The sequence below is a fragment of the Glycine max genome, chromosome 17, assembly GCF_000004515.6.
Source record: "Glycine max cultivar Williams 82 chromosome 17, Glycine_max_v4.0, whole genome shotgun sequence".
NCBI lineage: Eukaryota > Viridiplantae > Streptophyta > Magnoliopsida > Fabales > Fabaceae > Glycine > Glycine max.
In genome coordinates this window covers 24,856,612-24,928,700 of record NC_038253.2, presented here as the reverse complement: position 1 = coordinate 24,928,700, position 72,089 = coordinate 24,856,612, and the positions used below count along the sequence as shown (strand labels likewise).

The 72,089-nt window shown below is 37.9% G+C and overlaps 2 protein-coding genes across 3 annotated transcripts; both read left to right on the top strand.

Moving 5' to 3' along the window:
• The first annotated feature begins 26,965 nt into the window (after positions 1-26,965).
• Positions 26,966-40,306, top strand: LOC100777365 (26S proteasome non-ATPase regulatory subunit 11 homolog). Of its 2 annotated transcripts, none has more exons than XM_003550059.4 (2): positions 26,966-27,088; positions 38,863-40,306. In XM_003550059.4, the coding sequence occupies exon 2, from the start codon at positions 38,868-38,870 to the stop codon at positions 40,131-40,133; it is 1,266 nt and encodes a 421-aa protein (XP_003550107.1). In that variant the 5' UTR covers positions 26,966-27,088; positions 38,863-38,867; the 3' UTR covers positions 40,134-40,306. The 2 variants fall into 2 exon arrangements, with proteins under 2 accessions (XP_003550107.1, XP_040866877.1); XM_041010943.1 differs by having other exon boundaries at positions 26,997-27,088; positions 38,866-40,306.
• Positions 40,307-64,962: 24,656 nt separating this feature from the next.
• On the top strand, positions 64,963-65,760 carry LOC106796664 (uncharacterized protein KIAA0754-like). Its single transcript, XM_014769576.1, has 2 exons — positions 64,963-65,262; positions 65,338-65,760. The coding sequence occupies exons 1-2, from the start codon at positions 64,963-64,965 to the stop codon at positions 65,758-65,760; spliced, it is 723 nt and encodes a 240-aa protein (XP_014625062.1).
• Positions 65,761-72,089: the final 6,329 nt, after the last annotated feature.

The window sequence follows — 72,089 nt, the reverse complement described above, 5'->3', positions numbered from 1 at the left end:
ATTTGAATGCAATTTTAGTCAGCAAAAGAAAATATACTTGAATTTGCATGCGGCTTTAAGTAGCGAAAACACTTGAATAAAGCATGAAATGTAGCACCTTATTGTGTAGGTAGCCAAGATTCATCACAAAGTTTGTATATGTATAGGTATTAGAAATACCAGAATGTGCACGTATGCAATTTTTGGTAGCCAAAATTCTTTGAGTATGCATGTATGTAAATTTAGCAAAGGAAGTGCATGTGATGTAGGTAGCAAATACACCTTGGAAGTACATATAAGTGATCTAGGTAACGAAGGTGCCTTGATTGTGCCTGGGTGCATTTTTCTTAGTTAGAAGAATATCTGGTGCGAGTGAATGTTCGAAAGGAAGTATGTGCATGAGTTCGCTCTAAATTTACATTGATGTTTGTGTTATTGGGGGAGGTCGTATGCCATTTTCGTTTTAAGAATAGCATTTCTTGGTAAAACTAACTCTCTAAATGTTTGCCTTCGCAGGAAATGGCCCTGAGGAAGCTTGCCTCAAAGAGGTCCAGGAAGGATAAAGCGGCCGAAGGAACCAGTTCCGCTCCCGAGTATGACAACCACCGCTTTAGGAGTGCTGAACACCAGCAGCGCTTCGAGGCCATCAGGGGTTGGTCATTTCTCCGGGAGCGACGTGTCCAGCTCAGGGACGATGAGTATGCCGATTTCCAGGGGGAGATAGTTCGCCGGCGGTGGGCATCACTGGTTACCCCCATGGCCAAATTCGACCCGGACATAGTCCTCGAATTTTATGCCAATGCTTGGCCTACGGAGGAGGGCGTGCGAGATATGAGATCCTGGGTGAGGGGTCAGTGGATCCCGTTCGATGCAGATGCTATCAGCCAGTTCCTAGGATATCCTTTAGTGCTGGAAGAGGGCCAGGAGTGCGAGTATGGCCAGAGGAGGAACCGGTCCGATGGTTTTGATGAGGAGGCCATCGCTCAGTTGCTGTGTATACCGGGGCAGGATTTTGCCCGGACTGCTGCAGGGAGGCGAGTGCGAATTATGCGCACCAACATGACCACCCTGACCCAGATATGGATGACGTTGCTGCTCAGCAACATCCTGCCCAGCGATCATAATTCCGACCTCCCTCTGCCGAAGTGTCAGCTGGTGTACGCCATCCTGACACGGATGAGTATTCACGTGGCTTAGTTGATCGCTGATGCCATTTATCTATTTGCAGGTATGGCGCCGACCAGGCACCCTATGGACCCAGATAAGTCCAACCGGGCCCTGGGATTTCCCGCACTGATCACAGGACTCTGCCAGTCGTTCGGAGTCCCCGTGGCACCTACCAAGGTGATTCGGCCGCCCATCACCCAGGCTTTTATTGAGAAGTACTGCACCCAGAGACAGGCTCAGGGTGATGCTCCACAGGCCGCAGGCGCACCACCACCACCTCATCAGGCTGGCCCGGCTGGGTCATTTGACATGGAGCAGTATTTACAGCATTTGGTTCGCCAGCAGGCGGCCAACCACCGGGCACATGTACAGACCCATGATTGTCTGTACCAGCTGAGCCTCAGCATGCAAAGCCAGGGCTTCGCTTCTTTTTCATGCCCTACTCCAGACCAGTTCATGGCAGAGGTCGCATGGCCCGGGGATTGGCCCGAGGCCCAAGCAGGAGAGGCACCCCCAGAGGCTCCCGACGATGGAGAGGAGGCCACGAGGATGAGGAGATGGCCGATTTGCTTGACTTCTTGGGAGGGAGTGGAGCTACATGACCGGGAGATCCCCAGATTCATGTTTTCCTTCATATTTCTTTTATCATTTTTTATGTTATGTTATTTTTTTGACTTGAGGGACTAATGTTTGTTTTTGTTGTTTCGATTGTCTTTTGTACAGCACATACATTTTTGTTTGGATTGTTGCGTTAATGCTTATATCATTATTATCGATGATGTTTATTTGAAATTCTGGAACCGTGTAGAGTTCTTCGTTTAGGAACATCGTCCAAAAAATAAAACAAACAAAAATCATGATAAAAATAAAAAAAATAGAAAAAAAAAGAGAGCAAGTAAGAAAAAAAAAGAGCAAGTAAGAAAAAAAGAGAGAAAAAAGAAAAGTAAATTGTCTAGCTGAAAAACCAACATGCTTTTGAAAAGAGATGACTTCCAACTTTTCTTTGAAAAAATTCACTGATCATAACTAGTTTTTGAAAAAAAATGTGTATACACCTGAAGGGTGAATGCTGTGAAAATTTTCCCGGACGCCCAGAATGGGCTCGGATGAATGCACAAATTGATAAAAGAACATATTTTGGAAACATTGGGTTGACTAAAATAGAGGAAATGAATCCTGAGCCCTAGCATCACATGACCATAAAAGTTTGACACTTGAGTGTCCGCATAGGTGCATGCATGACCAGTTTTGCATAAAATTTCCAAATCATCATTTTTGCATTTGTGTCATGGAAATAATGTGGGGCATCCCTTTTTATCCTTGAACCAAACCCAAACCCTGACATGTATCATGTCTAGCCATTCTACAAGCCTTGAGCCAAAATCCTAACTCACCATAAACCTTGACCCAGGGTGAGAATGTCAATCCTTACCCTCGGAAGCAAAAAGAAAAGAAGGAAAATTTCCAATCAAAGAGAAAGCAAAAATAAAAGAAAGAAAATTTCCAATCAAAGAATGGGAGAAAGTAAAAAAGGAAGAAGAAGAAGGAAAGAAAGCTCCTGATCAAGGATCGAAAGAAAACAGAAGAAATGTGAAGAAAGGTCTTTTGACCAGACAATATTTGAACAATACATAATTGTCACCAACTGAACAAAAGGAAGGAGAGGAAACCATAACCTAAAGTGGTCTTCTCCCTTTGATTACCAACCAAAATCCTGTGCGTCGGTGACCTGCTCGCCTCGCGTCAAACAAAAAAGAAGAGGTCAAAAGCAAAAAAAAAAAAAACCACCAAATGAACCCGTTTCCAAGGGAAGTCCTATTGATCCATGATCACGCATGTAATCTTTGATTTGATAGGAAATGATTTGTAAAATCAAGTCATGACATATCTATGGTTCGGAATTAGGATAAAACACTTACCTGTGCGAGATTGATACACTTTGAGTGGATTTCTTCTATTTTTGTCGAACCCAGTGTTTCCTCTAAATGGTCGTTTAGAAACGAAATGCTAACATCCAAAATCTCATTTATGGTTATGGGGGGGTTTCATCAGCAGACTCTCCTTCCCCGGTAGACGCATTGTTTTCCACTCAAAAAAGCATATGCTGCTCTAATCAGTTGGAATATTTGTCTCTTTACTAAAGCATGTTTGCATTTTAGTGGAGAAAACACCGAGACTTTTTCAAGTCTCACAAGTTATCCAGAACTACGTAGGTCTGAGTTCCTCATTTGAGGATACGTAGGAGCAAAAGCCTTGCTTTTGTCGACCACACCGCTTTTGTTACCATGACCCAAGAGCTGGTAGCCCGCGGAGACACCTTACGGTTATCCGCACCTCGTCATTCAGTGACCCCAAGTGTGATTGACGAGCAGAGGCCAATGTGGTCATCTGCGCCCTTTCCGGAGATGTCAGCATCTTTCGGTGGAGACATTTTCAAGTCTCACAAGTTATCAAGAACTACGTAGGTCTGAGTTCCTCATTGGAGGATACGTAGGAGCAAGAGCCTCGCTTTTGTCGGCCACTCTCACAAGTTCTGTCATGCTGGCACTGGAGTCACGTGACATGCGGAGATACCCAAGTGGTTGTCCGCTCTTTCAAAACCTTTTTGATATCTGTAAGACGAAAAGCCTGATAGCACACGGAGACTAACGTCGTCTTCTACGCCCTTCGTCAATCGCGGCCGGCAAGCCTGTTGACACGCGGAGATTTACGTCATCTTCCGCGCTCACAAGATCTGTCATACTGACATTTGAGTCACGCTGACGGGCGGAAATACCCGAGTGGTTATCCGTATAAACATTCTTTTTTGCTGTCTGTAAGACGAAAAGCCTGATAGCACGCAGAGACTAACGTCGTCTTCTGCGCCCTTCGTCAATCGCGGCCGACAAGCCCGTTGACACGCGGAGATTTACGTCATCTTCCGCGCTCATAAGATCTGTCATACTGACATTTGAGTCACGCTGACGGGCGGAAATACCTGAGTGGTTATCCGTATAAACATTCTTTTTTGCTGTCTGTAAGACGAAAAGCCTGACAGCACGCAGAGACTAACGTCGTCTTCTGCGGCCTTCGTCAATCGCGGCCGACAAGCCCGTTGACACGCGAAGATTTACGTCATCTTCCGCGCTCATAAGATTTGTCATACTGACATTTGAGTCACGCTGACAGGCGGAAATACCCGAGTGGTTATCCGTATAAACATTCTTTTTTATTGTCTGTAAGACGAAAAGCCTAACAGCACGCAGAGACTAACGTCGTCTTCTGCGCCCTTCGTCAATCACGGCCGGCAAGCCCGTTGACACGCGGAGATTTACGTCATCTTCCGTGCTCACAAGATCTGTCATACTGACATTTGAGTCACGCTGACGGGCGGAAATACCCGAGTGGTTATCCGTATAAACTTTCTTTTGCTATCTGTAAGACAGAACGCTTGATAGCATGCAGAGACTGACATCGTCTTCTGCACCTTTTGTTCCCCCGGGGACAACAAGTCATTTACATGCGGAGGTATTTTATGGTCACCCGCGACTCTCGTCAACCGAGAGGAACGAAATTAGTGTCTTATCTTTACTTCCCTTTTATCTCCAATAAAAGACAAGTAAAGAGGGGCAACTGTCATACCCTAATTTCGTCCGGGGACCTTTGCTTGGTGGCATGCAACTTTTGTTTGGTCTTTGTGAGGTGCTTGGCACCCATCATTAGGCAATTTGTGAAGTTCCGGGACATGCCGGAAATCAAAAGAAGGTATTGAAGCACAATCCGTAAGGTTCCGTGACACACCGGAAATCAAAAGGAAGCATTGTTGCACAATTAGTGAGGTTCCGTAACATTCCGTAAGTCAAAAAAGGGGATGATTATGTAATCCGCAAGGTTCCGTAACATTACGGAAAGAAAACAAGTATCGTTGCGAAATCCGTAAGTTTCCGTAACTTTACGAAAAAATAATCACCAAAAAAGAGCAAGGGGGTGTATTTAGTAAAAATGGGGGTGCAAATAGCAATCAGACCCACTTGGGCCCTCCAGAAGATTCCTCCAGAAGGCTGTTGCTTCTGGAGGAAGCAACCTTGCTCGCCTGGGCGAGCTGGGTGGCAAGCTTCTCCCCCAATTTTCTATAAATAAGGGGAGAAGTGAAGTAGAAAAGGGTTCAGCCCCTTAGGCACTTCTCTCTCTTTCGAATTTGCTTAGGAAAATTGTTTCCGTGAAGAAAATCCAAGCCGAGGCGCTTCCGTAACATTTCCGTGAGTGATTTTGCGAAGGTTTTCGATCGTTCTTCGATGTTCTTCATTCGTTCTTCATCGTTCTTCAGTCTTCAACGGGTAAGTACCTCAAACCAAGCTTTTCAATTCATTCTATGTACCCGTGGTGGTCCACATTTGGTTTCATGTATTTTTATTCTCGTTTTCATTTACTTTTTATACCTCCTTTTGACGTGCTTAAGCCATTTATTTAAGTCATTTCTCGCTTAACCTAAAAATAAAATAAATTTCCACCGATCATTTGAATTGTACCATCCGTTAACTTTGGTTGAAATGAATTCCGACCGATCGGTCGTGCCGCAACCACGTTGGAAATAAAAAAAAGAGGTAAATAATAATATAATAATAAAAAAATACCTTTTAGTAAAATAAAGCGAAAAATCAATCGGACGTTTTCTCTTTGGAATTTCTCATTCTTAATTGAATTGACTAAATAAACCAAAGTGAAACTAAGGCTAAAATCGACTCGCCTAGTCATGCTCGTCCACAAAAATAGGATTTTGAAAGTTTATCATTTCTGTTTCTTACTAAGTAAAATGGATCATTTTCAAGGTCCAACGCCTTAAAATGATCACCTTTTAAGTAAAAAAGAATCACTTGATTCACGCATAAGCAAGAACTACGTAGGTCTGATTTCCCCATCATAATTGAGGAATACGTAGGAGCAAAGGGGAACACCCTTGTCGACCACAAAAAAGAAAAAAATATAAAGGGTATAAAGACATAAAAGGGAACATAAAAAATCAAAGTCATGTTTGCATATTCGATTAAAGGTTGTTGTCCTTTGAGACAAACGTGAGAGGTGCTAATACCTTCCTCAAGCGTAAATACAACTCCCGAACTTAGAATTTTCTTTTTGACCGGTTTTCCTTCAGTTTTTTCGACATTTTCCTCAAATAAACGTTGGTGGCGACTCCGCGCATATTCCTTTCGTGGAACACGCATCCCGCGAGTCACGCGTCGCCCGCCCGCAAAATGGCACGTTGCGACAACTATTATTTCATTTTTCTGCATTAATTGTTGTCATATGTATGTATGTATTCATGTATTCTTTGTTTTTCTTTTGAGCTTTGATTTTTGTTGATCGAAAAAGATTAGTGTCACCTATTGTAGAGCAATGGCTTCCAAAGAAGATTTCAAGAAATTAATGAAAAAAGATGGTGGAACTCAATAAACCAAGAGGGGGGTGAATTGGTTTTCAACAAAAAGATATACCTTAAAAAACTAAGTTACAGAAAAAAGTTTTCTATGGATCATATCGCAAAACAAATATGAATCGAATGTAATCAATACTTAATCAAAGCTTCCTTACACATGATCCTTCATTAACTTCTTTTCTTTCACAATCATAAAAATTGAATCTTTAAAACCTTGATTAAAACTTGAATGAGTTGATTAAACCTTGAATGAGAGAAAGATATGAACAAGAGAAAAAGACACAATCTTTTGTATTGGTTCACTCTCTATTTCTAGAGAAGCTAATTCAGTTATTTAATCCACAACCTGAATTAGATTTCCACTATGCATCAAGAATTCTTACAAGCAATCACAATCAATCTACAATTCCCACTCTGGAAAAAGAGACTAAGGCATCCAACACTAGGACCCTTTGTGAATAAAAGCCTAAGAGAACCCTACTTTTAGCTCAAACTAGAAAACCCTATTCTAGCATGCTATAAGCAATTCACGCATAAACACAAGACCGTGTAAAAACCATACACATGAAAAACCAAGTAAAAGAGATACTATTTGACCAATCTTTCCACAAAAACCTTGCTGGATTGAGAAGTTGATCTTCTTCTACTCAAAAGACACAACTCACTTTCAAGAAAAATATCTTCCATATCAAAAGATTAAGAAGTTGTGAGTTACTACAAAGCTCTTTTCTTCTCTTCTCTTATTCACTAATGACAACACGAAATCTTGCTCATTCTGAGGCTAAGAAGTAATTTTCGAGATGTATTGAGTATTCTCTAATGATCTCTTCGTGTGTAGATGCAAAAACAAGTTGACTATTTATAGAGAAAACAATTATAACCGTCTGTAGTTGATTAAATCTATAAGGTAATCGATTATTTCAATGAAGTAATCGATTAAATTATCAAAGTAATTGATTAAAGTGTTTATCCAACATCTGGAAAACAACTCAAGAACAATGTAATCGATTAGATGACCAAAGTAATCGATTAAATTGTTCTTTGTTCACCTCTGAACAACTTAAATGAGAAAGAAGTAATCAATTAATCCACCTGGTAATCGATTAAAGTAGAGACTCCTAAAAAATCAGTCATTATCTCAAACAACAGTGTGATTGATTAAAGTACTACCATAATCGATTAAATCGATACGAGACTTAACTCTACAAGCTTCAGACAGCATGTTGTAATTGATTACGACAACTTTATAATCAATTAAAATAGACAACTTTTGCCTCTGAAGAAAATTTTCTAACTTATAAAATTTTCTTCACTCACACTATGATGATGCACAATGCAACACAAATATCAAATGTACTAAGATGCAACAATCAAGTTAACAACCAATACAAATGCCACTCAAAGGAGTTGGTCATGTAAAAGCCCAAACTTCTTCTAAAACTTCTTCAAGCTTTTCCTTGAGCTTCAAGCTTTAACCTTAGGTTGCTCCATGTTGTTGCTTCCCCTATCTCTAACAATTAAGCCATCTGGCTTGGTGTTTATAGCCCCCACTTTGTAGGCCACTTCCTTAGCCTTGATAAGATATATAGACAAAATGAGCTTTGAAATAATTATTATACTTCCATTGTTATATCATCACATCTTCACATGGAAGCATTCTTTTGTAGCCATCAATAACTAAATTTTTTTTCTTTTGTAGCGCTATTTAAATTACGATAAAGGGGAATAGTTGCAATTTTTTTCTTTTGAAATTTTTATTCTTTCTTTATTTGTGTTGAATGTTGACCTTGATCTTGGACATATTTTTCATATATTCATGGAAGCTACTGATGAAGCATACTTCTATTTATATGGGAAGGTGGTTATGGATATGGGAATAGGATGAGGAGGACAAAATCGTATGGGGACATGAGTGAATCGATTGGGAGAGGGAAGAAAAAAGGGTTATGAGTGTGAATCCTTTGAAATCTTGTGAAGATTGTCCATGCAACATGTAAGGGAAAACTAAGGTAGCTTCTTTTCATATCATTTAATTTATCTTCTCTCATCTGCTTTAGTAAGGTAGATTTTTTTTTAAAATTAGGATCTTATCTGTCACTATGGTTTTGCTTTTTGATTTTAAGAAAGGGTGATCATGGACATCAAAAGATTGAGTATTTAGATATAGTGAGACTGCCAATATTATTGAAAACTTCAAAATTGTCATTGGAGAAAGAGGATTTGGAGAAGTTTACTTCACCATTTTACAATGTAACATTCAAGTGGTATAACACCTTGAATTTTAGACTGAAATTATTGCTTGAAAATGCTTTCATTTAATATATTTTAGAAATGTTACACAATATTTCATTACAACTTACAATTAGTAAAACCTCTTCCTGTATTCTTGTTTTTAAAACAAATGTGTCAATCAAAAAACGATAAACCTTCACATCGAATTAAAATAAATGCATGTATAGAATAACTTAGTCTTTATACATAAGTAAATAACATCAGTAGTGTCACAAAAGAAATAATACAGATACAACCCATGATAGTATGAATGTAAGCAAAATAATTTTTTTACATCCATCCTTTAACAAAATACATATCTATGGAGAAACCCATCTCAAAATATATCAAAATCAGTAAAGAAAACTAGGACCATAGCAGATGATTTATCACACCAAGAGTAGTGAACTAACTAAGATATGTCCTCAGAAGAACCGTCACTCTCCTCCTAAGACGTCCATTCCAACAACTTCAAAAGTATCTAATACTCCTTGATCTCCTCGAATGACATGTCCAAATGGTCTCCTCGATTCTCTGTAACCTCCACTGGGTGCACTTGCTCCTCATGAAGACTAAGCTTTGGAGCTTGAAAAAGTTTTGTCTTTTAACATACCCAACTCTTTGAGTGGCATTTGTATTTATTGTTGCATCCTAGGCTCTATCTTTTAATATATGCATCATGCATCATCATGTAGAGGTAGGAAGATTGTTTCTAAAGTTAGAAACTTCTTCAGTGCATAAAACTCTTTGTTTTAATCGGTTACAAGGCTAATCGTAATCAATTTCACAAGTGTTTATAGCTTGCAGAGAGATTCTAGTTTTGGTTTGATCGATTACCAGTTAATCATAATCGATTACATAGTTCAGCTGAGACCATGTCTGATTTTTCATCAGTTTGTGCTTTAATCGATTACTAGATGATCGTAATCCATTACTTCATTCTTAAAAGTGTTCCCAGAAGTGATCAAGAACACTTTAATTGATTACATCAAGAATATAATCGATTACATTGTTCTTGAAAGTTTTCCAGATGTTGGGAAGGGCACTTTAATTGATTGAAATGATAATATAATCAATTAATTCTTCGAAATAATCAATTACATTGGATATTTAATTGATTACAGGCGGTTATAATTGTTTTTTCTATAAATAATCACCTTGTGTTCTCACTTTTATGAAGGAAAAAGATAGAAGAAAAAGTGCTTAAAATAAGTGTGCGACTCCCAACTTCTAGACTTCATTTTTTATAAGCTCTCATGGTAAAAAGTGAGTTTTGAATTTCTTGTGAGATCAAGAAGAGACTAATTCACTCAAGGAAAGCTTATTGTGTGTGATTGATTAGGTTGTGTCTCTCTTTGACTCAAGTTTTTCGTGTGTTTTACATGTTGTTAGCATATGCATGAAATTTTGAAGGCATGCTAGAATAAGTTTTTCAAGTTTAGGCTATGGGTAGTGATGCGATCCTACCCCGCAAGGGCATTGGATAGAAGACTCCAAGAAGATTGGGCCAGAGATGTGTGAGAAGGCCTTAGGGTTCTCATGAGCCTCAGGGTAGATTTTGGGCCCATGGGCTAAGTATGAGCCCGCTTATCTTTGTACATATTAGATTAAGGTTTCATTATTTTTGGGCCTTGTATTTAGGGCTCCATAATATAGGTAAGGTACCATAGAAATGTAAGATTTTTCAGCCCTTGTATTTTAGGGCACCTAGACTAGTTTTTGTATTAGGGGTAGTATTGTAATTTTATGTGCATTAAGTGAATATTTGATGTGTGTGGTTGGAAATGAATTTAATTTAATTGTGATAAGCCCAATCTAATTAAATTTTAGAGGGGGAGGTGAGTATTTGCTTGCGACACCCCATTGCAACATCATATAGTGAAATTTTGCATGCCTTATGACACCTAAGCACACTGAGTGGAGAATCTTGGACTTGATCTTGGATTAGTGGGCTGAACCATAGCTAAAATTCACTAATCATAATTAGTGAAATTTTGGCTCCACAAATTCAATTTCAAATTCAATTGAAATTTGAGTAGAAATTCAAATTTCCCTCCAATTTTGTGTGACACTTAGGCTATAAATAGAGGCCATGTGTGTGCATTTTTTTAACTTTGATCATTTGAGAATTAAAATTCAAAGTTCAGACTTCTTTAGAGGCACTACATTTCGTGCTCTTCTCTTTCTCTCCCTTCATTCATCTTCTTCTACCTTCAAGCTCTTATCTTTGGCTTCCTATTATGGTGAGCTTCTTCTAGACTCATCTTTTACTTGAAGTGGCGTCTCCATTCATCTTTCTCCTTCTCCATTCCGCTGTAATCAGACCTCAAGAAACAAACGAATCCATTAATGAATAAGATCCAAGGCCTACAAGCTCCAATGGAGCTACATCATGTGGTATGAAGAGCATCTTCATCTAGGTGATGTTCTTTTGCTTCCTCTATCTTTTTATTCGGTCAATTCACTTTAGTTCCTTGTTCTTCATCTTATTCTCCATGTATATCCTCCATTGTCTTTTGATTTGGTGTTGTTTATATTAGATTCAAAAAAATAAACCGATTAAATCCTAGATCTACACTTGTTCTTGCATTTTTATGGTTCAAATTTTATAGATCTACTCTTGAATCATGTTTTTGTGTTAATTTTAGGTTCTAACATTTTTTAGTCATAATCTTCTTGTGCTGAACCTTTAGATCTAAATCTTCATCCAAAATATTGATTAGAAAAAAAAACACAAAAATCTAAGTGTAAATCACTTGATCCATGTTGTCTTAGAGTCATGTTTAGCCATAATAATTGTCACATTATGTTCTAAGTTTGTGTTGAATTTTTATTTTGTTGATTGAATTCTAGATACATTTTTTCATGTATTCTTTTCATTCTTAGCTGATCTTTTGAATTTTTAGTCTAATTCATGCATGTTATTTAGTTCATAACATGTTCTAAGTCAATTCCTAGAAGTATTCTTGTTGTTGAACTTTTTTTTTTTGTATTCTAAGTTTCCTACATGATGCCTATGATGAAGTTGAGTTGTGGTGTTGAGTTGTGACTGTATTTGTGAATCAAATAAGTCTTATGCTCTCTTGAATTGTATTATTCAAGACATTTGAGCATAAGAAAACACAAATTGTAATTATCCAAGCCTTAAGCAACATAAACACTACTCCTAATTTCTAGGTTGAAATCGCTAGTGTTGGCAGCTTGAACATACGAACTTGTAAAAATGACTGAGAATTGGTCACTACGAATTTTGAGCTGAAAATGTTACTAAATTTTCTAGACATCTGGACCAAAATTATAAAAAAAGAACCAAGCTATTTGGATAAAAGGAAAAAATAAGAAAAATAACACAATTTGGCAGAAAAATCAGTGTCCAGGAAAAAAAAGTGAAAGGAAAGTGTGTTTGTTGTTTTGGCTTGAAATTTGTTCTATAATTGGTGCCTATTTTATACCAATCTTAGTTCTGAAATTTCAATTTAAAATTAGTTTGAAAACAAGTGCCAAAACTAGAGGTTTTTTTAGTCTTTTATTTTTATTTTTTCTAGAGCCATTCTAAGTTTTTCTTTGAGTCCTAGCTTGCTTTTATGTGCTTTTCATTGCTTTAATTGTTGAATAATCCTTGAAAATTTGTCTTGTTAAAACTCTATTGGTTTAGCTTTAATTTTATTTTTTGGTCTTTGTTTATTGTTTGTCTCCTTGTTTCCTTGTTTGTGAGTTGCCATATAGGGAATTGGAAAGGAGGATTGATGTCATCCCTTGAAGAATTTGAGTCAAGAAGCAAGGGGCCAACAACCTTAAGAGCTATTAGACTAAGAAGCACTCCAAATTGAGTGAAACACCAAAGAGAGAATTGCCACCACAATTGAGGACTTTTTTTTCGTAATTTTGTAATTGGCAATTTGCTTTGCTTTCAAATTTTGTAACAAAAAGGCCTTTCATTGGAAGTAAGTTGGGAGTCTCCATTAGGTCACCCTACTTCCATTTGTGTGTAATAATTTTAGGTAATTTTCCCGTAGGATAGTGAGTGTTTTGTTGGGAACCTTAAATGAGGTCATCCAAACACTCTTAGGATCCGCCTAGTTTGCATTTCTTGTACTTTACTTTCTTGCTTACTTTCATAGCTTATTTTCTTTACCTTCCATTGTCAAACCGCCTAGATAGCTTGCCTTTTACCTATTAGTTTTTACCTTATCTTTCACACCTCTTTTAGTGTTTATTTTGGCTAGTTTCAACCATAGTTTCATTTACCTTTTATTTTCAAACTCCCAACAAGAAAGAACCACAACTTAGGAATCAACATGAGTCTTCATTCTTCATCTAGTGTTAATGGTGAGGGTTCTACTCATAAGGACCCCTTGTATAAGATATTAGATGAGTTGAGATCCCTTATGTTGTGGAAAGAAAAACAAGAGAAAAAAGAAAAAGGTAAACAAAGAGTGGAAGAAATAAGTCATGAAAGAGGGAAAATAAAAGAGGAAGAAAGAAGAAAAATAATGAAAGAAATGAAAAGAGAAAAACATGCCTCCTATAGTAGTCATAACTCTTGCAAGAGCCTAAGTGAAGAACTTCGTGACTATTATGAAGGAAGGCATAGGTCACATCTTAGACCTCACTCCCATAGGAGAGAAAATGAAAGAAAGCCTCAAGAGGCTAACATTAACCTCTCATACTTCCATGGGAATGACAATGTAGAGGCTAACTTAGATTGGGAAATAAGGGTAAAGCAACAACTTAAAAGAAAGTCTACTTCAAAATCTTATGGCTTTCACTCTTATCCAAAGGAAGACCAAGGTCAAGGCATCTTAGGAGTAACATCTTCTAAGCCTAAAGATGATAAGGGGAAGACAATATAAAAGCAACCCCTTAAAGCTAGTATGCAAGAGAAGACTAGCTCCATGAAGTGCTTTAAATGTCTTGGAAGAGAACACATTACTTCTCAATGCCCCACCAAGAAAACCATGATTATGAGGGGCCAAGACATTTATAGTAGCCAAGATGAGGCTACTACTTCACCTTCCTCTAGTGAAAGTGAAGAAGCAAAAAGGGAAGAATCTAGTGAAGAGATCTACCCCCAAGAAGAAGGACAACCTTTAGTGGTTAAGGAGGAGTGTAAGGAGGTAAGTGTCTCCTCCAAGAGGTTAGCTAAGAAGGAAAAACATTTTGAAATGAAGACAAATATTAAAGAAATTTCCCCTCTTCGACAACCTCCACATCTTCTCCTTTGTAAAAAGACACTTGCTATCATTGCCACACCTCTTAGACTTGAGTTTATTCCTCAAGTAAAGGAGTTGTTGGATGAGGGTTTGGTTCGGAAGAGCTTAAATTCTTGTGCTTTGTTGTTTCCCAAAATAGGTATTATTAGGCACCAAATCCCTAAAATAGGTGATATGATGAATGTTTTGAGTGGTGCAACCCTCTTTTATAAAATCACTCGTGCACCCAACATCTTCATGATTTGTGTACATAGGGACTCATTAGGTAGGTTTTTTCTTATTTTTAGTTTCAATACAAACTTAGGTACTCATATGGGATACCTTAGGTTTGTCATACCTTTTGGTAGGAATAATCAACATGAAAATACAGAAAAAGGTATGTTTTATTGCATTACTTTTCTAAATTTTTAAAATAGTGATCAAGGGGTTCCCATGAACCCTAAGAGAATAAAGGTCATTCCTTAGTGGCCCACTCCACCAAGTATAAGAAAAATTTGGGGTTTCCATGACTTAACAAACTTTTACAAAAGTTTTGTCCCATATTTTTCTATACTTGTAGCACCACTCATTGAGTTGGTGAGGAACCATGTTCCTTCATGGGAAGATGTCTAAGAAATGAGTGTTCAGACCTTACCTTACTTCAACATATCAAACACCACTAAACATATGTTTTTGTTCTTTTTACAGGTGTTGAGGAAAAAAGCCCAGAGTTTCAAGAACCTCGGGATTTGAGGTCAAATCCTTTTCAAGGGGGAGGGAATGATGCGATCCTACCCCACAAGGGCATTAGATAGAAGACTCCAAGAAGATTGGGCCATAGATGCGTGAGAAGGCCCTAGGGTTCTCATGAGCCTTAGGGTAGATTTCTGGTCCATGAGCTAACTATAAGCCCGCTTATCTTTGTACATATTAGATTAGGGTTTCCTAATTTTTGGGCCTTGTATTTAGGGCTCCATAATATAGGTAAGGTACCTTAGAAATGTAGGATTTTTCATCCCTTGTATTTTAGGGCACCTAGACTAGTTTTTTGTATTAGGGCTAGTTTTCTAATTTTACGTGCATTAAGTGAATATTTGATGTGTGTGGTTGGAAATAAATTTAATTGAATTGGGAGAAGCCCAATCCAATTAAATTTTAGAGGGGGAGGTGAGTATTTTCTTGTGACACCCCATTGCCACATCATATAGTCACACTTTATGCATGTCCTTCATGCTTTACATGCCTCATGACACCTAAGCACACTTAGCTCAACGTGCAAAAGCATACCGATAAGACTAGTTTGAGGTATAACAAGAAAACTACCTTTTCTAAGAAAACCAAGTTTGCATCCTCCAAAAGGGTGAACCCAAACAAAGTTTCTAAAAAGAAAAACATAGTGCATTTTAAGCCTAAAGCAAAGAGACTCGCTATGGTACTTGGATAGTGCCTACTTTAGGCACATGACAGGTGACAAGTCTAGACTTACTGACTTTGTGTCAAAGAAAGGAGGATGTCACTTTTGGAGACAACAATAAGGGAAGAATTATGGGAGAAGAAAACATTGGAAATCAGCACAAGACTCAAATATAAAATGTTCTATATGTTAATGGACTAAAGCTCAATCTCTTGAGCATAAGTCAACTATGTGACAAAGGATTCAAAATTGAATTCAACAAGAATTGTTGTCTCATTTATGAAGCTATATCCGGTGAGGTTGTTCACATAGGCAAAAGAATAAGTAACATCTACATGCTAAATATTTAACATGCATCATTTCATGAACTTAGTTGCTTGGTAAGTAAGATTGATGATTCTTGGTTATGGCATCGTAGGGCTGCACATATGAACATGCATCATCTCAATCATCTAGTTAAAAAGGACTTAGTGATTGCTATTCTAAAACTCAAGTTTGAAAAAAATAAATTGTCTAAAGCATGTCAAAAAGAGAAACAAGTTAAAAACTCTTTTCAAAGTAAAAACGTTGTTTCTACTTCAAAACCCCTTGAACTACTTCATATAGATTTATTTGGACCTTCAAGAACTATGACTTTAGCTGGCAACTACTATGGATTAGTAATTGTAGATGATTATTCAAGGTTCACTTGGACTTTGTTTTAAAAAACCAGAAATGAAGCTTTTGATGCTTTTTTCAAACTTGCCAAGGTTATTCAAAATGAGAAATGTTTCAATTAGAAGTGATCATGGATGTGAATTTCAAAATAAGTATTTTGAAATTTTTTTGAAGAAAATGGAATTCATCACAATTTTCCTGCCCTAAGAAAAGGGTGTTGTGGAAAGGAAAAATAGATCCCGTGAAGAAGGAGTTAGAACTCTTCTAAATGAAACAAAGCTACCAAAGTACTTTTGGGTTGATGCTATGAGTACTATTTGCTATACTTTAAAAAGGGTTCTTATAATACCTATTCTAAAGAAAACTCCTTGTGAGCTTTACAAAGGAAGAAAACCAAATATATCTCATTTAAGGGTTTTTGGATGTAAATGTTTTGTTTTAAACAATGGAAAAGAATCTCTTGGCAAATTTGATGCAAAAGCCGATGAGGCTATTTTTCTTGGTTATTCATTGCATAGCAAAGCATATAGAATGATTAATAGGAGAACTTTGTGTGTGGAAGAATTTGTACATGTTGTGTGTGATTAAACTAACTCTATTGTTCAAGAAAATTCTTTGGATGATGAAAATGTAGGTTTTCAGGATAAAGGATACTGCACTTGAAGATGAAACCAAAGTTGAAGAGCTTGAGCAAAGCAAAGAAATCACTGTCACTCTCCTCCTCAGATGTCCATTCCAACAGCTTCAAAAGTATCTGATACTCCTTGATCTCCTTGAACAACATGTCCGAGTGGTCTCCTCGGTTCTCTGTAACCTGCACTGGGTGCACTTGCTCTAGATGAAGACTAAGCTTTGGAGCTTGAAGAAGTTTTGTCTTTTTACATGCCCAACTCTTTGAGTGGCAGTTGTATTGATTGTTGCATCCTAGGCTCTATCTTTTCATATGTGCCTCATGCATCATCATGTAGAGGTAAGAAGATTGTTTCTAAAGTTAGAAACTTCTTTAGTGCATAAAAATATTTGTTTTAATCGATTACAAGGCAGATTGTAATCGATTACATAAGTGTTTGTAGCTTGCAAAAAGATTCTAGTTTCGGTTTAATCGATTACTAGTTAACCGTAATCGATTACATAGTTTAGTTGAGACCATGTTTGGTTTTTCATGAGTTTATGCTTTAATCGATTACCAGATGATCGTAACCAATTACTTCATTCTTAAAGGTGTTCCCAGAAGTGATCAAGAACACTTTAATCGATTACATTGTTCTTGAAAGTTTTCAGATGTTGGAAAGAACACTTTAATTGATTGAAATGATAATATAATCAATTACTTCTTCAAAATAATCGATTAAATTGGATATTTAATCGATTACAGGCGGTTATAACTGTTTTCTCTATTAATAACGACCATGTGTTCTCACTTTTATGAAAGAAAAAGAGAAAAGAAAAAGTGCTTAGAATAAGTGTGCGACTCACAACTTCTAGACTTCATTTTTTTGAAGTTCTCATGATAAAAAAGTGAGTTGTGAATTTCTTGTGAGATCAATAAAGAGACTCATTCACTCAAGGAAAGGTTATTGTGTGTGATTGAGCAGGTTGTGTCTCTCTTTTACTCAAGTTGTTCATGTGTTTTACATGTTGTTAGCATATGCATGAATTTCTGAAGGCATGCTAGAATAGGTTTTTTTAGTTTGGGCTAAGGGTAGGTTTCTCTTAGACACTTATTCACAAAGGACCTTAGGGTTGGGTACTTTAGTCTCTTTTTATGTGGTAGGAATTGATATTGATTGTGATTGCTTGTAAGAATTCTATATGCATCGTGAAAATCTAATTTGGTTTGGATTAGATAACTAGATGATTAGCTTCTCTAGAGTCAGCGAGCAAACCAGTATAAAAATTGGTGTCCATATTCTCTTGATCTTATCTTTCTTTCTCATTGTATTCTTGATCAATTTGTTGAAGGTCAAAGAAAATATCTTTTTGAATAAGAACTTTAGCGAAAGGATTTTGTGTTAAGGGTGATTGATTAAATATTGGTTTTAACAAAAGTTTGTGATATAATGATCCTTGCAAAAGAAAGCTTTTCAAAACTCTATTTTTTTGTTTGATTTGATTTAGAACCAATTCACCCCCTCTTGGTTTGTGAGTTCCATCTTCTTTTTTTTTAGAATGACCATTGTATAGGCCATGGGGGGATGTGCACTAGCTTGCCATAAGTGGGTGGTTTTGCATTTGAATTTTTAGCAAGAAATGGATAAAGTAGACATATAAAAAAATGGTTAAAATTGTTTTTTGCCAAAATTGGTAAATCCTATCTTAAACGTCTAGATTAACACAATAACTTCCTAGATTGTTGTGCTAATCTCCCTAGGGATACGTGTACTTAGAGTAAATCTCACATAGACAAATTACATTGTGACTCAGTGTGCAGTGCAATTCTTGCACATATGGAAATCTAGCTCAGACAGTTTCTATTTCTCTGTGAAGCTTCACTAAAATAACCACATACCTATATATATATATATATATATATTATAAGCATGAAAATGAGAATTAAAAACATATAATCACCATAATTAAATACATACATGCACAAATGGCACAACTTAGAGTTTCCTCCGTCAGCCTGAGTTGTAATTTTTGTCAGGGTGTTGCACGTGGTGTTAAGTTGCTTTCACCTTTATTAGCATAATGTTATGAGGTGTTCAGATGAGAGGTCAGATATTGCATTTATGTTAAAATTTGAAGATTAAAAATTGAAACCAAGAAGTAGTGATTATAACTGCTAATTCATTTTGTATTTTGATGAAATCACTACTAGAAAATATGTTTTTTACATTGGTTATTTATGACTTTCAACATCGGTTAATAACCGATGTTGAAAGTATTATCATTAACATCGGTTAAAAAACCGATGTTAACGTAAAAATGACAACATCGGTTATTTAATTAACCGATGTTATATAATAAGAATTACACTAAAAAAGGTATCAATGTTCATAACAGCGTTGGCAGTTAACATCGGTTTTACATAAAAACTGATGTTACCTGCCAACGTTAACATCGGTTTTATATAAAATCAATGTTAACTTATACGTTAACATCAGTTTTTGTATAAAGCCGATGTTAAGTTCCAAAACTTTAACATCGGTTTTACTCAAAAACCGATGTTAACTTGTACGTTAACATCGGTTTTTTACGAAAACTTATGTTAACGTTGTAAGTTAACATTGGTTTTGGATAAAACCGATATTATCGTTGACAGTTAACATCGGTTTTGGGAAAACCCGATGTTGTTTGTGTAGATTAACATTAGTTTTTTTAAAAAAAAAAATCGATGTTGTTGTTAGGATTTTTTTTAATACACTGTCTGTTTTTTCAATAAATTCAAAAATTAACCTGCAAATTTTAATTCAGACCACACAGCACAATATATATCATTTGCATTACGTTTTGAAACAATTTTAAGTAGAAAGCTAGCTAGTAAGATTCTATGATGCTAAGCTTGACGAGGTGAAAGAAATACTAAATCAAATGGATGTGAAACATGATGCAACTGTATGGAAGGCACTCCTTGCTGCATGTAGAGTCCATGGTAACTTAAAATTCTGAGAGAGGACAACTACAAATCTTTTTGAGTTGGAACCCGTGAATGCTATGCCTTATGTTATGTTGTCTAACATGCATTATGAATCTCGGAAATGGGATGATGTTGTGAAAATACGAAGGTTGGTGAAATCAAAAGGAATAACAAAGGAGCCTGGATGTAGTTGGATCAAGATGAACTACAGAGTGCATACATTCATTTCTGAAGATAGAGGACATCCAAGGGAAGCTGAGATTTGTTCCAAGATTGATGAAATCGTAAGAAGAACTAAGGAAGTTGGTTATGTTCCAGATATGAATTTTTTGTTGCATGACATGGATACAGAGGGAAAAGAGGTTGGTCTTGCTTATCACAGTAAGAAATCGGATGTTGCTTTGGGATTACTTGCTTCTCAAACAGGTGCACCAATTCGAATGTTAAAGAATGAGTTTGTGGAGATTGTTCTGCTATGAAATATGTATCAGGAGTTTTCATTTGTCATATCATATTGAGGGATTCAAATTGTTTTCTCCATTTTAAGGAAGGATAATGTTCATGTGGGGATTAATGTTAGGATTTAATTTTAATCTTAATACTTGTCTTTGATACAATTTCAAGGGGAATTGATACATGACAGTTTCAAGCTTATAGGGTAGTGTTACACAAAATTTGCTCTGTTTCTATTGTACTATCATCAAGGTTAAATTCATTTTTATGATGTTTGAAGTTAGAACATATACACAGATAAATAAACCTTGTTCTAGAATATTAAGAGCTTAATGTATAAAGAAATGGACTCTGAGATAGAGGAAGCAAAACTATTTTTTTTAATTAAAATTTGAAGCAAGTTGTATAAAAGATAGACATTTTTATTTTTCTAATTTTATGATTAAATATTTGCATCAGTGAAGAATGATTCCACAGTCATAATTGGATCTAGAACTTTACCAACTAGTAACATGTGTATGTTAGTTCAAAAATGATTCCACTGTCATAAACCAATTTTACAACATTGGTTAAGAAATGATCAACAAAATTCAAGGCAAAAATAGCCTTATGTAAGGGAGAAATAACAATAAAAAATGAAGTGAGATAGGAGCATAGTGTGCTCAACAAAGTTTTCAAATTTAGAGAATCTTCTCAAGAAGAAAGACATAGACCAAAAGAAATACTGAATATTTAGACACCTAGTTTTGAGTTTGAGTGCGTGGTCCAATCAGGAATAATATATCCACTTCCTACAATTGCTATCCAATCAGGAACAGACTACAGTTTGAGTGTGTGGTCACTGGTAATCACAGTCTTACTTGAAGGTAATTTTAAGGAAAATTTTCACTAAAAAGTAATCATACTTAACAATACTCAACAATACTTTCAAGCAATCCAGACATAGAAAAAACATAAAGAAACAAGGTTTCAATTTATGCATGACCGTCACACCTGTGTCATAAATTAGAGACAAGATTTCATCATAACATAAATATAGGAGATTAAGGAGATTTCATCACAACAGATTTCCTCATACAAATGTCAATGGAGTCTAATAAAAAAATATCTCTAGTTTAAAATTGATCACCCTTTTTTCCACCACAAGCTTAGTAACTAATACCAATCTAGTTTCTTCTAGCTGGAACATAAGTCTAAATCCACTTAATTCAGTAAAACTAGAATGAGGAAGATCAAATATTAATGTAACAAAAGGAAAGGATTGATATGTACCACCAATTTCAATGCCCTTATGAACAAAAGGAACATAACCAGTAGCAATGATGATATTTTTTGCAGTTACTATTTTGTCTGAAGAGCCAACTTTCACCTTTTGAGGACCCTGCACAGATTGCACAAAAATACAAAATATTTAGAATAATTATTTTCATTTGATATGCACTTATAAAAATTGAATAATCTTGTTGCAACTCCTCTCCTCATGCTTATAAATACAGAATATTTAGACACCTAGTTTTGGGAAAGATTTTGCAGACCATGCTGTTGAGTTGCACAAAAATAATAGAGTCAACTCGAAGGTGCTGATTGGTTATTACAAAGATGTCATGTTTTTCTTCTTTCCAATGTTTGTAATTTCAGCTGTATAAAAAAATTACAACTGAATAGAAATCATGTTTGTGATTTTAGGAGCTTCTATTAACTAAACAATAAAATATGAAACTAACTAATTCACTAACGGTTGAATAACATATTCTTATCAATTGACTTATTCAAACTAAAATTAAAACTACCTTGACAGATCCAAGGTACGTTCCCAATGTACTATAAGAAACTATATGTGAACCTTAACCTGTGCTACACTTGACCTGAATATAAAACTCTTCCTTTGCCTTTTTTGTACTCTTTTCTGCTGCATAGAGGTGTTATCTATTTAACAACATAAATGGTCTCAAGTAAGCAATAGTACCCTTGGCAAAAAAATATTCTTACAATCAAACCCAAAGTTTTATTTCTGCATATTCAGCACAGTTAAGTTAATTCATTTCAAGCACTAGTTATTTAAATTTCTGAGAAATAATTGATACAACATATTCCATATATTAGTTAGGTATGTTAGAGGCAGAGATAGAAAGGAAACCTCTCTGCTACTTACTTGCAAACTAGGTTCAGTAGATAGAAATTGAACCTCTCTGCTACTATATCCCACTTACTGGATTGAGTAGGTTTAGCCACATCAATCAATTGATGCCACTGGACTCCATCAACTAATGTTAGTTAACTGGATTTTGTAAAGTAATTGTAAGGTTAATTGCATAAAAAAGTGAAATAATGCTCAAAGTAGGCAATCCTAGCTTAAATCTTACCCTTTCCTTGATGTCACCCAAAGTAGGCAAGTACAACTTATAGAATTCCTCTCTAAACGCAACCACAAACCTAAATAAAGTTTACAAACCTGCAAGAATAAGACAATTAGGATCTGTTTGATTTGTATAAATTTAAGGGACAAGACAAAAAAATATTACATATGCATACATTCAAACTTTATTGACTCACTAATCTTATATTTCCTCAATGTGGGTGTTAGAGAGAAACCAAACTACGATACATCTACTATTTTTTTTTCTTTTATATATCTGAGGGATTCCAAGAGTGTCAAGATACATCTACTATATTATAGTATTTTCACTTTTAAAGGACTAAAGAGGAATACTTGACCATTATCAAGTATAGGGATAACAAAAAAAAAAAAAATTCACACCCGCAGATAAAATCCATGCCAGAATGAAAAGTTAATGACGACTTCACAGGTACCTGCTACTTGTGGGTATGAGTATTTTGTATATCCGCATATTAAACAGATGGAAGCAGGTACCCGTTGAAATACCAACATAAAATGGAGATTTTATGTTTGTTCTTCTAGGTTCATAACACTCAACTCATCGATGAGGGGGGCTTATTGTGTGTTGTGCTCTGAATCGGTAGTTCAAAACACATACATTACATAACTAACAACATTTTCATGGACAACCCCCCAGAACCGTTTTTTTGCAAAATTCTCTCAAAACACAGTGAACAACATTTTAGGTCTTCACTGTGTTTTGTTCGAAATCCTTGGGTCTATAAAAACCCTCAACTAATTATAGAAAAAAAAACTATTCATATGGAACTAATTTATTTTCAAAGTTTCGGACTGTACAAGTTTGACACAAACATTCGAAGAATCGATAAGTGGCCATGACTGAGAGTGAATGGAAACCATATTCCTTATGCACACAATGTGGTTGCAATGACATACCTTAATCGCGGCAAAGACGAACTCGTTTGCGGTAGTTGCAGCTTCAACAGTAGTGGTAGCTTCAGTAGCACAGTTTCTGGCAATCACAAGGTCAAGAGGAAGGAGAAAGGAGAAAAGGATTTAAGCGCGCGGGGGCGAAAATGAATTTGTGTTTTAATTTATGAAGAAAACAACATGATTTTTTTTAAATAACCGATGTTAACCTCAGATAGTTAACATCGATTTTAAAAAAACCGATGTTAACCTCATATAGTTAACATCAGGTTTTAAAAAACCGATGTTAACTATTTGAGGTTAACATCGGTTTTGTCAAAACCGATGTTAACTAACTCGACTTATTTACAAAAATGCATCGTGCTTTTCTTAACATCGGTTTTTTGAAAAACCGATGTTAATCATGCGATGTTAAATCTATATATTCTAGTAGTGAATCATTCACCTATGCTTGCACACACTCAAATATATTTTTTTTCTTCTGATTTTTCCAAAAATATCAATTGATATTGATACAATCATGTGATTGAGTGTGTATAAATTTCCTCCCTAGAATGTGTGTAAGTTTTGATTGAGTGCTGAGTCAATTTAATGAGAAATGAGTGGTAGTGTGTGACAACTGACACGTAAATGGGTGGTGAGTGAAAGTTTTTTCTTTTATAATTCTTTTACATTTATATTCTTAGGCATAGCCTACTGGTAGTAAAAGGATAAATGAGTTGGTTTTAAGTTAATTCCTTAGTTGAATAAGTTATCTTAAGTTTAATGATAATGATTGTTGTACTTAAAGGGTTGTACATGAATTATGGATTGTGTAGCTTATGGCCAACTTTAGACATACATTATAGATTTGGAAGTTTTTAGTTACACTTTGTAGGACCATTATTTATTGAAAAGGAAATTGAAAGATGTACATTTTGTTGTTTAGCTTAAAGGGTGATTTTTAATTTGTGATGTACAGGAATTACAAAGCTCTCAGTTGAGGCACTATGCAACTAAGATGTTATCCACTAATCCAACAAATTGCCATATAAATGTGGAGAAGATATTTTCATAGAAAATTGAATATAATTGGATGAGATATTGGAGAAAATAAAAGATTTGTCATAGGAGTGGAATAAGGCAGTAGGGGAGACGGGGAGAGAGGGGGGGGGGGGGGGGGGGGGAGTCTCATTCAAATTGGATATTAAATCCAATCAAGTGTATTTGGGGGCTCTTAGCAGTATTGGACATGTTAAGGATCATAAGGATTTTTTTTCTGATCTTAGGGGAATATGAGTAAGCAGTTTATGAGTAGGATTGAATGGAGATCTAATGGCCGGAGTATACAAATGGAGCAGATCCAATAATTACAGCATAGAGATATCAAAGTTATCTAATGATGAAAAAGAAAGAAAAGTATTGTAATAGGAGACTTTGTTTTTGGGACTGTTTGGGCTGATGCATATGAAGGGACTTTCTGCTACTTTTAGCACCCTCAAGATGAGTATTTATGCATATCCGGTTGAAGTTTGATTTTTATTTAGTCATATTATCTGTTTGTAATGTGTTAGAAAATATAGTAGTAAAATTAGAATATTGCTTATATATCAGCTGGCTAAGGGGTTAGCTAAATACTTTTTTGGCTACTTTGTACTTTTGTATATTTGGTGTCATGGCTTTTGACTTAGTTTTAACACCTCTTGTGCTGGAACTAATTGATTTTAATAAATAAAAAAATATCTTTTACCTTAAAAAACGATATACTTCACTTTGTTTGGTTGAATTTTACACATACAAATGACAATATTGAACTAACTACTTGAAAACAAATATAGATAAACTGAATTAGCTGTAAATGTTTTGCATAGTCCGATCTTCTTTTGATAAGTATTGTGTTATTCATACTCAATTTTTTTTCCTTGTAAAAGGATTATGGACCGGAAAAGGTGTCAGCCTACTACACCATTATTTTACAGGAAAACAATTTCTTTATTTTTCTATTAAAATTTCTATTTTTATGTAACTAATAAATAGTTGATTCCAAGTGACATTTGAAATGTATATTGTATTCCACCGCAGCAGAAATTGAAGTTTAAACATGGACCAATATAATAATATTAATTATATCCTTATTCCTCCTATAAAATTATATCAAATTATGCAGTTGATACAGTATCAAAGGACACAAGATGTAAAAGACAATTCATGATTCAGCCTTTTGATTAAGATATCAAATATCATTATTTTTTTAATATCTTTGTAACAGTAAGTTATAGAAAATATTAGAATTTAACAAAATTTTAAAAAATGTGATGAATTATACTATCCTCTCAACCATTATTTTGCATTTTTTACTTTATATTTCAATTAGATTTTTAAAATCTATTTTTGTTACAAATGAAAATGAAGTTCGTGTTACTTTTTAATATATTACATATAGAGGTATTTAAAAAAAATATTCAATCATTCAATTACTCTTATTACTTTTAATATTTGTTATATATTTAATTTTATAGGCTTAAATATTCATGCAACACGGGTTAAAACACCAGTCAATTAAAACACCAGTCAATTTTAAAGCATATCGTAGTACCCCCCTACCTGTGGTTATCCACTACCCATGAAGTTATAAAAGTATTCTTTTTATCAAAGAAAAGAACTTTAATTTTTAAAATTAATTTCGATATTATTCCACCCTCACGCTTACATTTACCCTTATAATAATAATAATAATAATAATAATAATAATAATAATAATAATAATAATAATAATAATAATAATAATGTATTTTTAATTTATTTATTCAACTTATGCTTTGAGATATTGTAATTTTATTTGTACTTTGAATTTATGTTTATTTATGCTTAAGAGATACTTATTTCATGTTTAATTCTATTGTATCAATGTTGCTTAAGAGATACTTATTTCATGTTTAATTCTATTGTATCAATGTTTCTTTTTTGTTTTGGTTTTGATATTACTTGATATTAAAAATCACATTTTCTAAAATATGACCCTATATTAGACTCTCTAATTCCTTTAGAGATTTATCTAAAAGATTTGTGATATAATTAGGAAAATGATTCAAATATCACATATGAGTTTTATATATCCCATTTAATATCTACAGAATCAATAAATTCTACTCTGCATTGTTCACAAAATTTTGGATTGTCCTTTTTATCCCTGATTACTCGATAATTTTCACAAACACAAATCTCACTTTTTATAGGCTCAAAAATTCTTCCACAAAATAATCCATCTTTTTCGAGTTTATTGGTTTTGTCTAAAATTTGAAGTATATGTGGATTTCCATCAACATCCACATTTTTCAAATGGATACCCAATGAATAATGAATAGGTAATCAGAATATTTTTTTTTAATAGTCGGATAAGATGTAACTCTTATCTATGTCTAGTCCTATTCATTTTCATTCTTAGTGGTAAAACGAAAAATAAAGTAAACACACAAAGACTAAATTAAAAAAATAAATTTGCATGAAGAAAATAAATAAAAATTTAAATTAGAAGGAGAAAATATATACTTAAGCCTTAAAAAATTAACTTATGTTTTAGATTTAAAATAAATAAATATTTTCCGAGCCGTATGAATATTGAGTCACACCGAACCCTGTGGTTCTTGCTAGCCAGCCAGATCATCTGCAAGGACTTGTTCTCCTTCCTTCCCAAGTATGTTTCTGTCACACCTTATTTATTTGCTTTCTTAGGGTTTTATTTCGTTTCCCTTTTGGGTTCCGCTCGTAACAATTGAAAATTTGGCATCACATTCGATCCGTTTAACAGTTCGCATACTCAAAATTTAGATTGAGGCATAACGAAAATGTTTATAATTTTCCTTTCAAACCTCGTGTGACCGCGACTCGGAAGTGAATATAATTACAGTGGTCTAGGAAATCTGAATTCCTATTTTGCTATATGTCTTTTATATTTTTGAGTAATGAGATGAATGTTAACGTGAAAGAGTCTAATTCATTAGGTTATGTATTTTGTTGAGTGATATATGGGTTTTATTGAACATGCAATATGTGATATATATTTATTGGGTAAACCCTAATGAGGTATTGAGATCCATTTAATTGACTGATTTCTTGCAGCATTATGCTATTTTTTATACACACGAACTTGGAGATTGAACCTCTGATCACATGCTTATGGGACATGATTATTTGCCAATTAATATGAGCTCGAAGATCAAACCTTTAACCACATACTTATGGGACATTACTATTTGCCAATCATATCACACCATGTTGGTTATGTGATGTATTTCTTTTTTCAGTTACGAATTCAAGCTTAATTGGCTAATTCATTGAGTCTAAAATGATCAATTAATAAATATATTGGTTCGTTGAGCTCAAATAGCCTGTGAGCATCAGTGCGGGATTAGGTTGAGCCAATAAATTAAAATGACCTTGATTTCTTAGTGAGCCGAGCCCTGGTCAACCTGATTTGGCTCAACTTGTTTGATTTCTAGTGAGCCCTGCCTTAAGCATAACTGTTGCTTAAGATGTTAGCTTTACATGATTACTGAGTTGTTGTGCCGAAGTGTGTGTGTCTACTGTGTACTGCTGATACGGATGTCTTTGGTATGTTTGCTTCACTAGGCAATAAATAAAAAATAAAATAAAAAGTTAGGGCCTGCCCAGTAGTCCATCGGCAATTGTGTTTATACTAGTGTTGGGTTTGGTTATCAAATACTTACCCTTGGTAATTCTGGCATATGTTTTGGTGCTGTTCAGATTTGATTTCAACCAGTCTTGAATAGATGTTTTGAAGAGAAATGCTATAGAGTTGATAGGATTTGTGTTGTGTTTCATGATCCAATGTCTGCATTAGAAAGGATAAAATCAAAGAAGGAAAAGTATTTTTAGATTTATGAAAACGTAACCTAGGTGGTGTTAAGTTGGTATGGACGTATACGACTATACATAGGAGAAGGAACTTCCTTGATCACTTTTGCTAATTCTTATTGTCCTAAAGTTTTCCATTTTCTGTTGTCCCCTCTGGTTGGCACATGTTATGTATTGCCTGATTTGCAGTCCCTCACATCAATGCTCTGTGTTCTTTATAAATGATTCTAATTAAATATTTGATTTCTTTCAACTATGGCACCCTGATCATTGGTATGCCATTTTGAACATGATATAATTTTTATTTAGGTTCTTAAACATTATCATGTCTGTCTTTGCTTAGAGTACATAATTTTCTTTTCTAGTATATAAGAGTGAGGTTTTCTACCATATATCCATGCACCAAATAAATAAACACTGTTCAATTATTTATTTATTTGGTGCTGTAGCTTAACATTCTAGTTGCTGAAATTCACTGTCGAAGATGATTTTGTCTTGGTCATGGGTTCCTTTTCAGTCTTGACTCTTGAGAGGAGCCAATGCTAACCTGTTTTCTTTGCTTCCTACTCATGTAGTGTAAATATAAAAGGGGGTTTAAATCCTCTCACTTGAGAATTTTGAATCATCTCAAAATTTGAGTCTTTCGCATGGCAGGGTCATACTGAGAGAGACATAAGAAACTCTGCAGGGTAAAATTTGTGGGTCTGCTTGTACAGTATCTTGTCTCTGTTTCTCTCTTCACATGACACTGATATGAGGGGAACCAAATCCAAGCAAAACCTATCTTTTTATTTTAATGATTTGGTTGAACTATTTGAAATAATATTTCCGTTTTCATTGCAGACCAGAAACTTCTTTTGTATTAATTATTGATATATGTGAAAGAGTGGCTTAATCTTCACCGTGCCTGGTATAATCCAACATAGATAGTTATGGAAAAGGCCCCTTTTGGTGGAATTTCAAATCCACATTTATATCATTGTTCTTTTGATACTTTTCTTTATTCTAACTTTAAAACCATAGTAACAATGTTAAATAACCTTTCAATTTCTTGTTTTTATCTTAATGAATTTGGTGGCTGATGATTTTGATTGACCATTACCCTCAAATCCATTCAGTACTCTATCATTATTTTTCATCCAACCTTTATCTTTCTGTGGAAATATTTTCTCCTCCCAATGCCAATGGAAAACCTAGAGTCTAGACTAACCCAGCAACCAACCATCACCTGCACTTTGTGCCCGAATCTCTCTGTTTCTTTCTTTTTGTCACTTTGTGTTTTGAGTTGTTTAAGCTCCTGACTCATTGGTAGTGTGAGATGTTTGGTGTGCTGTAGGCATATATATATATATATTTGGGCTCTTGTCCCTCAACTACATATTGGGGATGTATTCTTGTAACTGCTTTGTAAAACCTCTTTTCCTGTTATATTGGTAGGCGCAAGCACCTGTGTATGAAAGGGGCATATGTGGCCTAGTGCAGGATTGAACCTCTGCCATCAATGGTTTCAGTTGAGCTACAAGTTCATTGGTACCTTGTGTCAACATTTTCCCCGAAACCTAGCATGTAGGAACTTAGGTCAGAGCTAAGAAACGAGACTCCTAGTCCTGGATCATTTTTTTTTTTTTTGGTTGACTGAAGCTTAGATAGCATCTTTCTATCTTCCTTGCCTATATCTAGGATATTGTTTAGTGATCAGATTTTTGTTGACCTATCTGCAAGACCCACGGAGCAGGAGCTATATTGGGCTAGACCCATTAATTATCTACTGTTATCAAGTTTTTGAACAAAAGTATATGTATATTTATGTGGTTCTCCTCTCCAGTTCTAAGGTCTCAATTAAAATTGAAGATACAAACCTATAAGTAATGATCCATGACAGATATAACTATGTATTTTCTTCTTTCTGGATTGATTTTGGTTGCAATTTAATAATTGGGAATACCATTTGCTGGAAGTTATGGCTTTGACACTAATAGAATTGATATTGGGACTAATTTCTGTTGAGAATCAGGAATTTAACGTATAAATGATCTGATTTAGAGGAAACTGAATATCCTCTTATTATGTGTAGTCAATACTACCTGTCAATATAAACAAGCATCCGCTGTGTACTTTGACACACGGTTTCAGTCTATCATCCCTCTATATTTTCTCTCATTTTACATGGTATCAGAGCTAGGTTGAGGGAATAACGAAACCGTCCCCCACCAGGGGACCTACTGTCCCCGGTGGACCTTTCTGGTCGTCACACTTATTCCGGTGACCTACTTCTGCTTTTTGATGACCCTTTTGTTTTCCAGTGACTTTTCTGGCCACTGTCACTTTTCCGGCGAACCATTGTCCCTGGTGAGTCCTTTTGCTTGTCGCCCTTCTTCCGGTGGACTTTTATACTTGCCACCCATTTTCTGGCGATCTTCTTTCTCCTTCTCTGGTGATTTTCCCCATTTTTGTCACATTTTCCGGTCACTGACGCAACTCCGATGACTTTTTTGGGAAAATTTCTGTGATCACCCACTGGTGTTGCTCACGGCATCGAAAACGGAGCATCCATGTACCCTCACTCGCACCATCTTTGCCAGCTAAACAGCTTCGTTCGCCGGTCCATGATGGCGCATTTGGCACCTTTTCCAGTCGCGATTTCCTGCTACTGCATCGTCTACCTTATGCGCCTCTGCCCCTGGAGTTTCAACTCCATCGGACTTATTTTGGGAAAAAACCCTGCTTTGCATTGTATGTTTCTGTTTTGTGCTTTTTTAGGCACTATTTGGTTCGCGCCTTGCAGTTACTGTTTTTACTCATCATGCATCTGCTGGTTCTTATGAGGATGTAAACCAATACTGCCTTCTACTTGCTGCTCATTTTCCGGCGAAGAACTTCTGCCGCCTATTCTGCTGCCGTCTTTTTCAGCGTGTTTCTGGTCACCACCTTCAGCTTGCCACTTATTTTCCGGCAAAGAACTTTTTGGTTGCCTATTCTATCGCTGTCCTTTTCTGGCATATTTCTCAATGACTTCTCTCGCTTCGCTGTCACTTTATGATGATTTTGTGTCTTCCGTTTGAATAATTGGGTCTCCATACTTCGTTTAAAGCTTCCAAATCTTGGTTTTAAGAAGATCGTAACTTGCTTTGGATTTACTTAAGTTGATAAGTGTTCCAACTCTCTCTTCCTAGCAATATTCCCCGACTTCACCAAGATCCCTGAGTTGTCTTCTGAAAGGAACAGCAGAAATAAAATAACACAGCAACAGAGAATTAAAGAGATCAACAACAGAAAATTGTATGTAAGTGTGGTGTATAGTATTATTCACGATTTGATGTTAACACCCTGCTTGAATAGCGAGAGTGCCCCAGAGCTAATGCTCCTTTTCTGTTTCTATTTCTCAGATGTATTTTTCCAAAGTATCCCCCCTGCAACATGCTCTCTCTCTAATACCTCATAACCGCATCACATGGGTCCCTTGTCCACCTCACCAACTAATTTTCCCTTTCTACCCTTGACCCCACTTTGTTTCTTCTAGTATATACTTTCCACTGAGTAGCAGGCCTATATTTTCCCACTAATTCAGGCCCATTAGACAGCACCCTATCACTGCCCTCCCCATCAGCTACAGCCTTGTCCTCAAGGCTGAAAAGGGAAATTGACTTCTCAGCACATCTTCATTTACTCATGTAGTATCCTCTTCAGCTCAACCCTTCCATTTGACTAAAAATTGCCTTGTCACATCATCCCCTTCACGGATATCTCTAGTGGCCAAAATAGCTTCAAGCTCCTCCACATCCGCATCCTCAACTCCTAATTCAGCAGGGAGTTCTGTTTCCACCGTATAACTACCAACAGCCTTTTTTAATTGAGAAACATGAAAAACAGAGTGAATTCTTGCAGATTCAGGCAACTTTATCCTATAAGACACTGCACCAACTCTCTCCAATATGGGATAAGGGCCAAAATACCTCAGTGCTAACTTGTGGTTTATCCTTCTAACTACAGTTTGCTGCCGATGGGGTCTCAACTTCAAAAAGACCCATTCTCCCACCTCGAAGGTCAAATCCCTCCTCTTTCTATCTGCATATTTCTTCATCTGCTGCTGAGCCCTAAGCAAGTGATGCTTAAGTTGCCTCAAAGCTTCATCTTGGTCTACTAACTCGGCAGCCACAGCTTCAACCCTTGTTTCTCCTTGTGTAAAACGAATTATGGCGGGAGGTTTTCGACCGTAAACTACCTCAAAAGGTGTAGTTCCAATAGATACATGGTAGGAAGTATTATACAATAATTCAGCCCAAGAACCCAATACAACCAGTTTTTGGGCTGCTCCGATGCAAAACAACGCAAATAAGCCTCAAGACATCTATTCACCACTTCGGTTTGACCATCCGTTTCCGGGTGATAAGAGGAACTCATCTTCAAAACTGTTCCTTGTAGCCGAAATACCTCCTTCCAAAACAAACTAACAAATAGAGGATCTCGGTCACCAACAATGGATTGTGGCACTCCATGTAACCGGACAATCTCTTTGGTAAACACCTCGGCTATTTTCTTGGCTGTATAAGGGTGCTTGAGGGGTATGAAGTGTCCATACTTTGATAATCTGTCCACAACAACAAAAAGTGCTTCAAACCCCTTAGATTTAGGAAGACCGGTGATGAAATCTAGGGAGATGTCTTCCCAAATTTGGTCCAGAATTGGCAATGGTTGCAGCAGTCCCGCGGGGGACATCGCAACATATTTTTGCCGCTGACAAGTGTCACAGCTTCGCACAAAGTCTTGTATAGATCTCTTCATCCCAACCCAATACAAGTTCCCCGCTATTCTGTGATAAGTTCTAAGAAATCCTGAGTGCCCCCCTGTTGGAGATGAGTGAAACTCTTGCAATAATAGAGGAATATACACTGAGTTTGCAGCCAACACCAATCTGTTATGGTAAAACAAGTTCCCTTTTTGCAAACTGAATTCCAGATGAACATTCGGGTCTTGTGACAACTCTTCAATGATTCTTTTTAATTCTTCATTTTCTCTTACTTCCATTTGAACCTCTGCTAGCTGCAACCAAATCGGAAAAGTGGTAAGGCTCCTCAATTCACTTTCTCCATGCAGCCTTGATAAGGAATCAACTGCTTTATTCTCCATACCGGGCTTATACACTACCTTAAATTGGTAGCCTAATAACTTTGTTGGGGAGATTCGAGGGGTACACCTGTGGACCACGAGCCACCACATAAGGAGACCTGACACCACACTCTAACCTAAAACCTTAAGGCTCAGGTTTATGGGTCTTCTCCTCACTTATATGGTGTTCAACCTTTCCACTTCTACCCAATGTGGGACTTCACCTCACACTTGTAACCCAACACATCTCCCCCTCAAGTGTGAGTCTCTTTCACATGGTAGTCTCCCCCTCGAGCGGAAGTCTTTATCATCCATGAGTATAGCCATGACCACCTGCGATACTTGCCCTGTTCGCTAGCCATTCTGGCCACCCCGCTTCACCTGCGGGGCACGTTGTGCCGCTAGCCATTCTGGCCACTTGCGGTACTTGCATACTCGTCTGAGCCGGTCACTAACTTGAACCATCGGCTCTGATACCAATTGTTGGGGAGATTTGAGGGGTACACCTGTGGACCACGAGCCATCACATAAGGAGACCTGACACCACACTCTAACCCAAAACCTTAAGGCTCAGGTATATGGGTCTTCTCTTCACTTATATGGTGCTCAACCTTTTCACTTCTACCTGATGTGGGACTTCACCTCACACTTGTAACCCAACACAACTTGGCTAGCCAATTTTGTTGATCAGCTTTAGTAATTCTCTGTTGTAGCAAATATTTAAGGCTCTTTTGATCTGAATAAACAACAAACTTCCTTCCCAACAGATACGGTCTCCAATGTTGCACCGATAACACTAAGGCCATCAACTATTTCGCTAAATTTCCTTCAGATAAGGCCTTGCTGAAATAAGCAATCGGTCTTTTCTTCTGAACCAAAACAGCCCCAACTCCTCTTCCTGAAGCATCACACTCAATCTCAAAAGGTTGAGTAAAATCCGGTAGAGCCAAAACCGGAGAAGTTGTCATCACCCTTTTTAGTTCCTCAAAGGCTTGCAAAGCTTCCGGCCCCCACTTAAATCCTTCTTTTTTTTGTGAGTTCGGTCAAAGGCTTGGCTATTTTCCCATAGTCCTTGACAAACTTTCTATAGTATCCTGTCAACCCCAAAAAACCCTTAACTCCCTTCACACTTTGAGGAATTGGCCAATCTACCACACTCTTTACCTTAGCCAGATCTACCGCTACACCCTTCTCCGAAATAATATGGCCAAGATATTCCACTTGAGTATCACCAAAAACACATTTCTTCTTATTGGCTACAAATCTCTTTTCTTGTAACACCTCTAAGATTTACCTTAAATGCTGCATATGTTCACCCCACTCTACTATATACCAATATATCATCAAAAAATACTAGAACAAACCTTCTCAAAAAGGGCTTGAAGATTTGATTCATAGTTGCTTGGAATGTTGTCGGGGCATTTGTCAAACCAAATGGCATGACTAAAAATTCATAATGCCCTTCATGTGTCCGAAAAGCGGTCTTGTGCACATCCTCCTCCTTTACCCTTATTTGATGATAGCCCGATTTCAAATCGATCTTTGAGAAGTATTTGACACCATGGAGCTCATCCAACAACTCCTCTACCACCGGAATAGGAAATTTATCCGGTATGGTTATTTTATTAAGTTCCCGATAGTCCACACGCATCCTCCATGCACCGTCTTTCTTCTTAACTAATATGACAGGGCTAGAGAAAGGACTTGAGCTGCACCTAATAATGCCCTGCTCCAACATAGAGTTCACCTGATTCTCTATCTCACTTTTGTGATGAAAAGGGTATCTATACGGTCTCACATTGACCGGAGAAGCCCCTTGATGCAACTCTATGGAATGAACATTGTTCCTCTTTGGAAGTAATCCTTCTGGTTCTTTAAAAACTTCCTTATAATCAGCTAGCATGTGGTTTAAATCCTGTTGTTCCTGCGCCTTCAATTCACCACGAGGAGTCATATCAGATTCTATTTCACCCGCTTCCAACAAACTATGCAGGGAAGAGTTTGAAGATTCAGACAAGGCTTTAATGCCTTGTAGTTCCACCATTTTCCCTTGCCAAGGGAAACTCAAAATCATGCCCTTCCAATCAAAGGTGACTTTGCCAAATCGTCTCATCCACGCTGCTCCCAAGATCACATCAAGATCTCCCAATTCCAACACAAAGGCATCTATTCGGGTCAAGAAATCACCCAATTCTAACTCCACATTTCTGCACTTTCCCATGGTCTTTATTCGATGACCATCGCCCAATTTCACTCCTACTGCCGTTGTTGATTCCACTATTAATCCCAACGCCGTGGCCACCTTTGGGTCAATAAAACAGTGACTTGCCCCACTGTCCACCAATACTTGAATTTGGACCTCACCCACCTTCCCTTTAAGTTTCATAGTAGCGGGTTGACCCCTGGTGCTCATCATCTCTTTAGTTTCAAATAACCCCAAAGCATTACATTCAATAACTTCCTCCTCCTCATCTTCTTACACTTCTACGGCAATCACTTCCCCTTCTTCATTAACCTTTTCATCATCTCCTAGGATAAGCAATCGAAGTTACCTCTCCTTACACTGATGCAAAGGATGGAATTTCTCTCCGCAACGAAAACATAAGCCCTTGCTCTTCCGATCCATCAATTCAGAATAGGGCAAATGCTGAACCCCTCTGCTACGGGGTCCTCCTTCATGATCCGAGTTGGCACGGTGGTAAAAGCTCAAACCTCCCATGGAGTTCTGAGAGTTCGAATTGCCTCCTAGGTGAGAGTTACTCCCCGACTGGGCAGATTTTTGTGGAGTTACTCCTTTGACCCGACTTAAAACCCGATCCCATTCTCCCCCTTTCATACAAATGATACGACGCATCTCTTTCCTTTGTCCATCTTCTTCCAAAATCACTCAGCCTCTGCGAACGAAAACCCCTTGTCTCCACCTCAATATCCTGCGCCATTTTCATGGCTTGAAGTCGGTTTTGAGGATTTAGGGTTCTGACCCTTACCCGAATTTCTGGTTTGAGACCTCCAACAAAATATCCCAAATATTGTTCCTCCGGCAAACGATTCACTTGAGAAGAGAGGAATTCGAATTCAGATATGTACTCTTCCACGTCTCCCTCCTGGTGCAAGCCTTTCAACTCTTCAAAAGGATTATCACACCTTCGGCCTCCGTAACGATCAACTATCATCTTCTTCAATTTACCCCATGTTAGATTATCCTCTGTTTCTTTCAATAAGTTGAACCAATGGATGGTAGCTCCTTCCATACATATCTTTGCCAAACGGATCTTCACATCCTCCGAAGAGCCATGTATCTCAAAGTAGGTCTCAGCTCTTGTGATCCATCCAACCGGGTCACCACCATCAAAAGACGGAAGTTCCACCTTCTTGACAGCCATTCTGAATTCAGAGTTCTCATCCGCTGACGCCGATGAAATCCCTTCTGAAATCGATGGGTTTCGCATTCTAGCAAATTCCTCCATCATCACCTTTTGGAACTCCTCCATCCTCAGTCGGAACGATTCCTCCAGCATTAACATTCGTCCCTCCAAAGCGTCAACCCTCTCGTTCATTCTTGTAGTCATGGACCAGAACCACGCTAGGTCCTCCTCGTCAATATTATCCAGCAGGTCGGACCAGTTGAAAGGAACAGCTGAAAAAAATAACACAGCAACAGAGAATTAAAGAGATCAACAACAGAAAATTGTATGTAAGTGTGGTGTATAGTATTATTCACGATTTGATGTTAACACCCTGCTTGAATAGCGAGAGTGCCCCAGAGCTAATGCTCTTTTTCTGTTTATCCCCCCTGCAACATGCTCTCTCTCTAATACCTCATAACCGCATCACATGGGTCCCTTGTCCACCTCACCAACTAATTTTCCCTTTCTACCCTTGACCCCACTTTGTTTCTTCTAGTATATACTTTCCACTAAGTAGCAGGCCTATATTTTCCCACTAATTCAGGCCCATTAGACAGCACCCTATCATCTTCAAAATATTGGTTTGAAGCTTCCAAATGTGGTTCTTAAGAAGGTCGGAATTTGCTTGCTTTGCTTGCCATAAATTTCTTAGGCTGATGGTTATTCCAGCTCTTTGGCAATGTTATCTTTCTAGCAATATTCCCTGCTTAAGCTGATGAGTGTTCCAACTCTCTCCTCCTAGCAATATTTGGATTTCACCAAGATCTCTGAGTTGTCTTCAAAATATTTGGTTTGAAGCTTTCCAAATGTGGTTCTTAAGAAGGTCAGAACTTGCTTGCTTTGCTTGCCGTAAATTTCTTAGGCTGATGGTTATTCCAGCTCTTTGGCAATGTTATCTTTCTAGCAATATTCCCTGGCTTCACTAACATCCCTGAGTTGTCTTTCAAACATTTTTTTTTTTTTGGTGGAACTCAATTTTATGTTTATATTTATTAGTTGGGAATAAATTTTCTTGTAAGCTTTAGCTTGAGGGGGAGTGTTGAGAATTAGGAATTTAATGTATAATGGTGTGATAGGATATGATATCTGATTTAGAGGAAACTGAATATCCTCTAATTATGTGTAATCGATACTACCTATCTTTATAAACAAGCATCTGTTGTGTACTTAGACACACGGTTTCAGTCTTTCATCCCTCTATATTTTCTCTCATTTTACATGGTATATTTTTCTCTCATTTTACAATATGTTCAATTTTGTGCATTTATGAGGAATTATCAGGGTTTCTGAGTGGCTCTGAATTTTTTTTTCAATATTCTGATTGTTTTGTAGTTTTACTTTGGGATATGTCTCTTAATTCAATGGAACTGAAGAAAACTTTGTTGTATATATATGCTTAATATTTAGCTTGAGTGCCTCATGCTATTTGTTGTTGTACCATTGTCTTAACCTGACATGAACTCAACCTGTAGATATAAATTATTACCCTGACATATAGGCAAACCCTGGTAGTTTCCACTTGAGAAAGGTTAAATCAATAGGAAATGACATGAGCTATTGTTTGGATTGGAATGAATCTCCTCTGCTGTCTTGCTCCTTTTAAATAAATAAAACATTTAACTTGTAAATCATATTTTTTTTAATCTTTCCTTCATCTTGTGAGTTGTGAGGAAAGTGTACTCACGAATGAGGAATATCCACCACTCATTTTATTGTTCCCTGCATCCTCTTTTTAGTGCTAATTAAAAATAGGCATCCTAATTTGAACCTTGAAATAATACTTGATTTACATTGAACTGCTAGTCAAGTACTCATTAATGAGTTGTTTTTCACCTAAGATCATCAAATGACATATGACCTGCTTCGCCTTACCTTACATTACACCCTGTCATTTTTGCAAATTCTATATACATTGCTTTTAACTAGTAAAAACTTGTTACTTTTTGGGGACTGGTCGAACTGCTGTATGAGTGAGATAATGATTTTCACTCAACAATTGGTACTAATGCAAAGGTTGTTAGTATTCAGGTTTTTATCCATTTGACCAAATATCTTATTTTGCATAACTTTGTTTAAGCAGCAGCCATGTCTTCTTTTCTTCCCGCCTCAGCCGAGTCACTTGATCTGGCAGTGGAGGCCAAAGACCCGTCTGAGTCCATCTCCATTCTTTATCAGGTACTTGATGATCCTTCTTCTTCTCCAGATGCTCTGCGCATGAAAGAGCAGGCCATCACAAACCTCACTGAGCATCTCAGGGAACAGAATAGGGCAGAGGATTTGCACAGCCTTCTTACACAGTTGAGGCCCTTCTTTTCCTTGATTCCTAAGGCAAAAACTGCAAAGATAGTGAGGGGCATAATTGATACTGTTGCAAAAATACCAGGGACTTCTGATCTACAAATTACACTATGCAAAGAAATGATGCAATGGACTCGTGCTGAAAAGCGTACCTTTCTGAGGCAGCGAGTTGAGGCAAGGCTTGCAGCACTTCTGATGGAAAGTAAAGATTATTCTGAAGCTTTGACTCTCCTCAGCGGCCTGGTCAAAGAGGTTAGAAGACTAGATGACAAGCTTCTACTTGTAGACATAGACTTGCTTGAAAGCAAGCTACACTTCTCCTTAAGAAACCTTCCAAAGGCAAAAGCTGCTCTCACAGCTGCAAGAACAGCTGCAAATGCTATTTATGTTCCTCCAGCTCAACAAGGTGCCATAGATCTACAGAGTGGGATTCTTCACGCAGAGGAGAAGGATTACAAAACTGCATATAGTTATTTCTTTGAAGCTTTTGAGTCTTTCAATGCTCTTGATGACCCCAAGGCTGTATTTAGCCTGAAATACATGTTGTTATGCAAGATTATGGTGAGTCAAGCTGATGATGTGGCTGGAATCATATCTTCTAAAGCTGGCGTGCAATATCTTGGGCCTGATTTGGATGCTATGAAAGCCATTGCAGATGCTCATTCTAAGCGATCTCTGAAGTTATTCGAAATTGCTTTGCGAGACTACAAGGCTCAGTTGGAGGAAGATCCAATTGTCCACAGGCACCTGTCATCCCTGTATGATTCTCTCATGGAGCAGAACCTTTGGAGATTGATTGAACCATACGCAAGGGTTGAGATTGCACACATTGCTGAACTAATTAAACTTCCTGTTGATCACGTGGAGCAAAAGTTGTCTCAGATGATTTTGGACAAGAAGTTCGTTGGGACATTGGATCAAGGAGCTGGATGCCTTGTCATATTCGATGATCCCAAGACTGATGCAATATATCCTGCAACCTTAGAAACCATTTTCAATATTGGGAAAGTTGTGGACAGTCTTTATGTTAGGTCTGCCAAGATAGTGGCATGAGCACTCCATCTGGTCACTTCATTTGGTATTTGCTGCAATACTATATGTTCTCTTTCACAATTAGTAGGACACAAGTCGTTTGTTTATTTTCCAAATTTGTAAGACTCGGGACAGTTTTTAGCTTCTAAATTCATTGATCCCTAAGCCACTTCAGGGGCCTTTATTATTTGTAATTACAGGCGTGTTGATGGTTTGATCTTTGAAAAATAGTAGGACCATGCGTCCTTATTATAAGGTTCAATTAATTAACTTATCAAAATTAAGGAAATTGACTAATTTAGTGGAGAATATTAAATATATTAAATTTATACAAACTAACATATTAAAGAGTTATGTTTCTCTCAGTCTAACGTCATTCTAGGACCAACTATAATTAAATGTATTATTATGAAAAAATTAAATGCAAGAGACATTTTAGATAGATTGAACCTTATAAGAATGATCCAATCACATTTTTAATTTAGACCTTATGAGTGCTTTGTTGTTGTGGAATGAAGATGATTGGATAGTTGAGATCTCAAATGCATATTCTAAATTTGATTTATCAAAAATGAGTTGTACAATCTTCATTTGACGGTTATAAAGCACTTATTACGTAAATGCATGTAATTTCCATATGCACTGAAGCTATTTCCCCCCGGTGCATGTGGGGAACGTTGTCAGATGAGGATTTTCGATCACAAGTAGTCACTTTGGATATTCTACTCAAGAATTGTTCATAAGAGAGAAAATAAATGAGTTTATGTAATAACTTATTCATCTAATTTTCATATAAATATTTATGAATGCTTATGAACTCAGAAGTTTATTTTTGTAATAAATTAAGAATCAAATATTTATCTTAATTAAAAGCTCTCAAACTAATAGTTAATTTTAAATTAGACATTTGTTTAATAAGTTTATCAAACAAGGCATAAGCTTAATCTAGGACCGTTTACAGACATTTTGAGACCTAAGGCGAGAATGTTAAATAGATAAAATAGCTAACTCATTCAATCTATCTTGTAACATTGTTGATTTTAGATATGATTTAAGCAATTTTAATTTTGAAAAACTTCTTTCAGTAGTAGCATCTGCTACACGGATTGTCAATAAAATTCTATATGCAATGTAAACATTTGGAAAAGAATCTAAAGTTTTAATATAACTCAATACTTTTATTGGTGTGCTAATTTCTTCTCTTAATACTTCTCTTAGTACTTTCAATTATGAAAATAAATCAAGACCATCAATATCAGAGTATTCATTAAACCTTAAAATTTTTTCAAGATTAATACAATATTTTTTCTAAAAAATTGGAGGCCTAAGGCTGTTGCCTCAGTGGCTTACACGACCTTGTCTTAATCATAAAGTTTATTAAAATAAATCAAAAGAGTTTACAAGATGATAAGTCTTTTATATGTACTCTAAAAAAGAAAGTCTTTTATATGTCTGATTAAGCTTTGTAAAAGTTCTTAGGCTTTTGCTAAATACACTTCCTTCATTTACTAATGCACCACCATTTTGTATTTTTAACATTTTTTCCCCTCAGAAGTACCCATTAGAACTAATTTCTGAATTTCAAGTTCCGAAACTTAGATACTTGCAACCCCATAACCTTTAATATCTTCAAAGCCGACATTGTATTGTCGGAGCATGTGCCCGAATTTTAATCTAACCCGGAAAGTGTCACACATCTTCCTGAATTGAAAATCTCCTTTGATACGTAAAGCTTTGAATCCTCCTCTTGTTACTTATGAATCCCGACGACAAATACAACCATGGTTATCAAAATCTCGAGTTAACTCGTTAACTCTTACGAGTTTACGAGTCCACTTGTCTTTTGCGAGTTAAAACTTGAGTAAACTCTTTTTTTAGTAGACTCTGGGCAAACTCTATAAATTCTAAGTAAACTCGGTAGAATCTCGAGTTTACCACCGAATCAACAAGTTAGCAAGTTAAAAAAATTAGACCAAAATTTAAGTTATTTTTTATTGTTTTTTGTCTGTTTAACATTCAACATACCTTCATTTAGTGTGTTATTCTAAAATACAAAATTCTCACCTTTAATAATATCAAACCCTTGTTTTCTAATAACATCAAACCCTCGATGAGAATGATCTACCACTACGATAACGTCTGCAAGTTATCAGTGATGCATTATTACTAGACTTGATTATTTAAATATTCTGGACTTTATGATTTATTGTTTTGCTTTATTATATTGTTGAAATGTTTAATTAGTATGTTGTTTATAGATATTTTGTTACATCTTTACATGAAGTAGACTCTTACGAATCTACGAGTTGAGTCCACAAGTCGAGTCTATAGAACTCTCACGAGTCCATATAAACTCTCGAGTTTGATAACCTTAAATACAACTACTACTATTTCTTTTATGCTCCTTTACTTTACTTGTTTTTTTCTAGGTCATATTCATATCACAAGCCAACACTTGGATGCCTTGGGACAACAGCAAAGGCAAGTAGGCAACTGTACGATCAAAACCTATCACAACAAACTCAACTCCTTTTTATCCAGTTTCTCTCCCCACACATAAATTAAGGAAGATGCAATGACACTCTACGGTTTCTACAATTTCTCAAATGACCAAGACCTAGACAAAGTATACACCTTTGGCCTCTGCAGAGGTGATAAAAAAAAGCAGGATGAGTTACGTAGTTGCCTCAATAAAATCCTAAACCGACAAGAGGCAGCAACTCCAAAACCGCTCAATATTTGGCGTCATAGGAAATCAACCTTCAGGTAGAGACGTGCTTGATGGCACCAAGAACGAAATGGGATTGATGGATCAATTTAATGAAGCGCTCAATAGTTTGGTGAGGAATCCATTTGTGGATCTTTCCCCCCTACCATCGCTCTGTTGGAAACCTCCCAAGCCTATGCCTGCACTGGCACGAGGCCCAGGCTTTGATCGGCGTGAGCAAGAATCACCTCGTAGAGAGGGTCCATCAACAACGATGGGGATAGGTTTGGAAAATTTTGAGAGTTAGGTAAGACGAACAGGGCGCTGATCATGTGGCTACGGCAACGAGGCAGACAGAAGGGAGGGAGAAAGAGAAAAGGGTAGTTTTGTGAAATAAAGAGAAAGTGGGTGTATTAGTAAAAATGGGGGTGCAATTAGCAATTAGCAATTTCCATATCCATGTAGATTCTAGGAAAAGAACTTTTATTTTTTCAACCAAAATATTTTTTTAATATTATTTGAGAGAAAAAAGAAATTTGGTTTTTTTTCTCCATGTAAGTAAAGTTTAGGGAACTCAAGTTGAGTTTTACCACTAATGCAAAAAATTTATAAAAGTTCTTCCATTTTATAACCAATAAAAAATGACTAAAAGACCAATAGGTTCTTATCCTATTGAGTAAAGTCAGTCTGGATGAGGTCGATGAAGACAAATCGAAAAGCTTTGTTTTCAACAGGGGAATTTTGCAGACACGCTCTATTTATGTGATATTGATTACTAAAATTATTTAGCCTAGCTCTCATTCTGCTTTGCCCATACCAAATGCATTTGAGAAACAGCTAACCACCCCGACATTAATTAACAATCCATGAAACAGATCCCCACTCTAGCATCTAGTCTTCATGACCTCCTATACAGCACATGTTTGGAAAAATGTCTATAAAAAATACCCCCTTTTACCTCTTCCAACGCCAAAATACTTCCTTCACCACATCATATTCTTAGAACTCCACCTCCATATTACAACACCATACTGTAGAATTAATATTTAAAATATTGTAATCAAGGTGCATTTCCATTTTTTAAGTTTTCCATTTTCATATGTAATTTAAGTTTTATTTGCCATTTTTTATAAAATACTTTGTTCTTTTTTTTGTAATATTAGTTGGTAAAATAATGACATTCTTTTAAACAAATATTTTATTTCTATTTCTATAGTCTTTATTATGGATATAATTATATTCTTTCTTTGTTTGAACAAAATATTTAAGTATAATTTATTTTCTATTTTAATAGTATTTTCCTTTCATAATATGTTGTTGCTATTTTAAAATTCATAAATGACTTTATTTATAATAAAATGACCGAGAAATTCTTACATGGACACAAACCTAGCATCTCATCCTTATATACAACCAATAAATAATTGTCAACTAATAAAAAAATAATTAATGCCAACTTTTTAAATAATATATAAATAAAAATAAAGGAAACTCATTATTCTTCCTTTCATTTATGTAACATTTTCATTATGGGTATTCGGTTGGAGAGAAATTTTATATTGGGAATCCTGTTTATCCATGTTTGATATCTATTTGAAAAAAATAACATTATGAAAAAAGGATGTTTCCCATAATGTTTTTAAACTAGTTTCCTAGGAAAACTTTCCAATAGGTGGAGGTGAGAATCTTACCTTCTTAACTTAAATTTTCTTTTATTAAAGTGAAAAATTTCATGTTACACTTATTAAATTAGGATAACTAGTAAAAATATCTGGTTACATTTTTATTCCCTAAAAACTTATTAAGGTAACAAGTAAAAATTTGAAGCTATACTTAATTTTTCTTTTAGTTTTTTTCATTTATTCTTCATTGACAATAATCAACCAAACAAATCTTATTTATTTCTAGGATTCACAATTTTCGGGTATGAAAAAACTTCTTTCATAACCAAACGCGTCCTAAAAGCTTAAATGTATATATGACACTAATATAATATTTTCTTAGATTTTATTATATTTCTTAGACATAATTTGAAAATCCATAAAAAAGAAAAGGGAGAAATCTTATAATAAAAAGAGAGAAATATAAGAAAAAAATAATTTGTCTTATTTAACATAATCTTTTAAGAACTAAATAAAATTGTTATATTATTTTTATTACCTTCCAATCAATAAAACAATAAAATACAATAAAAAAAGCTAAATAAAGACACAATTTTTTTTTTATAAAAATGCTAGCTTACGGAAGAATGAAAAAATATAAGACTATTGAGTTTTGAAAGAATTTTAATTTTAATTTTTATTAATATTTATAAATCATAATATTATTTTTATTCTTAAAAATATTTTAAAGTAATAAAAAGATATCGTTAATATCTCCTTTTCATTTTTATGTTAATACCAAATTAGGAAAAGAAGAATATTCTAAAAAGAAAAGAAGAAAATAATTTTATTTTCCTTTACTCCATATTGCAATTTTTATGTTGGATCAAAGCTTGAAGCCTTGAAATTTGTCTTTAGATCTTAGTTTTGGTTTGATGATTACAATGTCAAACAAGTTTTATAGATGTGACATTTGTATTGATTGTTTTAGTGTAGGCATGATGATTGATATGGTTTAAGTTTTTCTTATATCCATGCTTAGTATGAATCAAAGATGTTAGAAAAATGGATTGATCTCTAAGTTTCGTAAGAGCAATGAGTTCAACACAGTATAATCGGTTAAGAGGTGTTGTAATCAGTTACAAAGTGTTAAAACGCAGCAACATAAGTCTCTTCTGCTTGAAATTTGGCAACAAGTAATGAACTAATTGATTACCAATTTCTATAATCAATTGCAAAGCCAGTTTCAAAAGAAGGAGGACTTTGTAGCTTGAGATAATTGATTACCACGTATTGTAATGATTGGACTACGTCTAGAAACTTAAGGAGCTCTCTATGTGTTTGTTAGTCGATGAATACGACTAATTTTTGTGTATGAAACCTGTGTATATTGTATCAAACTTTTCCAATTTATGGTTGTTTTGTAATACTATAAGTCCTTTTTGTTAAATATAGGTAATAGATAAGTTATACTTTTGTTTTGTGCGTTTAATAATCAATTTCTCTCAATTTCAGGTTAAATAGGCAACTTTGGCAAAGTGCTATTTTTCACTCTTTTGCTAAGCCAAGCTACTGGCTTAGCGAGAATTCGCTAAGCGCAACCTTCAGTGGCTAAGCGCGAGGAAGAATCCAGAAGAAGATGAGCAGTCAAGTTCGCTAAGCGCACAACTCTAGGTAATCAAGCGCACCGCTTCAGCTCATCCACTAAGCGAAACAAGCGCGCTAAGCCAAAATACACTTATGTGCGCTAAGCGATCTAGATCTGCGCTAGGGAGTTTGACACTTTTCTTGAGAAGCTCTGCATGCACGAAGGTTCTAGAGAGAGAAAGGTCCAAGTTCCAGAGAGTTTTGAGAGATTTTGCTGTGTGAAGATTTGCAGAGACGCGAGTTCAAAGCGGAAGCCGTTCTGAGAGCTTGAGATGAGTTTGTGAGTGATTGTGAGATCCTAGATGTTTAGGAATTTTGCTCATCATAAATGAAATTCTGATACCAGGGGACAGATGTCGTACAGGATGTCACGACATCACGCTTCAGAACATGCAGATTGTATGTGTCCGTATGAACAGATTAAACAAGTAAATAACACAAGAGAATTGTTAACCCAGTTCGGTGCACCTCACCTACATCTGGGGGCTACCAAGCCAGGGAGGAAATCCACTCTCAATAGTGTTAGTTCAAGGTCTAACAACCCCTGTTTACAACCTTCTCACCTAACCACTACCCGTGCGATCTCTACCTAAGACCCAATCTTAGATATGAGAACCTCTGCTCACTCCCTCTCACTCACACTCCCGTGTTTACAATTAATTCAAAGACACTCCAGAGATCAACTCTGTACAAAAGGGATCAACCCTACACAATAGAGATCAACTCTAGACACAAGAGATCAACTCTACACACTCAGGTCCAACACTTGATGTTAGTATACCATCAAGGTGGCTCACAAAAACACTCAAGTCCCAAAACACACAAAATAACTCTTTCAATCCCGGACTCGGTACAGAACTCGTGCAGCCTCCATGATTATATAGCCGTGTACGATTCTGGGCTGCAAGTTCTTGATGCTGGAGGAGATCTATCTTCTTCTGAAAAATCTGCAGTTAAAGAACTAAAAGATAACTTTTGATCTTTTAGTTTGAATCTTTAATCTTTAATCTTTAATCCCTGAACGAACTCTTCTACTTTGAAATTCGAACTTTAATGATCTTTTAATTCGTTCCTAAAGATAGATCTTCTAATCTCTTGCTAACTGCACAATAATCTGTTAAAGATATAACAGATTTATATGTCCAGTATTATCGGGCCAGATGTCAGGACATCGTATCCGACATCTTGGATCCTGCAGCTTCAATGCTTCACTTGACTTTTATCTTGCATTGTACAGCACTTCCAGTATTCTCGAGCAGGATGTCAGGACATTGTATCCGACATCGTGGATCCTTCAACTTCAATTCATCACTTGACACTTTATCTTGCCTTGTGCATTATGCAGCCCGATCTTATTCCTTGACATAACGTTGGACATCATGTGCAGCAACTCCAGCTTTCCTTCATTGTCTAAGTGCTTATGTTTTAACAAAATCTTAGCCAACCTTTTTAAACTCAGTAGTGCTAAGCACTAACAATCTCCCCCTTTGGCAAATTTTGTCTAAAACATACTTAGACACTTCCTGAGCAGGTACGAGCAGTTATGCATGTGGAATCAGCAACTTCCATTTTCAGAGTAATCAAGCACAGCGGAAATTCTTCAAGTTGCTAATCTACAAGTCTTCTCCAGGATGTCAAGACATCTCGCGTGACATCAGCTTTCTGCTTCTGCTCCCCCTGTCTCCATGCTTACTGCTTCATCTTCTATCAGCTACTAGTCTTTTCCAGGATGTCGAGACATCTCATGTGACATCCGCTATCTGCTCCCCCTGTCTTCATGCTCCTACTGCAGCATCTTCTAGTAGCTTACATCAATCATCATCAGCAGCAGCAGTCTCCCCCTCAACGTCGTACAACTCCCCCTCAAGGTTATGAATCATGCATACATCGTTTCCTACTGCCATACATCATACATAGTATCCTACTACTCAGAATCATGCATAATAGCAAGCATAATACTATTACTCCCCCTTTTTAGACATAAATTTGGCAAAAGTAGGATGCATGAAATTAATGTGCAAATAGTACAGACCAATAACAATGAATTGTTCAAAGGAACATGCCCCTATATCTAATAAAAGTAAAAACAAAATTAAAGGTCTGATGATCATGGGGTGGCTTCAGAATCATCATCGGATTCTGTCTCTTCTGCTGCATCTTCCTCTTCCTCAGCAGCTTCTTCTTCTTCTTCAGCTGCTTCTCCTTCTTCCTCAGCTGCTTCTTCATCATCAATGCCACTCTCTGAGAGCCTTTTGATCAGCAGTTCTAGCTCCATCTTCTTCTCTGTGGTGGCTTTGATGGTTGCTTCCAGCACCTTGCATGTGTCCTTGAGTTCAGCAATCAGAGCATCCTTGGACACAGCACCTGAAGCAGCAGCTTTCCCTGATGTCGAGACAGATGTCGAGACAATGTCTGGGACATGTGTCCCTTCAAACAGTTTGTAATGCAGGGATAGAGGAGATTCTCTCTTCATCACAGAGTCAGTGTAGTTTAACATATTGGGATGCTGACTCAACATAATGCCACACAATACAGTAGGGAAGGCAATGGGTAATTTGATAGCAAAAGATTCTGAATGCTTAACAGTTTGATCAAAGATATAGTTTCCAAAATTAAATTTGGATTTGGTTCCAACAGCATACAGAAATTTACCCAAACCTGTGGCAACAGTGGAAGTATGATTGGTGGGAACCCAGTTTGCAGCACCAATCCTGTGTAGAATTGCATACTTCACACTTAGCTTTCCTGCTGAAAGCTTCCCTTTCCTTGGCCAATGCTGGACTCGTTTGGCAGTGATTTCCTTGGCAATTTGATGCTCAGAAACATCAATATCTATCACTCCATCAGTAGGTCTGCCCAGATATTTGTTAATCACAGCAGGGGAGAATTTAACACACTTTCCTCTGACAAACACCTTTTGATACTCATCACTTTTTCTGTTAGATATGTCAGAGGGAATGTTGACAATGAATTCCCTGACTAAGCCTTCATAGCAATCTCCCAACTTGCTGACAGTCTTCAGCAGTCCAGCAGCCTTGATGAGGTCCATGATCTCCTTGCAATCCAAGGCATCTCTTCCCAGTTCTCTCTCAACCGCAAGTCTGCGTTGATACACATATTTCCACTTTTCAACATTGCCAATGGAGTGGAAAGAGATGTTGTCCAATGGTGCATCAGGGACATTTCCAGGCACCTTTTTCCCTGAAGTCTTGGCCTTCTTAGATGTCGAGACATCTAGTTCGACATCCTTATCAGAATCGGATGACGAAATTTCTTTCCTCTTCTTGGAGGGGATAGCAACCTTGCTTCTTCTGGATGTGGCAGGAGTGATTGGAGTACTCTTCTTCTGGGCCATTGTTTTGATTCGTCCAGACCTCTTAATGGGGGTCTTCCCTTTTCTGCTTTGTAACCTTTCTGCAATGCCAGGTGCCAACCGGTTGGCAATGGGTTCTTCATCAGATTCGACTTCTTCTAAGTCAATGAGATCACCTGGAGCAGGTTCTGGTGCCCGTGGTGCAGGAGTCTCCTCTGCGGCTTGATCATCTTCCTCAGTTGATCCCTCTTCACCGGGTGAAGGGAGTGCTTCAGCATTTGGAGCGGAAGATGTTGGAACATCTTTCTTGACATCAGGCACAGAAACATTTGGGTTGGACGATGTTGGGACATCTTCATCAGCTTCAGGCACAGAGGCGTCTTTCAAAATGCTACTCACAATGCTGCGTATTTTCTTGTCCATCTCCGTGTCTACTTCCCTAGGACTCGTTGCAGGGCTAGGGTTTTCAGCAATCTTCACTCCCTGTGGTCTTCTGGGAACCAGTTTCTCAGGGACAGAGGCTTGACCAGGAATAATTTGGATGGGTTGGATGTTGAATTCAGGTTGTTCCTGGTGTGGAGATGACGGGACAGATGGTGAACCAGAAGCTGCAGTTTCTTTTGGTGAGGTAGCCATGGAAAAACAGAGCGTTTGGAATGATTTCGTAAATCTCAGAGAATTATTGGAAAATGCTGGTGAAAACACGAATGCCAAGCAGATATAAATTTGAATGAAGAATGTAGAGGGGCGTGTGAGGCAACGGTCGAATTTGCTTTGTGGTGAACGTGCTATTAATGTTAAGTGATTCGTTTGGGCACGTTCAGATTGCTGTAGTTGCTATAATTCTTCTAGCAAACAAATGCCCAGCTTGCCCCTCAGTTTTTCAAACTGATTTGCATCCAAAGCCTTTGTGAAAATATCTGCTATTTGTTCCTCAGTGTCAACATGCTTCAGTGTGATCACTTTATCATCAACAAGATCTCTGATATAGTGATGTCTAATGTCAATGTGCTTGGTTCTGCTGTGTTGAACAGGATTTTTAGAAATATTAATAGCACTCATGTTGTCACAGTACAATGTCATGACATCTTGTTCGACATTGTACTCCTTCAGCATCTGCTTCATCCAAACTAGCTGTGAACAGCTGCTTCCTGCTGCAATATACTCGGCTTCTGCTGTAGATAGGGACACACAGTTCTGCTTCTTGCTGAACCATGAAATAAGGTTGTTTCCCAAATAGAAGCATCCACCAGAAGTGCTTTTTCTGTCATCTGCACTCCCAGCCCAATCAGCATCACAATACCCAACCAGCATTGAACTTGAACAATGACAGTACATAATCCCATAGTCACTAGTGCCATTTACATATTTCAGAATTCTCTTTACTTGATTCAAGTGACTTATCTTGGGATTGGCTTGATATCTTGCACAAACACCTACTGCATAGGTGATGTCGGGTCTGCTAGCTGTTAAATATAGTAAGCTCCCTATCATGCTTCTGTACAGACTTTGATCAACACTGGTGCCTGCTTCATCCTTTGACAGCTTCAAGTGAGTAGGTGCAGGTGTCCTTTTATGACTGGCATTCTCCATCCCAAACTTCTTGACAATGTTCTTTGCATACCTGCTTTGTGAGAGGAATATGGAGTCCTCCATCTGCTTCACTTGAAGTCCCAGAAAATAAGTCAGCTCTCCAACAAGACTCATCTCAAATTCAGATTGCATCTGTTGAACAAAATGTCGAAGCATCTCATTCGACATCCCTCCAAACACAATGTCATCAACATATATCTGTGCAATCATCAAGTTTTCAGCATCTTGTTTGACAAAGAGGGTCTTGTCAATTCCTCCCTTCCTATACCCTTGCTGAGTAAGGAACTCTGTTAGCCTTTCATACCAAGCTCTTGGAGCTTGCTTCAATCCATAGAGAGCCTTCTTGAGCCTGTATACATGATCTGGATGAGTCGGGTCTGCAAATCCCTTTGGCTGCTCCACATAGACTTCTTCATTCAGGTATCCATTCAGAAATGCGCTCTTCACATCCATCTGGTACAGCTTGAATTTGAGGATACAAGCTACACCAAGTAATAATCTGATGGACTCAAGTCTAGCAACTGGGGCAAAAGTCTCATCAAAGTCTACACCTTCAATCTGAGTGTAGCCTTGAGCAACCAGTCTGGCCTTGTTTCTGGTTATGACACCTTCTTCATTGGTTTTGTTCTTGAAGATCCACTTGGTGCCAATCACATTAGTTCCCTCAGGCCTAGGAACTAGCTCCCAGACTTCATTCCTTTTGAATTGCTCCAATTCTTCTTGCATAGCATTGATCCAGAACTCATCTGTCAGTGCCTCTTTCACGTTCTTGGGCTCAATTTTGGAGACAAAACATGAGTTTGAGACGATCTCAACCTCCCTTGATCTTGTAGTGACCCCTCTGTTTGGATCTCCTATAATCAGCTCCTTGGGGTGCATCTTCTGGATTCTAGTGGAGGATCTCTTGTCAGGTTGGTTGATGTTTGATTCATCTGTAGCAGAATCAGAGTTTTCTGCATGTTCTCCACTTTTAGCTGCATCTGCTACATTGTCTCCCGATGTTCTGACATCTTCTTCGACATCCTTCTTTCTTGCTGGAGACAGATCATCAACAACCACATTGATGGATTCCATCACTGTTCTGGTTCTGGAATTGAATACTCTATATGCTCTGCTGTTTGTAGAGTATCCCAGGAATATTCCTGCATCACTCTTGGGATCCATCTTTCTCCTTTGCTCTCTATCTGCCAAGATGTAACATGGACTTCCAAAGATGTGGAAGTGCTTGACAGATGGCTTCCTCCCTTTCCAGATTTCATACAGGGTGGTTGGAGTCCCTCTTCTCAGTGTGACTCTGTTGTGGATGTAACATGCTGTGTTCATGGCTTCAGCCCAGAGATTATAGGGAAGTTCTTTGGCATGAAGCATGACCCGAGCAGCCTCTTGCAAGGTCCTGTTTTTCCTCTCAACTATCCCATTCTGTTGTGGTGTAATGGCTGCAGAGAACTCATGAGTGATGCCTTCAGATGTGCAGAATTCAGTGAACCTGCTGTTTTCAAATTCTCTGCCATGGTCACTCCTGATTCTCTTGATGACACAGTCTTTCTCTCTTTGAAGTCTTAGACTCAACTCTTTGAATACTTCAAAGGTTTCTGATTTCTCTCTGATAAAGTTTACCCAGGTAAATCTGGAGAAATCATCCACAACAACATAGGCATACCTCTTTCCTCCAAGGCTTTCAACTTGCATAGGCCCCATCAAATCCATGTGAAGTAGTTCCAGCACCCTGGAAGTGGTCTGATGTTGAAGCTTCTGGTGGGACATCTTGACTTGCTTTCCAATCTGACATTCACCACAGATTCTGCCTTCTTCTATTTTCAGATTGGGAATGCCTCTAACAGCACTTTTGTCAAGGATTTTCTTCATGCCTCTTAAGTGCAGATGTCCAAACCTTTGATGCCATATTCTGACTTCATCTTCTTTGGAGGATAGACATGTAGAGGAGTAGCTGGTTTCTTGGGGTGTCCATAGGTAACAATTGTCCTTTGATCTGCTGCCCTTCATTAGAACTTCACTCTTCTCATTTGTCACCAAGCATTCTGACTTTGTGAAGTTTACATTGAATCCTTCATCACACAGCTGACTGATGCTAATCAAGTTTGCAGTCAGTCCCTTCACCAGCAGTACTTTGTTCAGACTAGGAAGTCCATCATGAACTAGCTTTCCCATTCCAATGATCTTTCCTTTAGAGCCATCTCCAAATGTCACATAACTAGTGGAGCAGGGCTCAATGTTCAGCAGGAATTCTTTGACTCCTGTCATGTGTCTGGAACAGCCGCTATCTAGGTACCAATCTTCCTTAGCTGATGCTCTAAGTGAAGTATGAACAACAAGACTGACAGCCTTGTGTTTTGGAACCCACATCATCTTCTTTCTGCTGTTGCTGCTTTGAGTTCCATGATGTGGATGGCCATGTAGATGATAGCAAAAGGGCTTTATGTGACCATACTTGCCACAGTAGTGACACCTCCACTTCTTTCTTTTGCTCTTTTTCTGCTGCATTCCATGATGTCGAGACCGATGTTGTGACATCGTGGCTCCAGTCCTGTTTTTGGCAGGAACAAATTCTGTCATGGTTGTTCTGCCAGCAGACTTAGGATTAAATCCAAGTCCTCTCTGGTTTCCAGCATTCTTTCCAAGCAGCAGCACCTCATCAAGTGTATCTGAGCCTTTGTTCAGCATCTTTATTGATTTTGTCATGTTTTCTAGCTTAGAGTTCAGAAAACCGACTTCACCTTTAAGCTCAGAGATCTCCTCTTTATGTGCCTCCTTCTCAGCTTCCAGATCTGCAATGACCTTCTTCAGTTGTGCTTCTTGCTGAAGGATCTTCTCACTTTTGATGCATAGTTTTCTATAGGATGTAGCAAGCTCATCAAAAGTGATTTCACTGTCTGTATCACTTGAATCTTCAGCAGTTTCAAATATCCCAGTGAGTGCATTCACATCTCTGTCAGAATCACTTTCTTGTTCACTCTCTGTATCAGATTGACATACAGAGAGTCCTTTCCTGTGCTTCTTGAGATGAGTGGGACATTCAGCTATGATGTGTCCATAGCCTTCACACCCATGGCATTGAATTCCTTTGCTGTGACTGGGCTTTACATCTGATTTTTTCTGGTATTTACTGCCTTTCCTGATGTCGAAAGGGATGTTCTGGACATGTGGTTTCTGCCTCTTGTCCATTCTGTTTAGCACTTTGTTGAACTGCTTTCCAAGGAGCACAACTGCATTTGTCAGACCTTCATCAGTATCCAGGTCATACTCATCTTCTTCTCCTTCATCATTGGACACGAAAGCCAGATTCTTGCTCTTCTTTTCAGCCCTATCCGAGAGTCCTAGCTCAAAGGTTTGAAGAGAACCAATGAGTTCATCTACTCTCATGTTGCAAATGTCTTGGGCCTCCTCTATTGCAGTGACTTTCATGTCAAATCTCTTAGGCAAGGATCTGAGGATCTTTCTCACCAGCTTTTCATCTGTTATCCTCTCTCCCAAGGCAGTGCAGGCATTGGCAATTTCAAGAATGTTCATGTGGAAGTCATGAATACACTCTTCCTCCTTCATCTTCAGATTTTCGAATTTTGTAGCCAAGAGTTGCAATCTGGAAATCTTCACTTTGGAGGTTCCTTCATGAGTGATTTTCAGGATCTCCCATGCATCTTTGGCCACTGTGCAAGTGTTGATCAGTCTGAAGATGTTCTTGTCAACTCCATTGAATAGTGCATTCAAAGCTTTGGAGTTTCCAAGTGCCAATTCGTCCTCTTCTTTAGTCCAGTCTTCTTCTGGCTTCAATTCATCAGTGGGCTTTCCTTCTGTGTCCAGCATCTTGGGATGTTCCCAGCCTTTGATGACAGCTTTCCAGGTTCTGCTATCCAGTGATTTGAGGAAGGCCACCATTCTTGCTTTCCAGTATTCATAGTTGCTTCCATCAAGAATTGGTGGTCTGTTCACTGGTCCTCCTTCTTTCTCCATGTTCATCAGAATTTATCTCCCCAGATCTCACTCTGTGATTTCGAGTGTTGGCTCTGATACCAATTGAAATTCTGATACCAGGGGACAGATGTCGTACAGGATGTCACGACATCACGCTTCAGAACATGCAGATTGTATGTGTCCGTATGAACAGATTAAACAAGTAAATAACACAAGAGAATTGTTAACCCAGTTCGGTGCACCTCACCTACATCTGGGGGCTACCAAGCCAGGGAGGAAATCCACTCTCAATAGTGTTAGTTCAAGGTCTAACAACCCCTGTTTACAACCTTCTCACCTAACCACTACCCGTGCGATCTCTACCTAAGACCCAATCTTAGATATGAGAACCTCTGCTCACTCCCTCTCACTCACACTCCCGTGTTTACAATTAATTCAAAGACACTCCAGAGATCAACTCTGTACAAAAGGGATCAACCCTACACAATAGAGATCAACTCTAGACACAAGAGATCAACTCTACACACTCAGGTCCAACACTTGATGTTAGTATACCATCAAGGTGGCTCACAAAAACACTCAAGTCCCAAAACACACAAAATAACTCTTTCAATCCCGGACTCGGTACAGAACTCGTGCAGCCTCCATGATTATATAGCCGTGTACGATTCTGGGCTGCAAGTTCTTGATGCTGGAGGAGATCTATCTTCTTCTGAAAAATCTGCAGTTAAAGAACTAAAAGATAACTTTTGATCTTTTAGTTTGAATCTTTAATCTTTAATCTTTAATCCCTGAACGAACTCTTCTACTTTGAAATTCGAACTTTAATGATCTTTTAATTCGTTCCTAAAGATAGATCTTCTAATCTCTTGCTAACTGCACAATAATCTGTTAAAGATATAACAGATTTATATGTCCAGTATTATCGGGCCAGATGTCAGGACATCGTATCCGACATCTTGGATCCTGCAGCTTCAATGCTTCACTTGACTTTTATCTTGCATTGTACAGCACTTCCAGTATTCTCGAGCAGGATGTCAGGACATTGTATCCGACATCGTGGATCCTTCAACTTCACTTCATCACTTGACACTTTATCTTGCCTTGTGCATTATGCAGCCCGATCTTATTCCTTGACATAACGTTGGACATCATGTGCAGCAACTCCAGCTTTCCTTCATTGTCTAAGTGCTTATGTTTTAACAAAATCTTAGCCAACCTTTTTAAACTCAGTAGTGCTAAGCACTAACATTAGTGATATGCAATTTTAGATTTTGTTCTTCTCTTTGTTGTAAATGAGGTTTCTGGACTATGGAAAGCTAAATCCTCTGTTGGATCTTCCCTGTAGGTACCTGATGTAAATATATTTCTATATATGTAATGATGTTTTGTGTGTTCTCTGTGCTATCTGTTTTTCATTCCAGTGTGCTTTTACCTTGATCACGTAGATGCATGCTTTGTTAGGGTCATTCAACAGTGGGAACTGATCTGATTCTAAAGTCCTTGATAGTACGAGATTAAGTTCTTGTGCTATCACGAGGAATCAGGGTACAAGAACTTAGTTGTGTATGTGTGTATTAATGCGGTCTTGGTTCAGTTTAGTCTTACAAGAGGAATCTGCGGACAAGGCTTGATCAGGACTAGGCTAGGCTATCATGAGGAATCGGGGTCTAGGAGTCCAGGAGACAACATAGGAACGCATGAGCATTGTTAGATAAAGAACTACCTTTTTAGCATTAGGAACCTATGAGGAAGACCAACGCTTTCCCTACTTGTTTTTACACAATATTTCTCTTGCGTGATTTTCTTTCTTTTTGCCTAGATAGTTTAAATACCTGTTCATAACCACAGTCATATTTTCATACCAGACGCCTATTTATCGAAATAGCTTGCCAAATAACACAAGTTCCCCGAGAGTTCGATACTCGTTTCTTACCGTTTTATACTACTTGTGCGATCCGGTACACTTTCCGGTTGTGAACAAGTTTTTGGCGCCGTTGCCAGGGAACTTCTTTTTATTTGGGAAGTTAGCTCATTTTTAGGTGTCTATTCTTTATTTGTTATTCTTTGATTGTTTCTATGAATATTTGTTCTTTAAGTTATATTTATCTTCTCTAATTGAATTGGATAACCATTGCTCTGTTAGTACTGTTTATGCATAGATCTCCTACAGGCACATTAGTTCCTTTGGACTTAGAAATAAAAGCTACACTAAGAAGGAACAGGGCTAAAAGGAGAAGGAAACTGTTGCAAGACAGAACAATTGCGTCCATTCTTGAGGAGGAGACTCATTTTTCTGATTCATTATCACCTGATTCACCATCATCAAGGGAATCCGCTAATCAATATTCTGAAGCTATTACCATGGCAGATGAGCATGATCAGAGGACTACCCTTGAGGATTATTCAAGTGGCTCTGTACCACAATTTTTCACTAGCATTGCACGTCCTGAAGTGCAAGCGCACAACATCACCTACCCACATGCTTTGATCCATCTAATACAAGGGAATTTATTTCAAGGATTTCCCAATGAAGATCCCTTTGCACACTTGGCAACATTTATAGAGATTTGCAATACTGTTAAGATTGCCGGTGTACCAGATGAAGCTATCAGACTCAGCCTTTTCTCATTTTCACTAGGAGGAGAGGCCAAGAGGTGGCTCCGCTCATTCAAAGGCAACAGTCTTAAAACCTAGGAAGAAGTGGTGCAAAAATTTCTAAAGAAGTACTTTCCAGAATCTAAGACTGCTGAAGGGAAGGCAACAATATCTTCATTTCATCAGTTCCCTGATGAATCTTTGAGTGAGACATTGGAGAGATTCAGAGACTTACTGAGAAGAACTCCCACCCATGGATTCTCCAAGCCAATCCAACTGAATATGTTCATAGATGGACTGAGACCACAAACCAAGAAATTACTAGATGCTTCTGCTGGGGGAAAAATAAAGCTGAAAACCCCAGAAGAAGCAACTGAGCTCATAGAGAACATGTCAACCAATGATCATGCCATTCTGAGGGACAGAACCCATCAACCCACAAAGAAGAGCTTGTTAGAACTAACATCACACAACGCCTTGTTGGCACAGAACAAGTTGCTATCTAAGCAACTTGAGATCCTAATGGAAACACTTGGTAAGCTGCCAACTAAACTATCGATTGGACAACCTACACATTCTTCTATTTTGCAGGTCACAGGTTGTACCATTTGTGGTGAAGCTCATGAGACAGGCCAATGCAATCCCACTGACGATAACACTCAAGAAATTCATTTCATGGGGAATCAGCAGAGGCAAGGGTACACTCAAGGAGGGTTTTCAGGCTTCCAGCAAGGTCCTTATAATCAGCAAGGATAGTGGAGGACACACCCTGACAACCAGTTCAATAAAGACCAAGGTGGATCCTCAAATAGATCAATTCAACAAGGGCCTAACATCTTTCAGAGGACAACTAAGTTGGAAGAGACCTTGACTCAGTTTATGCAGGTAACGATGTCGAATCATAAGAGTACTGAGTCAACACTAAAGAACCTTGAAGTACAGATGGGACAACTGGCCAAGCAGATAGCTGACAAGTCATCAAACAACTTTGGAGCAAATACGGAAAATAATTTTAAGAAGGAATGCAAGGCTGTGATGACCAGGAGTATAAGGTTTGTGGAAGCTGAGGATGAAGAAAATATGGTAGACAAGGAACAACTGAGTGAAAAGACAGGTGTTGAGGTTAAGAAAAATGATGTGAAGGGTAAAGAGAATCAGGAAAAAGGGAAGAAAATAATGGTCCAGAATAAAGAGATGGAGGACCAAGAAAAAGAAATAGAAAATGAAAAAAATAAGGTTGTAGAGAAGAGTAGAAGTGGAAAGGCTATGGAAGAAAGTGTGGAAGTACCATATCCTGTGGTGCCTTCCAAGAAAGAAAAAGATCGTCATTTGGCAAGGTTTTTGGATATTTTCAAGAAACTGGAAATAACCATGCCCTTTGGCAAAGCTCTGCAGCAGATGCCACTCTACTCTAAATTTTTGAAAGATATGTTGACAAGGAAGCACAAGTACATTCATCAAGAAAACATCATAGTGGAAGGAAATTGTAGTGTTGTAATCCAAAACATTCTTCCACCTAAGCACAAAGATCCTGGGAGTGTAACCATTCCTTGTTCAATAGGAGAAGTCAATGTGGGAAAGACTTTGATTGATCTGGGAGCCAACATTAATTTGATGCCACTCTCCATATGCAGAAGACTAGGAGAGTTGGAGATTATGCCCACTCGAATGACTTTGCAATTAGCTGACCGCTCTATTACCAAGCCCTATGGAGTGATTGAAGACGTGTTGGTCAGGGTAAAGCATTTTATCTTCCCAGTAGACTTTGTGGTCATGGATATCTTTGAAGATATTGACATCCCTGTAATCTTAGGAAGGCTGTTCATGTTGACTACAAGCTGCATAGTTGACATGGGGAAGAGAAAGGTGGAGTTAGGTTTTGAAGAACAGAAAATTGATTTCGACTTGTTTGTGGAAGACAAGCCTGCTCTAGAACACAATGTTTGCTTGCAGGTAATGGGAGAAGGTCAAGAGGTTCTGAAGGTGAGAACCAAAACATGAGATTGCCCAGAGAGGTAAAAGCGTCAAGCTAATGACGTTAAAGAAGCGCTTCCTGGGAGGCAACCCAATTTTAATCGCTAAGCGAAAGCTTATCTGTGGCTAAGCAGGATCTATTGTCGCCAAGCGCAATTCCTTACGGCCTTAATTGAGGTCCATGACACTAAGCGTCAGTCATGGCAGGTAAGCGAGATTCTTTGCGGCAATATGAGCGCTAAGAGAGTACCTCTCAGTTAAGCGCGTGCTCCTCTGTACTTAAGATGCACCATTTTAGCTAAGCTGGCCAGGGCTAGGCTTAGCGAGAGTTACAACTTTTCTAATCTGCAGGTCTCACTAAGCGGATGTACCCTCGCACTAAGCTGAGTTTCTGTTCAAAAAAGAAAAAATTGATTTTGGATTTGAAACATCGGCTAAGCCCACATGTTCGCTAAGCGGTCCTGGTTAAGAAACCAAACGTCTCTCTTACTCGCTTAGCGCAACGGTCTGCTAAGCGAAAGTATCGAAAAACTGCTTAAATGAGTGTAACAACAGTTACACTCACATTTTCCATATTACAGAAACCTTGCCTCTGCATTCTCTCTCTCCAAAAAATTTCACATTTTGCATTTGTACTCTCTTTGTGCATTTTCAACTTTGAAGCATCAATCATACACCATCCAAGTAAGTTCCTTGATCCTTTTTTTTTCTTTTTCATGTCTTAACTCTAGGGTAGAAGACTTTAACTGTAGCTTTATATTTTTAGGGTTTTTATGTTTTGTTAGAATTAGTTTAAGATTAGGGCTATGTATGCTTGTATACTGAATTGAGTATGGCGCACACATTGCATGTCTGATATGCCTTTTAGAGGCTTGAAAAGTGTGAGAAAACGAGCTGTGCTTTCTGCATTTTCTGGAAAACGTGATGAATTCACTTAGCGCGCATACTGTGCTAAGCGAGTTCATCAACATTCGTTGAATATAAGCATTTTCCTGAAGAACTCGCTGAGCGCTCTTACCGCCCTAAGCGAGTTCTTCCCTGAATATAGGTGTTTATATGAGCACTTGCTAAGCGCGCATTGTGCGCTAAGCGAGGCTGATTTTCTAAGTTCAGGTAACTTAGTAAAATTTTTTCTGACTGATTGGCCGCACGCTAAGCCAGAATCTCCTACACCAAGCGAAAATCCTTGCGGCATTTGTTGAGCTGAGCGTTCTTGTTCGCTAAGCCTCCATAACTTAGTGAAATTTTTGCTCAATTTAGTGCCGCTAAGCGCAGCCTACCCTTGGCTAAGCGCAAATCCATGCGGCTGACCTTAGGCTTAGCGGGCTCTTCGCCAGCTAAGCCAATTTTGCAGACACAGGACCGTAACAATTTCTACTAAGCGGAACTCCTGTGTCGCTAAGCCCAGTGTTGTTTTTTGTGAAACCCACTAAGCGACCCATGTTTCGCCAAGCGGGGGTGTGCCTTTTACATAATGCCGCTAAGCAATAACTATCTTGCTAAGCGGCCATTGTCCTTTTTTTTAGTGTTATTTTTCAGTGTTTCTCTTTTAATTTTTAATAAATTGAGTCTTGATCAAATGTTTGATTCCTTTGTCTGCAGATGTCTTCAAGGAAAAGAAAGAACGTCGGTTCAAGGCCCACTGCTCAATATGATACACGGAGATTCCATTCCTTTGAGGCATGGACCAGATATACTGACAATGTGTTGGGAAGACACATATTAGCTGAGAGGAAAGTGGAAATCTATCACACAAAGCTGGATGAATTCAAGGGCGAGTTGGAGAGGCGTAACTTTCACAAGCGCCTCACCAACTTAGCTGATAGTAGCATTGACCTCGCGTTGGTGAAGGAGTTCTACGCCAACCTCTACAGTCTGTGGAAGCAACGCCTTCCAAGATTATTTTGATGATGCCAAAGAATCAAGAGTTAAGCAAATTCTAAAGTTTCAAGATACAAGATTCAAGAATCAAGTTTCAAGAATCAAGATTCAAGATTCAAGAATCAAGTTTCAAGATTCAAGATCAAGATTCAAGAATCAAGAGAAGACTCAGTCAAGATAAGTACTAAAAAAGTTTTTCAAAACATTGAGTAGCACAAGAAGTTTTCACAAAATCATTACCAAAGAGTTTTACTCTCTGGTAATCGATTACCAGAAGGTAGTAATCGATTACCAGTTGCCAGCATTGTTTTCAAAAACTGATTTACAAAGCTGTAATCGATTACCATAATCATGTAATCGATTACCAGTGTTTTTAAAACGTTAGATTTCAAATTTCAAGAGTCACAACATGGGTTTAAACATTTTCAAATCATTTTAAACTATGTGTAATCGATTACCAGAGTTTCTGAACGTTTTAATTTTCAAAATTCAAAATGAAGAGTCACATTTGTTGATGTGTAATCGATTACACCTTAATGGTAATCAATTACTGTTGGATCAAGTGGCCTCGGAATAATTAAGAAGGGGGGCGGGTTGAATTAATTATTGATGAACCTTTACTAATTAAAAATCTATTCTTCTTAATAATACTGAATTCAATTAGGATTTTACTATAATGTTAAGAAAGTAAAGAACAGTAATTGAAACTTAACCAAAAGTAAAAGCGATAATTAAAGTGCACAGCGGAAACTAAAAGTGTAGGGAAGAAGAAGAAGACAAACACAAGAGTTTTATACTGGTTCGACAACAACCCGTGCCTACATCCAGTCTCCAAGCGACCTGCGGTCCTTGAGATTTCTTTTCAACCTTGTAAAATCCTTTACAAGAAAAGATCCACAAGGGATGTACCCTCCCTTGTTCTCTTTGAACAACCAAGTGGACGTACCCTCTACTTGAACTGATCCACAAGAGATGTACCCTTTCTTGTTCTCAGTTACAACAACCCAAGTAGATGTACCCTCTACTTGTACCACAAAGGATGTACCCTCTAATGTGTTAAGACAAAGTTCTCAGGCAGTTAGTCCTTTGAAACTTTGTGAAGGGGAAGAAAAAGATATCTCAGGTGGTTAGTCCTTTGAAATCTTCTATTTATGGGAAAGGGAAGAATCAAAAGAATTCTCAGACTGTGTCGTTTTGAATTCTTTGACAAGGGAGAAGGGAGACACAAAAGAATTCAGGCGGTTAGTCCTTTGTTCTTTTGGAAAAGATAGAAGAGAGACAAAAACAATTCAGGCGGTTAGTCCTTGGCGAATTCTTTTTGGCAAAGGGAGAAGAGAATGAAAAGATGAATAGCACACTTTTGTTTTCTGTGAAAGAACAAGGTTTAGAAACCAGAAAACTTTGAAAGCTTTTGGCAAAGGATGATGAAGATGTCTGGTCAAGAAAACCATTAGAAGAGTTATAACCTTTAGAAAAACTTGAAAACCATTGGAAGAGTTACATCTTTTGATTTTTATTCAAAACTTGTCACTGGTAATCGATTACCAAAACCATGTAATTGATTACACAAAGCTTTTTATGGAAGGATATGACTCTTCACAATTGATTTTGAATTTCAACGTTCAGATACACTGGTAATCGATTACCAATATCTTGTAATCGATTACACCATTTTGAAATCAATTGGAATGTTGCAAATTCAGTTGAAAACTTTTGAAATCAAACTTTGCCATTGGTAATCAATTACAAGAAATTGGTAATCAATTACTAGAGAGTAAAAACTCTGGTAACTTAGAAAATTTTGAGAAAAAAACTCTTTTGAGAAACAAAATTGTGCTATGTTTGTTTTTTGAAAAATCTTTTCAATACTTCCCTTGTGAAGTCTTCTTGATTTCTTCTCTTGAATCTTGAATTCATCTTCTCTTGAATCTTGAAATCAAACTTCTCTTGATTCTTGAATCTTCTTAATTTCTTCTCATGAAACTTGAAATTAAACTTGATCTTGAATTTGTTGACTCAATCTTGAAATCATTCTTTGGGCTTTTTGTCATCATCTTTGTCATTATCAAAACTTCTTGAATCAACTTGATTCATCATCATGAAGCTTGCTTCTACAATTACGAGTGACTGATTTCGAAAAATACATTTCCAAAAGTCGCAATTCTTCAAGTGACTTGTTTCTGAAGATTCTTTCAAAAGTCACAACTTTTTAAGTGACTAGTTTTAAAGAAATTGCCAAGAGTCACAAGCTTTGACTTGAGTTATCAAGAGATTATAAATATGTGGCCATGGCATGAATTTCAATAATCAATGATCTATCATATCTTTCAATCAATCTTTCAATATTTTCTTTCATCTCTTTCAACAGATTTTTTCTGATTCATCTTCTCTTCATCTTTCTAAAAGTTTTTGTTCAATACTTTTTCTTTCAAGAAAAGTTCTTTGATAAAAAACTTGTGTTATTCATCTTTTTCATTCTCTTCTCCCTTTGCCAAAAGAACGAAGGACTAACCGCCTGAATTCTTTTGTGTTTCTCTTCTCCCTTACAAAAGATTCAAAGGACTAACCGACTGAGAATTCTTTTGATTCTTCCCTTCCCCTAAAGCAAAAGATTTCAAAGGACTAACCGCCTGAGATATCTTTTGTTTCCCCTTACAAAGATTCAAAGGACTAACCGTCGGAGAATGTTTTGTCCCAACACATTGGAGGGTACATCCTTTGTGGTACAAGTAGAGAGTACATCTATTTGGGGATTGTTATACTGAGAACAAGAGAGGGTACATTTCTTGTGGATCAGTTCAAGTGGAGGGTACATCCACTTGGTTATTCAAAGAGAACAAGGGAAGGTACATCCCTTGTGGATCTTTGGCTTGTAAAGGATTTTACAAGGTTGAAAGAAATCTCAAGAACCGCAGGTTGCTTGGGGTTTGGATGTAGGCACGGTTTGTGGCCAAACTAGTATAAATCTTGTGTTTGTCTTCTTCTTCCTTACACTCTTTAATTTCCGCTGTGTACTTTTAATTATCGCTTTTACTTTTGGTTAAGTTTCTATTTTTGTTCTTTACTTTCTTGACTTAGTAGTAAAAGCCTAATTGAATCTAGTAACATTAAGAAGGATAGATTTTTAATTAGTCAAGACACGTTCATAATTAATTCAACCCCCCTTCTTAATTATTCTGAGGCCACTTGATCCAACACAGTCCCGAGGGACCTTCACCTAAACAAGTCAGAGTCTGAGGCCACTTAATAAGGATTGATGCAGACAGCCTCAATGCCTTTCTAGAAACACCTGTGGTGTTTGCTGAGGGTGAATCTTTGCCCGCCTACTCAAGATACTGTAGGATGCCTAATGACATTAGAGAAATTGAGGTTGCACTATGCATACCCGGTCGAGGGTTTATTCTAAATGCTGAAGGTTACCCGGGGAAGATCCTCAAAAAAGATCTAACCACCCTTGCTCAGGTCTGGAGTGTTCTATCCTACTCCAACCTGGCTCCGACCTCCCACACATCGGATCTGACTGTGGATCGAGCTAGGTTAATCTTTGGCCTAGTTACTCAGCTGGACATGAATGTCGGAGCCCTCATTTCTGGGTAGATTACTTCTATGGCCCAGTCTAACTCCTCAAGACTCGGGTTTCCTGCTCTTATCACAGCTTTATGCAAGACTAGAGGAGTTGCCTCCGACACTCTTGTCTTTGAATGTCTACACCCGGTCATTAATTTGGCCTACATAAGGAAGAATTGTTGGAACCCTGATGATCCAACAATTATTATTAGGGGGGCCAAAAGACCAAGGGCAAGGCCAGTTGAGGCTCCTTCTACATCAACAACTCCTCATCTAGCTTCTACATCAGAAGCTCCTCCTCCAGCTCGTATTGCAGCAGCTCCTTCTACCCCACCTCTTGTAGATTTTCAACGTTTCAAAGCCATGCTTTGAAGCATACATCAGGGGCAGATTATTTTGCTGCAAAGTCTCCAGCTGGTAGCACCTCCAGACTCCATCCCTACAGTAGAGAAATTTAATGAATGGGTAGCCTGGCCAGGGACTCAGCCTCCTCCTCACAGGGACGACGCAAATCCCGCTGCTCAGGTACCACATCAGCCATCGAATGAGTCATCAGAGTCTTCCACTCCTAAGCCCTTGATCAGGAAAAGGAGGGTAGTTGTAACTCAGGAAGCCGTAGCCACTCCTGAAAAGTCTCCTGAGGCCACTCCAGAGCCTCCGACACCAATGGCAGATACCACTTCTCCACAGCAGGCAGCAAACCCTTCCACACCTGAGGTTCAAACCACCCCAGTCCTGTCTTTGAACACCTCTCCTGTAGCTACTCCTGTACTGCATTTGATTGACGACGAGGAGGTTCAAACACAGGATACTCAGGACCAATCACAAGATTTTTAAATTCCTGTTGATTTCTTTTTTGTGTTTTTGAATTATTAGTATAACTTTGATGTTAGTACATTAGTTACTTTTTTTTAGTCTTGTTCATGAGTAGTATAGTTGCTCATCTAGAAGCATCGTGAACAGTTTAACTTAACTTTTGATGGTATGGCAGTGAAGTAGTTTATTTATTTTGTGAAAATGGTTGTATTCCTTGTTTTAAATTGAATGCATGCTTATGATGAAATGTGTGTTTCCTTTCATGAATTTGAGCAAATGTGCATGTTGAACAAAGAAATAACAAGAGTATGAAATTGTGAAAGAAAAGCTTGAACCAAAAACCGGTGAGAGTGTGACCTTACTCTGTGAGCGAACGACTAACTGTGAATAATGATCTTTGCATAAATCTCTAAATTCTAGAATGATTTGTATAACTCAGAACATGATGAAGGCCATGAATTGTATAGACACAAGCTCTTTTGACCAAATAGATTACCTTGAATGATACTTGTATCTTTTGCTCCCTTGTGTAAAGCTTATTGATTATCTCCTAATACCTTGTTTAGATTCTAGGAGAGCATATGGTTCAAGGCAAATTTACTCTAAATTTGTGGGAGAAAAGTTGAAAAGAATGAAAAGAAAAAGGTTAAGCATCAACACACACAACAAATAAGTTGTATGTTAAAAAAAAGAGAAAATAAGTTGTGCTGTTACAATAAAGGTCAAAAGCAACTTAAGAAAAGGGAATAGTGAGAAGGCTATTTGTACAAAACAAGAAAAGATCATTGGGATTAGTCTAGGACTTGTGCTCTCTTAGAATCTAAACCTTTCAATCCTAGAAAAACCAATGAATTTTTGTAGCCAAACCTCACTACAAGCCTGAGAAAGTCCTTCTGATTTTGTTTATATATTTCTGACGATGAAATGCAAAGATTGGACCTCCTGTTAGTTGTGTCGCAACCTACCCTTCGGCGGGAGGGCGACGCGAGACTCGTGGGATGCGTGTTCCATGAAAGGAATACGCGCAGAGTCGCCACCAACGTTTATTTGAGGAAAACGTCGGAAAAACCGGAAAAGACGCGATCTATGAACTTTTAAGTGAAAGGTTCGGGAGTTGTATTTACGCACGGGGAAGGTATTAGCACCCCACACGTCCGTCACAAGGGACGACAGCCTTTAATCGAATGTGCAAACATGACTTTGATTTTTACGTTCCCTTTTATGTCCTTATATCCTTTATACCTTTTTTTATATTTTTTCTCTTTTTGTGGTCGACAAGGGTGTTTCCCTTTGCTCCTACGTATTCCTCAATTGGGATGAGAAAATCAGACCTACGTAGTTCTTTCTTATCAAGTGATTCTTTTTTACTTAAAAGGTGATCATTTTAAGGCATTGGACCTTGAAAATGATCCATTTTACTTAGTAAGAAATTGAAATGACAAACTTCAAAGACCTATTTTTATGGACGAGCTTGACTAGGCGAGTTGATTGTAGCCTTAGTTTCACTTTAGTTTTTAGTCAATTCAATTAAGAATGAGAAATCCCAAAGAGAAAACGTCCGATTGATTTTCCGCTTTATTTTACTAAAAGGTATTATTTTTTTTATTATTATATTATTATTTTACCTCTTTTTGATTTCCAACGTGGTTACGGCACGACCGAACGGTCGGAATTCATTTTAACTGAAGTTAACGGATAATACAATTCAAACGATCGGTGGAAATTTATTTTATTTTTAGTTTAAGCGAGAAATGACTTAAATAAAATGGCTTAAGCACGTCAAAAGGGGGTATAAAAAGTAAATAAAACGAGAATAAAAATACACGAAACACAATGTGGACCACCACGGGTACATAGAATGAATCGAAAAGCTTGGTTCGAGGTACTTACCCGTTGAAGATCGAAGAACGATGAAGAACGAATGAAGAACGTCGAAGAACGGTCGAAACCTTCGCGAAATTCCTTACGGAAATGTTATGGAAACGTTTCGGAAGCGTCTCGGCTTAGATTTTCTTCACGGAAACAATTTTTCCAAGCAAATTCGAAAGAGAGAGAAGTGCCTAAGGGGCTGAACCCTTTTTCACTTCACTTCTCCCCCTATTTATAGAAAATTGGGGGAGAAGCTTGCCACCCAGCTCGCCCAGGCGAGCAGGGTTGCTTCCTCCAGAAGCAACAGCCTTCTGGAGGAATCTTCTGGAGGGCCCAAGTGGGCCTGGTTGCTATTTGCACCCCCATTTTTACTAAGTACACCCCCTGCTTTTTTTTGGTGATTCTTTTTTCGTAAAGTTACGGAAACTTACGAATTTCGTAACGATACTTGTTTTCTTTCCGTAATGTTACGGAACCTTGTGGATTACATAATCATCCCCTTTTTGACTTACGGAATGTTACGGAACCTCACTAATTGTGCAACGATGCTTCCATTTGATTTCCGGTGTGTCACGGAACCTTGCGGATTGTGCATCAATATTTTCTTTTGTTTTCCGGCACGTCCCGGAATTTCACAAATTGCCCAATGATGGGTGCCAAGCACCTTACAAGGACCAAACAAAAGTCGCATGTCATCAAGCAAAGGTCCCCGGACGAAATTAGGGTATTACAGTTGCCCCTCTTTACTTGTCTTTTATTGGAGATAAAAGGAAAGTAAAGATAAGACACTAATTTCGTTCCTCTCGGTTGACGAGAGTCGTGGGTGACCATAAAATTTCCGCATGCGAATGACTCGTTGTTCCCGGGGGAACAAAAGGTGCAGAAGACGCTGTCAGTCTCTGCCTGCTATCAAGCGTTCTGTCTTACAGATAGCAAAAGAATGTTTATACGGATAACCACTCGGGTATTTCCGCCCGTCAGCGTGACTCAAAAGTCAGTATGACAGATCTTGTAAGTGCGGAAGATGATGTAAATCTCCGCGTGTCAACTGGCTTGTCGGCCGCGATTGACGAAGGGCGCAGAATGACCATAATTTGCGTGCCATCGGACACAACTGTGTCTGAATGGCAAAGGGGTGCGGAATGACAATAATTTGTCTCCGCATGTCATCGGGCCCGCCGCCTCTGGATGACAAAAGGGTGCAGAATGACCATAATTTGTCTTTGCGTGCCATCGGACACGACTGTGTCTGAATGGCAAAGGGGTGCGGAATGACCATAATTTGTCTCCGCATGTCATCGGGCCCGCCGCCTCTGGATGACAAAAGGGTGCGAATGACCATAATTTGTCTCTGCGTGCCATCGGACACGACTGTGTCTGAATGGCAAAGGGGTGCGGAATGACCATAATTTGTCTCCGCATGTCATTGGGCCCGCCGCCTCTGGATGACAAAAGGGTGCAGAATGACCATAATTTGTCTCTGCGTGCCACCGGACACGACTGTGTCTGAATGGCAAAGGGGTGCAGAATGACCATAATTTGTCTCCGCATGTCATCGGGCCCACTGCCTCTGGATGACAAAAGGGTGCAGAATGACCATAATTTGTCTTTGTGTGCCATCGGACACGACTGTGTCTGAATGGCAAAGGGGTGCGGAATGACCATAATTTGTCTTCCCATGTCACATGACCTCAGGGTCAGTATGACAGAGATTGTGGGGTGGCCGACAAAAGCAAGGCTGCCTCTAAGCTCCTACGTATCCTCCAATGAGGAACTCAGACCTATGTAGTTCTAGATAACTTGTGAGACTTGAAAAGTCTCCATCGGAAGATGCTGACATCTCCAGAAAGGGCGCAGATGACCACATTGGCCTCTGCTCGTCAATCACACTTGGGGTCACTGAATGACGAGGTGCGGATAACCGTAAGGTGTCTCCGCAGGCTACCAGCTCTTGGGTCATGGTAACAGAAAGCAGTGTGTTCGACAAAAGCGAGGCTTTTGCTCCTACGTATCCTCCAATGAGGAACTCAGACCTACGTAGTTCTTGATAACTTGTGAGACTAGAAATAGTCTCAGTGTTTTCTTCGCTAAAATGCGAACGTGCTTTAGTAAAGAGATAAAACTTCCAACTAATCAGATCAACATATGCTTTTCGGACAAAAAACAATGTGTCTATCGGGGAAGGAGAATCTGCTGATGAAATTTTCTCATAACCACAAATGAGATTCTGGATGTTTAGCATTTCGTTTCTAAATGACCATTTAGAGGAAACACTGGGTTCGACAAAAATAGAAGAAAATCACTCAAAGTGTATCAATCTCGCACAGGTAAGTGTTTCATCCTAATTCCGAACCATAGATATGTCATGACTTGACTTTGCAAATTATTTCCTATCAAATCAAAAATTACATGCGTGATCATGGATCAATAGGGCTTCCCTTGGGAATGGGTTCTTTTGGTGGGTTTTTTCGGCTTTTGTGTGTTTTTGGCCTTTTCCTTTTCTGTTTTGGTTTTGCGCGAGGCGAACAAGTCACCGACGCACAGGATTTTGGTTGGTAATCAAAGGGAGAAGACCACTTTAGGTCATGGTTTCCTTTTCTTTCTTTTGTTCATTTGGTGACAATTATGTATTGTACAGATATTGTCTGGTCAAAAGACATTTCTGCACATTTCTTCTGGTTTCTTTGACCAGGAGCTTTCTTTCCTTCTTCTTCTTCCCTTTTTTACTTTCTCCCATTCTTTGATTGGGAATTTTCTTTCTTTTCTTTTCGCTTTCTCCCACTCTTTGATTGGGAATTTTCCTTTCTTTTCTTTTTGCTTTCTCCCACTCTTTGATTGGGAATTTCCCTTCTCTTCTTTTTCTGCTTTCTCTTTGATTGGAAATTTTCCTTCTCTTATTTTTTGCTTCCGAGGGTAAGGATTGACATTCTCACCCTGGGTCAAGGTTCATGGTAAGTTAGGATTTTGGCTCAAGGCTTGTAGAATGACTAGACATGATACATGTCAGGGTTTGGTTTGGTTCAAGGATAAAAAGGGATGCCCCACATTATTTCCATGATACAAATGCAAAAATGATGATTTGGAAATTTTATGCAAAACTGGTCATGATGCGGACACTCAAGTGTCAAATTTTTAAGGTCATGTGATGCTAGGGCTCAGGATTCATTTCTTCTATTTTAAATCAACCCAATGTTTCCAAAATATGTTCTTTTATCAATTTGTGCATTCATCTGAGTCCATTTTGGGCGTTCGGGAAAATTTTCACAGCATTCACCCTTCAGGTGTATACACATTTTTCAAAAACTAGTTATGATCAGTGAATTCTTTCAAAGAAAAGTTGGAAGTCATCTATTTTCAAAAGCATGTTGGTTTTTTTTCAGCTAAACAACTTATTTTTCTTTTCCTTTTCCCTCTCTTTTTCTTACTTGCTCTCTTTTTCCCTTACTTGCTCTCTTCTCTTCTTACTTGCTCTTTTTTTTTTTTCCTTTTTTTGATTTTTATTTTTTATTTCTTGTTTTTTTTTGTGTTTTATTATTATTATTATTTTTTTTTTGGACGATGTTCCTAAACGAAGAACTCTACACGGTTCTAGAATTTCAAACATCATTGATAGTAATGATATAAACACTAATGCAACAATCCAAACAAAAATGTATGCGCTGTACAAATGACAATCGAAACAACAAAAACAAACATTAGTCTCTCAAGTCAAAACATAACATATAAATGATAAAAGAAATACGAAAGAAAACATGAATCTGGGGATCTCCCAGTCATGTAGCTCCACTCCCTCCCAAGAAGTCAAACAAATCGGTCATCTCCTCATCCTCGTGGGCCTCCTCTCCATCGCCGGGAACTTCCGGGGGCGCCTCTCCTGCTTGGGCCTCTGGCCAATCCCCGGGCCATGCGACCTCTGCCCTAAACTGGTCTGGAGTAGGGCATGAAAAAGAAACGAAGCCCTGGCTCTGCATGCTGAGGCTCATCTGGTACAGACAATCATGGGTCTGTACATGTGCCCGGTGGTTGGCCGCCTGCTGGCGAACCAAATGCCGTAAATACCGCTCCGTATCAACTGACCCAGCTGGGCCAGCCTGATGAGGTGGTGGTAGCGCGCCCGCGGCCTGTGGAGCATCCCCCTGAGCCTGTCTCTGGGTGCAGTACTTCTCAATAAAAGCCCGGGTGATGGGCGGCCGAATTACCTTGGTAGATGCCACGGGGACTCCGAACGACTGGCAGAGTCCTGTGATTAGTGCGGGAAATCCCAGGGCCCTGTTGGACTTATCTGGATCCAAAGGGTGTCTGGTAGGCGCCATACCTGCAAAAATATAGATGGCATCAGCGATTAACTGAGCCACATGGATGCTCATCCGCGTCAGGATGGCGTACACCAGCTGACACTTCGGCAAGGGGAGGTCGGAATTATGGTCGGTGGGCAGGATGTTGCTGAGCAGCAAAGTCATCCATATCTGAGTCAGGGTGGT

Excerpts from the sequence above, each read along its gene's own strand:
- LOC100777365 (XM_003550059.4), top strand. The coding sequence starts at position 38,868 with ATGTCTTCTTTTCTTCCCGCCTCAGCCGAGTCACTTGATCTGGCAGTG.
- LOC106796664 (XM_014769576.1), top strand. The coding sequence starts at position 64,963 with ATGGCCCAGTCTAACTCCTCAAGACTCGGGTTTCCTGCTCTTATCACA. Across the intron at positions 65,263-65,337 it reads CTCCTTCTACCCCACCTCTT|CTGGTAGCACCTCCAGACTC; the intron begins GTAGATTTTCAA and ends CAAAGTCTCCAG.